Raw genomic sequence first — 52,347 nt, 5'->3', positions numbered from 1 at the left:
ACACGTTCACGTAGATGAGCAGGGACCCAGGGCATCTTTCTTTTGGTGTTTTTCAGAGTCAGTAGAAAGGCCTCTTTAGTGTCCTAAGTTCTCATAGCTGTGACCTTAATTGCCTACCGTCTGTAAGCTATGTGTCTTAACGACCGTTCCACAGGTGCATGTTCAGTAATTGTTTATGGTTCATTGAACAAGCATGGGAAACGGTGTTTAAACCCTTTACAAAGAAGATGAGGTTATTTGGATTTTTACGAATTATCTTTGAAAGTCAGGGTCCTGAAAAAGGGACTTTTCTTTTTTTGCTTGACTTTGTCTCCCGTGGACATTACTGGTTAAACATGGACATAACACACTAATTGAACTAATCTCAAAGCATTACTATAAATGACCAGTAGAGGGGGGCAGTCTCCAAGTTAAGGCCATTGGAAATTCCTAGGACAGTTACGACATCTTTCAGTGCAGCTTACTTCTCCGTTTTGAAAGTTTGGTTAGTCGTGATGTTCACTGGCCTTCAACAACAAGAGCTAGTTGGTCGTGATATTTACTAGCTTACAAGTGTGAGAGCTATTTTATTTATGGATGGGTTTGAAAATGTCACAATCAAGGGGGAGCGGAATCTTAAATGGAGTTAGATGTACAATGACACCCAAGACAGATGGTATGGGGTTATTCTAAGGGATTTAAACAAACCGTTAGGAACACACAATTCCTACTGCATGAGCATTTCTATTACAATAGCTACATTCCATGTTCAAGGACACTTCGCATATGCGGTCAAGAGTCATTTGCTAGATGGCATTTTGTGAGCTGTTCAGGAGAAAAGTGTAAATATTGTAATTGTTTAACTTGGAGAATGTGTCTGCTACACTTCAGTTTCCCATGGTTCATAAAAAGTTACATCTGCACAGACCTTAAAAGGGCACTGGGTAATTGTTAACCAAGTGAAACCTTAGAATACAATTCTGAATCAAAAGGTTGACGTATCTCTGTGACTAACACATTCACAACAGTGCGGCAGTAAAACGTGTCAAGGTGAAAGAAAACCTGCTCACAAATATAGTACAGCTAAGCAGGGCGAGGTCGAAAGGCATTACCCTGAAGCGCCTGTAATGAATATAATAAAACTCATGTGTAGCTCATATATTTAAAAAAATACAAAGAAAGACACTTGTCCATTTTTACCTGTTTTAATTAACCCCGATTACAATTTAATTACAAATGAGGGGGGAAAATACAAGAGAAACAGAAGGTATACATGTTGCCTCATGGCATGGAGTCCTCTCTGAGTGTTCAGTAACCACTGAAAGGAGTGAAAGAAAATAATGAAAGGAGAGAGCGAAAGGAGAGAGAAAGAAGAGTGAAAGAAGAGTGAAAGAGAGTGAAAGGAGAGTGAAAGAAGAATGAAAGAAGAATGAAAGAAGAGGGATAACGACAACATTCAAATAATACAATGTCAAAACAATAGAATGTATTTCTTACCGAGCCCCCCCCCCCCCCTCTATATACACAAAGACCCAAAAAGATATTTCAAAACAAAGGTAATGTGATAGGATTATGTGAGCTCCTCTTTTCCATGTGTCCATAATTACAAATACAACTAGCTCAGTTGAAGTTAAAACTACTATTTTAGTTCAGCTAATAGTAAGATGGAGTTGTCGTTGTCTGGAAAATACATACGGAAAATATAAAATACAAAACACGAGGGATTCAAATAGCCATGGAAAAGAGGTAGGCCCAGAGGGGTACAAAATAATCAAATAGTAAATCATGTTAATAATAACAATGACAGTAAATAATCATTTGGGACAAATAATAAACAGCAACGACGAGAGGGAAAAGTGGGAACATTTTTAGATGATTTTCTTTTGAAGCAACAAGGCAGCTATCAGTTACAATGCAAGGCAGGACAAAAGAGGTACTGGGTGGCTACGGCAACACCAACATCTGCATACAGACACCCACGTACACCATACTAGTGCTATGAACAAACTCTTGAGCGAGTCTTTTTTTTTGGGCCCGGCTCTTGTTGAGTTACAAAGGCTGGAGGGACCTAGACGGCACCCGCAGAGCGTCTTCTCAGATTACGGGAAGTCCCTCTCTGAGGTTTTGTGATGTCATATCCTGCATGGGCGAGGGTTGTTTCTTTGGTTAAGAGTCTTCCAAGCCAGAGAGACTAGTACGGGGGTGGGGGATCATGTCGCTAGTGATGTCACCTTCCTTTTACTCTAGGTTAACCCACATTACAGACCTCTCAGCAGACCAGGTCTACCTCAAACATGTACATATTCAGGTGGCGGAGTGTTACTGATGCATTCTCCTAGTATAGTTCATGGTCCAAGACAAAGGCCAAGTCCAGACAAACGGTGGGTTCAATAGACAACAAAGGTGCCCTGTCCTTGTGTTTCCAGGAGAGTTTGGGTTGCTGAGAGGGGGTGGGATCCTGGTCGTAAAGTTAGGGTTCAGGGGGGGGGGGGGGGGGACAAGACAAGCATGTCTGTTCTTTAGTGATGGCCAGAAAAGGTGACCCCAAAATCTTAAAAAGTTTCCACGATGCAACATTTCTCCATTATTTGTTCATTTACTGGTCGCTTTTCACCCACCAATCTTCAAGCCCCCCCAAACAGAACACTTGTTTTTACATTATAAATATTAAATGTGTTCCGATTCCTCTTGCACATGATCCCTTTCCAATTCAGCTCCACTGTCGAGAGAGGCAAGGTGAGAAGAGGCTCCCTTAATATATATATATATATATGCCCGACAGAGTTATTATTAAAAATAGCATTTGCTGATTCATATCAAATTATACTTTTTTGAATTATAACATTTGTATTTAATATATTCAAATAAAATATGTGTAGTATTGGTTTTAGTCATTCAGATTCTGTTTCTTGGTATAAAAAAAGGCAAAGTGGCAGTCAATGTATAAGGTCTGTGCCCACACCAACAAATTTCAGTACGGTATGCTTGAGGCTTCTATAGTGTGTGTGTGTGTACATTATTTGGCCAGGGTAATTCATGTATAGTCAGTCGCCTGTCAGCTTAAAAAAAAGCACAATCTCAATTTGTCTTGTTTGTTCAAAAAAAATGAGCTGCGTATTTGTAAAATACAGAAAATAAAAAGGAATTAAAAAAGTTTAAAATGTCACTAAAAGGCTTTGCAGGAGCTCACCTAGGTACTCGCATTCATTTCACGGTATACTTTTTTGGGGAGTGAGAAAAAATATATATATTCGTTTCAGTTCAAGAACATTGTATATACAGAGGTACTTCTAACCCTCCGTGCGTCTTCCCAAATACTGTGCTTTTTTCAGGCGCTCTCTATGTGAGATAGAAGCAGCTCAAACCAGGGGAACGGAGGAGACCTCTAAGATACTCTTTCAACACCATTCCAAGCGGACAAATTACCAATCTCCTCGTTTCACTCTCCTTATAAGATTGTGCAAAAGTCATGTAGGGTCCCCACATTAATGGCCCCTAACATGTAGGGCCCCAACTTGAAGGGTTTTTGCTGCTCCCCTTTTTGGACCCTGCCCAGTACACGAGCTGTCCATTAAGGCTTGGATGCACGCCATTTTGTTTTTTGTCCCTACGTTCAAGTCGGTGGGGGACGATGGTCAAAGAGAGAGCGCTGACTCAGACACAAATTCAGTCCTAAGTCTCTAAGTCAGTCCCTGTGATTAGACATATATGGACAGGGAAGTCTCTTCGTTATGACTCCTGAGCTCCCTTCCCAGTCAAAGGTGATGGAATAGTTGACAAGAGTTGGTACGAGGCCCCTCGCTTTCCTTTGCTTTGTAAACCATTGTACGTGAAGACAGGCACTTCTGTAATCTCTTTTCCCATCTGTGTTGATGCATCTCTGAAAGGCAAAGGAGCTATGGGTGTTACTGGGAGATGTTGAGGCGAGATGGGAGGCACCTAAAGGCAGTGTACAGGTCTAAGGGATAGGCCCAGGGGGTCTTTCGTTTAGAGGGGGTGTCAGTATTAATTTGTGTCTATGACCATCCCTTAGTGTCACAGCATGCTGAGCTGTTTGTTAATGTTCTGGGTTTAATGTGTTGCAAATGGGAGTAAAAAGGCTTTTTGCCCAGGCACTTGTTTTCTATGTGCATGCTTGGTTATATGAGTGAATGTGTATGTAGGTACGGGCATGTGATTGTGTGTATGCGTGTCCACGGTTTGTGCGTATCCCTGCCTCAGCAAGCTCCATGGCTCTCCAGAGACAGCTGGGCTGTGGCTCTCTGCAACTCGGAGTTGGCCCTGCGCTGGGCCGGAGGGGGAGGAGCGCGCAGACTCAGGGACAGGCTTCTCCTTGGCCCCTCCCCATTCGCTGGCTCCACCTGTTTCTCTGCCCGCACTTTCTTGTCCTCGGCCTCGTCGCGCTCGCCATCGGCCTCTATCTTCTGGTCCTCGCTCCAGCGGCGTTTGAAGCGCAGCTTCAGGGGGATGCAGAGGGTGCCGCCAGGGCTGATGGGAGGGCCTTGGCCCGGCTCGCGCTTCAGGGCCAACAGGGAGGGGGTTAGAGGGCCCATGGGAGGGGCGGCGGGGGTCTTGAACACGTCCTCGTCCAGGTCGTCCTCAACGATGGCGCCCAGGTTGCTGTTGGTGATGGCCGTAGGGGCGGTTCCGTTGGTGGGATGAGGGGGGGTGAAGACGTCTCCCTCGTCATCATCAAGCAGCTCGTCCTCCTCGCTGATGTCGGTCACCTCCACCTCCTCATCGGACTCAACGTCGGAGACGGGCTCCACCTAGACAATAAGAGACAACAGATGAGTCATTGTTGAGAACATCTCTTTTTACATTAACAAACTGGTGGTTAGTCAGGCTAATCTTGATTCTGGTTAGGGATTGGCTCACCTTGATTTTTGGGCCCACTGAGGAGGAGGAGTTAGAGAGTAGCCCTGAGGCAGCGTAGGAGGAGCCTAAGCTAGAGGAGGAGCCCCCGGTAGAGGAGGTGGAGCCGTCCTTCTGTTTACGCCCCAGCGGAGGCGGCTGCAGCTTGAACTTGAAGGGCGAGGGGTGCTGCTCCTCCCCTTGGTGGTGGTGCAACGAATGGGAGTGGGTCATGGGCGGGGCATGGTGGTGGGCTGTCATGGGCTTGTCAGGGGCGGCAGAGGGCCTGTGGGGCTGGGGGACCACGATGTTGGGGTAGTGGAAGAAGGCTCTGGGGCTGAGGTGGTAGTTGTAGACACTCTGGTGGTGGGCCTGCAGGTAGCGCTTCATGTCGTCCGGGTTAAAGGAGAAGTGGGAGCCCAGCATGGGGCTGAGGGAGGGGGACGGGGTGTAGGGCAGGTGGGAGCCAGGGGTCATGGAAAGGGCCGGAGACAGGGTGGGGCCCAGGAGGCCCCCAGGGCCCGGCAGGGGGGACACAGGGAAAGAGGACATGGGGTCACCGTGGACCCTGTGGCCGGGCGGGGGGCGGCCTAGCCCACCAGGGCCTCCGTAGGCGCGAAACAGCGAGTCGTGGGAGAGGCGGGGGTGGAGGAGGCCGCGGAATGCCCGTTCAGGACCCGTGCCGCCACGATCTTCACCCCCCACAGCTTCCTCCAGCTCAGAGTTGGTGGAGGTGCCGTCGCTGCAGTCGGAGACAGAGCCGCGGCCCAGGCGGCGGGCCACGCTGCTGAACATGCCCGGGCTGCGCAGGTCCTCACTGGGGGAGAGCACATCGGACGGGGTGGAGGGGGGAAAGCGGAAGTGGCTGCCCCCAGTCGGCACGGGAGGGGCGCTCTGGGGGACTCCCCTACCTGGAGAGAGACGACGACTGAGTTAGAGAGGGTAGGAATGAAACCGAGGTAATCAGAGAGTAAAATAAGAGAAAGAGAGACGAGGGAAAACAGTAGAGGGAAAACAAGTGAGAGGCACTAGGTGACAGAAGGATGAGTGACTGAAAGTGAAACCAAGTAAGAAGAAGCAAGGTGAGTGAGAGGAAAAGTCACTGTATACCGAGACCGAGAAACACACGGCTCACACTGGCCACGTGTTACGTTCCACTTTCCGATGCTTCCATGCCAAATCGTGGCACACAATAAATTCTTGGCATCCTCGCCCGTGCCAAAATTAAATATTGGAAAGTTGTTATTTTTTGCCATCACAAACATGGATCAGGTTGCTCCATTTCCCTAAAACCGCTGAGTGAGTTAACGTCGGAGAGGCATGGGGGTGTGTGTGTGTGTGACCGTTATATCAAAACACATGTCAAAACCCCGGAACCACATCACATATGGAGTATAATAAAAACACCACGCAGCGGTTATGCCACATGGTATCAGGATTCAAGTGTGCCGTAGTTACATTGTGGTGGTTGTGATTACCGCTGGAGGGGATTTCAGGGAAAACACTTGGTATGAAGCGGATAAACACAGATGCAATCCTCGCTGCACTACATAAACCCGATGGGGATGGATTCGTGTTTTAGCATTTAGCCCGCGCCATTACCAGTCCGCCGGTGTAGCGGTTTCCATTACAAAATGCCGCTACTATGGGTTAAGCTCTCAGGTCTGTATTAGCGTAGTCTTTGAAACATTTGTAATTGGACAGATGCATACAAATGAAATACAAAAATCTCTGTAAATAACACGAGGACTTTATGGAAATGCTTTCAGAAGAGTGAAGACTTCCAAACGACGGACGCGCACAACGTGTTCAGCTATACTGTGCTCCAACTGCTAACAATGTTGATGTCTCGGATCACTCTGTGCCAGTGATAGTCGCTGGTGGATTTTTTAACCAGACTAGAGACAGAGTACTGACCAGAGCCCATGTCGATGAAGGGGTAGTTGACCAGCACCAGCTTGTTGAAGTTGAACTTGTAGGTGAACCTCTTCCCTTTGGTCTTGTGGAGGATTCTCTTGTTGTAGTAATATCTGTGGGGGGGGGGGAGATTAAATACATTCAATGACATACTTTCCGGCACTACCAAGTGCAATACACAGAAAACCCCCAAAAAACGTGCAGTATCCATCACTGTGTAGTTGTTTATCTAAGGGTCTCATTATGTGCCGTAACCAACCATGCCTCAATATGAAACGTAATGAGTAGACAGTGTAGTATAGTACGCCTCTCTTGCAAGATGCGTTTTACCTCAATGAGACAAACATTTACAAACGACGGTTAAATAAACACACTGGGAAACTGATTCAGGTCTTGAAGAACTCCTGTTGCACTGAGTGGGAGGAAGTCCTCAGAGACTGAGTGCACTACAGTGGCTGCTGAACCAAAAGGCAGCTAGTTCTAGCCTTTTCATTGCCGATCCTCTCACTCAGTGTCCGCACTGACTCGATGAATGAAGGGCCTCTTCCCGATTGCTGCGACTCCAAAATTATGACTAGAGTGGGCTCCCACCTACACACTTGCTAAAATGGCAGTGATAGTGGAGGGCTGCCGGGTGCTTGCTTTGATATAGACGATGTGAAGTGGAGACGGGAGGTTTGGACTGGAACATAATGTTCACAGGCGCAGAAAGAGAGGACTCGAACACATGGGGGGGGGGGGGGGGGGGGGGGGGGGGCAACACAAGCACACACTGTGTGATACGGTGAGTGACTACTGGAGTTGACACACAGAGAGAGAGAGCTAGGCGAAACATGCGGGGACACACAAGCTCACACATGGGGGGGGGGGGGGGGTGGCAACACAAGCACACACTGTGTGATACGGTGAGTGACTACTGGAGTTGACACACAGAGAGAGAGAGAGAGAGAGAGCTAGGCGAAACATGCGGGGACACACAAGCTCACACATGGGCTGCGGTGCTTTGAAGAACATTTGAACTCACTTCAAACAAAGCACAAAGGGCTAACGTTACTACTGCCTGAATGCCACAGCTTTAAAAGCACCACATTTTGAACACCAACGGAGCTCGTCGTCCCCGAATCAAAGCCTGAACCCTAATGAGGAAAGAACATTGCAGTCTTTCAATTACTTCAGAATGGGAAAACTACTTTCATTGAAGAGTTTTACCACGGAACAATAGTACCAGAGGTTAGGGTCCGCCCGGTCGAGGAGACTAGTTTACTATAGAAACAAACCCACAAGGCGCAGATGGGATGGAGGAGGACTGGCAGAGAAAGCAGCAGTGACGAGTCATTGGTAGGATGAGCACTAGCTGACCCACACCAACCTACGACTTGAAGGTGATGCTGACAAGCTGGTATGTTGTCCAGCGCTGGCTGCTAAGTGTGTGTGTGTGTGTGTGTGTGTGTGATAGCCAGAGATGTGTGCAATTAAGTGAGGGAGTGAGTACAGACAGAGGACTAAATAAAAGCTCTCCTCTTCCCACGTGCTCTGCAGGTGTGTGGGTTTATAAAAAGTCAAACGCTATCTAAATGAGCGGTCACATTAAAACGAGGGACCTTGACGTACGTCGGAGATCAACAAGTCGCGATGAGCCGCGCTCCCGCTTGCTCCTGCGCTCTCCTCCCCCTCTCGTTGAAAGAGTAACGAGGATGGAGCCACTCCAGAGCTCTCATTATTCCGTCCCAACTTAAATCAGCTAAAAGCGGTCTTCAAATGGAGAGATAGTAGTTGAGTTGGGTGTGTTAGAGCAGAGGCAGAAGTTTAAGCACACTGCAGCCCTGAATACAGATTTCCCCCACTCCTGGTCTAAGAACAAAATACCATTTCTCACACTGAAATAAAAACTTATTTTGCAAGAGAGATTTGTTCACTTCCTTCCATCCTACAATACCCAGAACCCCTACGTCGTAGTGACAGTTGTTCCAGTTTCTTACCGAAGCGCCCTGCTCAGCTTGTCGTAGTTCATCTGAGGTTTGCACTTGCGGGCGCCCCACAGTCGGGCCACCTCTTCGGGGTCCTTGATGACAAACTCTCCGTAGTCGCCCTGCCAGGCGATGACTTCATGGTACTCCTCCTTCCGCAGCAGCTCCAGGATGAAGCACCACAGCTGGATCTGTCGCGAGCCGGGGCTCGACTCGGGCTTGTAGGCCCAGTCGGGGAAGGCGAACCCTGTTGACGGGGAGAAGGAGAGAAAGGGTTAGATGGAGGCGTAGTGCTCATATGCTGGGGGTGGTGGAACATGGGGCTGAGAAAAGCAGAGGCAACAGGGAAAAGGCGGGTAGTGGAGAGTTGACAAAGGATGGAAGAATGGGTCAAAAAAACAAACAATTTTAATTGTGTGTTTGATTCCCATGTGGCGGGTCACAAGAAGATTACTGACTAAGTCACTTTGGATAAAAAGGGTCTTACAGAGCTGTGCTGGGATCAGTGTATAAAAGCAAAGGAGTGTTGGTTTTTGGGGTGAACTTGTTTTGAGTTTGAAATCAAAGCTGTACAGGGATTGGGCCTGGCGCTTTCATATCAGTTTCATGTTCGTCGTATATCAGCCTCGAGTACGAAGACAAAATAAAAGATAGAACGAGCATTAGACACAGAACATGTGAGAGCAGTGAGAGTGAATGTGTGTTTTAGCGAGGTAGGTTGTCCTTAAAGACTCAACACCACTTCAACGCAAGGCCAGGCAGACTAGCAGAGACATAACCCCACACACACACACACACACACCCCTCCTTAGGACTAAATGTGCTCTAGCAACCAGGCCGAGAAAATCTCTCATAGAAACATATGGGCACAATACAACACATAAAACACCAGAGATATTTATGGTTGTCATAGGAAAACATTAGGACATATCTAAAACACTAGCGTAAACACTTAAAAAAAAACACACAAGAACACAGTCCGCAATGCAGACATTGTCCCATTCAACCACCTGTTGGGCCAAAGTCCACATGTCACTATTCATCTTCATTCCAGTTCAAATGCTGCTGCACCAGAATGACTGTGATGCCCATTGTCACTAAACCTCTTTGTAAGCCGACACGTTGAAATCATGAAGGTAGATCCCATTTTGTAAGTCACCCAGTTAAAGGCCTATGTCACGTGACTCATTCCGAGCAATAGGATAGGCTAAACCACTGAACTACTTCAATTGTCTCGTCTGAAATGACTAAACAATGAATGGTTCTGATGGCCATCCGATGCTTCACAGCCCATAAAGCATACGCATATCATTCCCACATCGTAGACGATAGGGCCCAGATCAATGGCGCCACTTCAGCATCTGTACCACTTGGGCAGATGCTGGGAAGCTGGTGCCAACGCACATGTAAAGTCCAGCAGGAACAGAGAACATGAAAGCAAGTGAGCAAATTGAACAAACACACACATGTACAGAAAAGGTAAAAGTGGGAGCAGAGTGCTCACACACACGAATAGCAGCAATGCCCACTGAGCGTGCGTCAGTGCTGACTCATGGCCTGTTCTTGTTTGTCATTCAGCTTTCACATGGAGTACGCCTTTCCCCTCCGCGCTGCCATCCCTTTCTTTTCTTCGCTCCCTCTGACACCATCGCCTAGCAACAGGGTATTTTAGCTCTATAAATAAACACACGGAACAAAAAAAAATGTAATTCAATTAAAAGGTTCCTTTTTTTTTCAGAAAGTAGGGGGGGCGAGGTAAGCGAGAAATTGGGCGAGAGGGGCCAGGGAAGAGGCGTCAAAAGGATAAAAAGAGAACATCTTGTCATCTGTGGATTCACTGATGAAAGTTCACTGTTCCGCTGTCCATTAGACATCCACCGGTGTCCGTCACATACAACAAATCTCCAACACTCACAAGGCTGCTCCTATCTAGACAGAGGAGTGCAAAAACAAACGCACAGCTATTACAAGCCTGTTTTCTGCTCTGTTGCGCTAACTACAAGTGGTCCTGGTGGGACTGCTGCTGGTCCTGCGGGTGACAGTAACTATGATAGGAATAACACAGATAAACACGCTCATAGCGCAGCACCATAATAACACACGCGTGTGGTGTGCTGATACCTGGGACGAGAGTCAGGTCGTTGGCCATAATGACCCCACGAACATCAAGCGTGTGAGGTCAGTAAAGAAGGCACAGTTGTCCAACCATTCTCCCTGGGTCTTTAAGGGAAAGAACGGGAGGAGTAGTGACAGAAAGTGTATTTTTAGGACAACCACCAGAGAGCCTATTATTCGAGGAACCTGAATTTCCCTTCCAGCAGAACACACAGGATCTTCACACGAGAACCATTTTCATACAAGGCTTTCAGCTACTTTTATTAAAAAAATGGCCCTATGATGTCATGTGTTTATAATAGTAGCTTTAATAACAGGTGTGCATTGTATGCCAACTGCTCTGAGACCAGGGGCCCTGTCTCTTTCTCACCCTGTTCCCGCCATCAATTCCCCCTTTACCCTCCCTTCCTCTTATTCTTTCCTGGCTCTATATTTAACTTCAGGAAAAAGGTTGGCTGGCCTCCGTTTGCTAGTGATGGCTGTCCGGCCACAGAGATGGGTAGTTGAGGGCACGGGGGCGAATGGACTTGTTCTCCATGTGAGTAGAGCGTAGTCACTGGACTACACTCCATTGACTTTCAACAGGGACATGCCATGGTGCACTGTTATTGCGAGAGGGTGAACACTGTCAAAAAAACAAGAAAGCAAGCACAAGCTGCTTGATGCTAAAAAAGTGGATGCTAACATTGACTCATGCTCGCATAAGGGCTAATAGTTCCCGATCCTAAAGACATGGTCATCAACACCAACTCGTGATTTTATTTAACTAGGCAAGTCAGTTAAGAACAAATTCTTATTTACAATGATGGCCTGCCCCCTGGCTTAATAAAAACAGGAATGAGACAGAAGGTAAATTAACATGTAGGAGAGGGGGGGGGGGGGGGGGTATAAGGAGATGAGAAGAGTAAAGAAACTCTTGATATACGATCGTCATCTTCACGTCAACAATCGTCAATGTCGAAGCCGCAGAGATGAAAGCGAGTTAGAATGCAATGGTGGTCGGACCGTTGTGGGGCCGGACTGCGACGGTGTAATGGATCCCGAGGTGCGCCGGAGCCAACTGTGCCCAGACAGAAACCAGACGCGTCTCGGGGAGTTCCGTGCAGTGCAAGCTGTGATTAAAATCAGCCCTAGATGGTTAGACAGAGTGCGTGTTTGCGTCAATTTTCCTGCTATGTGAGGACTGTCGAGTATGAGTGCAGGTCTCGCCTCGTGCGGGGAGGACTCGGAGCCAGTGTTTATGAGCACGCCTGTGCAGGCTCTGCTCAGTCTCCACCCTCAGCAATAGATCCCTGGGACAGACGTCCTAAATACTAGTCTTGGAGACCTGAGGTTAGGAAATGGAGTTGTGTTGATCTCCATAATAACTTGATTTGTGCGTATATTATTAGCAACTAAAACAGCACTCATAATTCACTACAAAAGTATTTGGTAAACCTCAACCAATTTGAAGATTTGAGTAGGAATTGTTTGACCAGGCTTGACCCTTAACACTAGAACCGCTAAAACACTCATTTGGACTGCTCACGAATAAATAAAAAAGTTTTTTAAAGTTTAACTGCCATTTTTAAAGTCATGCCCCACTCTGTCCTTGACTTTTCCTAAAAGTGTATATGACACACCATTGTTGTTAGAATCTTAATATCACAAACATAATTGAAGGTAACCAGTTTTAGGAGGGAATGTCATTTTGTGAATGGTTTTCCCTTTGTCCCTCCTTTACCCAACAGTAGGGCCTGCTCCTCTCCTCCCGACAGTTGAAGGTCTAAAACCTGAGCTACACCGAAAATTATTTCACAACAGATTAAATAAATGAAGTATGATGAATGAGAAAGGAGGAGAATGGGTGAGTTGATGAGCGAGGGGAAGCGAACGACACATAATTATGTAAATCACCAAATTGTGAATGAACAGGGCAGGCCATTCTATTGAATCAGTCTACCTCAAAATGGTATGCACCCGTTATCAGTCCACCGAATCTAAGCCGTTTTAAATCGGTCTACTCGGAGTACACAGTGAGAGCGTGAGTAATGTACAAATGGCAAGAAGACCAAGACGAATGGATGCAACATGCTGCGTTAGGGTTGCTACAAAATCTCAATGTAAACACTCAGATGGTAGGAAAGAAATGAATCATGACACCTGATGCCTTCTTATTCTCAGCCTGAACCGACACCGAGGCCCAAGCTCCAAAAAATAAAAAATAAATAAATAAATAAATGCCAGAACGGTACACGTGCCCGCACCACCACCAAATGAAAACAGAGAGACAGGAGAGAGGAAGGGACGGCACTGTTTGGATAGAACCCGCCGGTGACAATGCTTTGGCCCAATTGACAGCACAACATGTAATTGAGAGGGTAGGCGCTACATCTTAAGGGAAAAAAAACAAACATCCGTAAAGCGCTCACCAGCTTTTGTTGTTTATGTGATAACTGCCAACTGATGCCATTGTGTGAAGATGCTCCAATTGGCTGAAAAACATTGAAAAGTTCACTGTTGTGATAGACACATTCATCAGAAATGCCAGTATTGCTTTTGTGCGGATTTTCACGATTTACCGAGCACACTTGGCGCTTATCATGATGTTTAGGCTACTGAGGTCATCATTTGACCAGGCGTCTTGGAGGTATGGGGCCTTTTTTTGTTATCGTAAATAAAAAAAATAGTTACCGCGTTCCAACACATATGCTTTCAGTTTCATAGTTGTAACAAAGGCATTCCAAGAATAAAATGGATTGAACACTGGGGGTGTCACCCGATGCCGAGCAGTTCTAGGTGTTGTGGGAATGGTAGAATAGCAACAAACAACAAAAAAAAAAGAACACTTATGCACACGCTTAATCTAAGCCTCATCATCCCAACGACGTTAAGACTGCTGTGAACCATGTGACTTCGTCGAGAGGAGAGCCAGTGACCTGGAGGTCCTGGAAGCGATCAGAGGGGACATGGAGGATTGTCGGCTGGGTAAGCCTGGCTCAGTGCAGGCTTTTTCCTCTATGCTCTGGGCTTGTACTAAGAGGGTCATTTGCAAGACCAAATCAGGTCCGGCCCAAGTGAGAGGACGACCGTGTATTTATTGTCTAAATCCCCACTACCCCAGAGAATCAAATCAAATGTTATTTGTTACATGCGCCGAACACAACAGGTGTAGTAGACCTTACCGTGAAATGCTTACTTACAAACCCCTTAACTCTTTTTTTCTTCTTAAAACTGCATTGTTGGTTGAGAAAATATTTTCTAAAACTAAAGTTTAAAAAAAATATATATTTTTAAGTAACAATAAAGAGGCTATATACAGGGGGTACCGGTATCGAGTCAATGTGCAGTGGTACAGGTTAGTCAAGGTAATATGTACATGTCAGTAGGGGTAAAGTGACTATGTATAGATAAACAGTGAGTAGCAACAGAGTAAAAAAAAGGGGCAAATAGTCCAGGTGGCCATTTGATGAATTGTTCAGCAGTCTTATGGCTTGGAGGTAGAAGCTGTTCAGGAGCCATTTGATGAATTGTTCAGCAGTCTTATGGCTTGGAGGTAGAAGCTGTTCAGGAGCCATTTGATGAATTGTTCAGCAGTCTTATGGCTTAGAGGTAGAAGCTGTTCAGGAGCCATTTGATGAATTGTTCAGCAGTCTTATGGCTTGGAGGTAGAAGCTGTTCAGGAGCCATTTGGACATAGACTTGGTGCTCCGGTACAGCCTGACTAGGGTGGCTGGAGTCTGACACTTTTAGGGCCTTAACCTGACACGGCCAGTTATCAAGGTCCTGGATGGGCGGAAGCTTGGCCCCAGTGATGTACTGGGCCATACGCACTACCCTTTGTAGCGCCTTGCGGTCAGATGCCGAGCAATTGCCATACCAGGCGGTGATGCAACCAGTCAGAATGCTCTCGATGATGCAGCTGTAGAACTGTTTGAGGATCTGAGGACCTATAACAAATCTTTTCAGTCTCATGAGGGGGAATAGGCATTGTCGTGCCCTCTTCACGACTGTCTTGGTGTGTTTGGACTGTGATAGTTTGTTGGCGATGTGGACACCAAGGAAGCTCTTGACCTGCTCCACTACAGCCCCATCGATGTGAATGGGGGCGTGCTCAGCCCTTCTTTTCCTGTAGTCCACAATTAGCTCCTTTGTCTTGATCATGTTATTAAGGGAGAGGTTGTTGTCCTGGCACCACACTGCCAGGTCTCTGACATCCTCCCTATAGGCAGTCTCATTGTTGTCTGTGATCAGGCCTACCACCTACCACAGACACTGTGGGGCATGCTGTTGAAAGAAGTCAGCTCTGATTGGCTTTTTCTCATAGACAAGCATCCCGGCTGTGACATGGAAATGGGCCAATCCAGAGGGCAGTGGTCTGAAGGTGGGTTCTGACTGGTCTGTCCAGACAACCTCCCAGTGGGGTGGACCCAGATTGGCCTGTTTGCACAGTTGGCCCTTTCAGTCCCCTGTGGGTGACAAAGACGGAGACAGTCGTCTGGGCCCCAGGTTATTGGTGGTGGTACAGGGGCCTGGCAATCACACCATGGGGAGAAATGCAAGTGAGTTCCATTGTCTTAACTCATGTCAGTTTGTTATATCTTACCCCCTGCTCCTCTGGTATTTGTTCTATTATTTGAGACACACCATCTCCTGGCTGTGCTCAGATTCTTATTCTGTATCATTCCGCCAAGGAGGGAGATTCATGATATGGTGCACTAAAGTCGGCTTCTGAACTCAGGGGCATCCAGGCAGCACAGATTAGAGGTATGGCCTGTGCTCTGTTGGAGACAGACTGGGCTTTGGCCTCTGTAGACCACAGCAGTGTCTGGCTTCTTCTAAGCCAAATCGGTCTGTTCAAATCCTCAGACAGCGCACGCTACAAAACTTCACTCGGTGAGGTATGAAATCTCACGTCTGTGAGTTCGCAAAAACACCAAGACTTGCCGGATGATGGGAGAGATTCTGGGAAAGTAAGAGCAAACAGAGCAGGAGAAAGGTGACATGGAAGAGAAGGCCAAGAGCTAACATGGACACTGAGACATTCAGAAAGTCAGTGAGAGAAAGATCAGTAGACCAAGACAGTAGTAGGCCAAGACAGAGCAGGATATCCAGGAAACGTTAAGGGTAAATAAAGTAGACCAGGTGGGCTACAGGCAGTGGACCAGGGGGGCTACAGGCAGTGGACCAGGGGGGCTACAGGCAGTGGACCAGGGGACTAGAAATGGGGATGGGGGAGTAAAAGTCAGAGAAACAGATAGATTGCCCAGTTTAGAACATTCTGTGTTGTGGTTAGGTCTCCAGACAGTCTTTACTTTCATTTTTGTTCAGACAGCGGCTGACGACAACTTGGTGGCTCCAGCTGTGGGATTAGCGCACAGTCTACATCAGGGCTCCCTCTCCTAACCGGCGGCTGTCGCCACAGCCCAGAATGAACCACCAAACCAAGGGAGCGAGATGAATCAGTCAGGGCTGACGCTGCCAATTCCTTCACTGACGGCTAATGAATCTTTCATTTTCCATCTTTCCATAGAGACCAAAGGTCTTCATAGTCATAAGTAATAGTAGTCCTGGTGGCAGTACTCTACGTGCTTCCACTCAGAGACCTCTCGTAATCAATAACTAGCTTCAAATTGACTCGATACAAATACCTCAACAGATTTGACTACATGGGAGCATTTTGCTGCAATTTCAGAGCCGTGTTCAATAGCAGGGCATCATTAATGATGTTTAAACAAATCGGTTTTAAGTAGCCTGCATACAGGCTACTGGAATGTGTACAGTCCATATTTCAGCAGAAACTAACTCGACCTCACGACTGCCCCGTCTTTAGTCAGCTGTTTGTACAGACACACACACACACATTTGTTTTATAATTTTTTTTTGATGGTTATTTATTTTGCGATGGTCTTCATCCGTATGCGCCGGTTACGCAGTTATACGGTAACTGTGCCGGCCCTAAATGTAGGCTGTGTGCGAATCAAACTTTAGGAAGGCTACATTGTTTATTTTAGTGGGACATGCAACACAGCTACGGCGGTAGGCCATCATTGTAAATAACAATTTGATCTTAACTGACTTGCCTAGCTAAATAGAAGGTTAAATATTATTATACTTGTTTTGTTTTTTTTATCTACTTGAGAGTGATTGATGATCGGCTGTATGCAAAAACACTACCCCTGAAGGTGACAATTTGAATCATCTCAGTGTTCACATTTTCCTCATTCGGTTTAATCTAAGCCCTTCTGCATTAACGCGGGATCCTTCACCGAGACTACATTTTGTGCATAAAAATAGAGGGAGCCAATGTGGCGTCGCCACAAAGATGGCAACCAGCATCAGCACTAGCGTGAGAATTGAGAAAGAGTGTGCTGCATTTGTCTGTGTGTGTGTGGGCAATACAACACATTCAGCCATTTAACTGCTATGTGGGGGGTCCGGCCCGGTAATAAACCGCCATGTGAGTGTGTGTGTGTGTGTGTGTTCAGCAGAGCACAATACAAAACGCAGAGTAAATCTTCACTCCCCCTCTATATATAGTAAGTAGAGGCGGTCTGATAGAAGTAACATAATTGATCTTAAAATAAAAAAAAGGGGGCGGGGGGTGGCCTTGGTGACATTCTGGGGGTTCTCACTCGTCAGGTAAAAGAACAAATGTTCTGCTGAATTAACTCCGAGCTGTGGTCTCTGGCTGTAAAGCTTACCAACTGGAGAGGAGACGGGGAGAAAACAAACATACCGAGGGAGTTTTAAACCTCCCCTGATAAGATGGAACCATTTGAAGACTAACGGGAACAAGGCTAAGATTCCCTTCTGTTCTGTAGCAGCCCGTAAAATGACCACCCCTTCTGCTTTCTCCTTCCTCACACCTTACACGCTTTGATCTTGCTTCTGGTGAAGAATCGGGTGCAAGCTGTCAAGTTTGTGCGAAGTAGCGTGAGAAAGGATGGAGTCCACACTGCTGTGTTCTCACCAGTCCAGCCTTCACACAGGCTTGTGTTCAAGGAAACGTGCTACAGAATCTACACCACTAACACAAACATTAGTTTGAAGTAAAACACACAACCACACACATGTGGAAAAGCCAAAGCCACAAGGATCCAGAGAGAGTTCTGACAGACACAGGCGAGACAAAACCTCAGGGTTCCCACCAAATCCAGGGCGTGAGCAGACAAAAAAATAAAAACCATGGTGCTCCCCTACATCCACAAGCCACAGGACAGAGCAACCAGCACTATTGACAGCTTGGGGGACAAAGATTGCCATGGGTGAATGATGTGATGGTGTTAATTGTGTCCAAATGCAGTCCTTTGACATTAAAACAAATAGTGTACTAGAAAAGGTGTTCTGTTAACTTATTTTATCAGTATTTTCACACCCGGATGAAATGCATGCCCAAATCCAACTGCCTGCTACTCATCCCCAGAAGATAAGATATGCATAGTATTAGTAGATTTGGATAGAAAACACTCGGAAGTTTCTAAAAAACTGTTTGAATCATGTCTGAGTACAACAGAACTTATTTAGCAAGCGAAACCGAGGACAAACCATTCCGATTCTTTTTTGTTTGAGGTCACTCTTTTCAAATGGATTTTCACTGGGGATCCAGATTTCTAAGGGACCTTCTTGCAGTTCCTATCGCTTCCACTGGATGTCAACAGTCTTTAGAAATTGGTTGAGGTTATTCCTTTGTGTAATGAAGAAGTACGGCCATCTTGAAAGAGCGCCATCTTGAACAAGGGTCACTTGAAGTGTACTGTTAGATAGAGGCACGTGACCAGAAAGCATGCTTCAGTTTGTTTTCTTCCTGTATTGAACACAGATCATCACGTCTTCAATTTTATCGATTATTTACATTTAAAAAAATAACTCAAAACTTTGTTTTGGCAAAGTTTACAGGTAACTTTTGAGATATTTTGTAGTCACATTGAGCAAGTTGGAACCGGTGTTTTTCTGGATCAAATGCGCCAAATAAATTGACCTTTTGGATATATATATAGACAGAATTAATCGAACAAAAGGACCATTTGTGATGTTTATGGGACATATTGGAGTGCCAACAGAAGAAGCTTGTCAAAGGTAAGGCATGATTTATATTTTTATTCTACGTTTTGTGTCGCGCCTGCAGGGTTGAAATATGGTTTCTCTTTGTTTTGATTTTTATAGTAATTTATTTGAATTTGGTGCTCTGCATTTTCCCTGGCTTTTGGCCAGGTGGGTCACTAGCGTCCCACATATCACAGAGAGGTGTAAAGTATACCATTTGGTGGTTTAACTGATACATGTCAGAAATGTTAGTCCCTTTGACACAGTGATTAACATCTGATTATGTGAAGCCCAAGGGCATTGGATGGGAACATTCCAGCTCAGAAGGGAATATTAGCACACCTATGCTAAATATTAAATTCTGTATCTTAGACGAGGGTTTTGGTAATGATTTTGAAAACCATACATAAAATCAGTCCTTAAAGTGTGTGGTATAGTACTTCAAAGTTCATCTTTCTCTGATTATGCCTGTTTCATTTAGGTTAGACTTAAACCTTTAACATTTTTAGTTAAAGACCAAAGGACTAGATTTGAAAGCAAAAAATATATATATTTAAAATAAAGTCTGTTCAGATTTCCAATGGGGGAGAAAAGCCCACCATATAAGCCTAAGTATTCATGACATTCTAAAAAGAAATGCTCCCTCTCCCAGAGTAAAATGTACGCAAGTTGACTTAAAATTGATGGGTCACATCAAGCTCGGAGTTTGTGAATTTGTGTAGAAGGCGGAACCTCAAACACCTGACAGGATATACAGATCGAGAAGCCCTGACATGTTATCTGCTCAGCGGCCCGACTATTATTTGGTTCCACTTGGGCTACCCTGGCGTTTCATCTACACTGCAGGAGCCCTTTCAACCACGGAGCCGGGAGGGGGAGCAACCCTACTGTAGTAGTACACATACTCTACTGTAGTCAGTCAGTGGGTAATGGACTATGGTGTGTGCGTTTAACCTGCATTACCTGGGCTTGGTGTGTGTGGGCTATAACCAAAGCACAGTTCCAGGCAACAACAAAAAAATCTTCCTACGCGTCGTCATCACGGGTCAGAATACGGAGTTCACTTGAGATGGTGCAGGTTGCCAATCAGACACTTGAAGTCTGACGACAGTCATAACCTGTTTATTAGGGGTTTTCCACAACCTTCATCTATTACTTGGCCAGCTAGGCCTGGCCTAGCCAACATATTGGGGATATGCTATTAGCCTAGGCCTAATTCAATCCACTATGCTTACTAATTTGCTTTCCTGACAGTCATGTTTAAAAATGCAGACAGGAACCATGTTGAATATTCCCACTGACAAACATGAGCACCCTGTGCAGGCTAATTGCTCATGTATGGGTCCTTTCACTTCGCACACAGGAGAATACAACAAAAAGTGCCCGGCTACAGCTGTGATGTCTTACATGGCGGGTTGACATAATGAGTAACACAAGTGGGAAATTGGAGCTAGCGGGCCAGACTCCACTCGCGTCCTACCAGGATGGGAGCAGTGTGACCCATTTAACTGGACTCCCAGTGCAGTTGACAAGGCACCTTTGCGCTGTTTCACCTGGGCCAGTCAGCCAGGAGCACGCAATGTTCCGAATTAAACAGACTTCAGTCTATGTGGATTCGGGAACCATGTAGACCTATATGACATTATGTAATCTACAACATAAATATGTGCCTGAATACAGTCGCCTGTTGAGATAAAAAAAAATATATATATATTTATCACACTAACAATATTTCCTGGAATGTTGGCATAAGTCTACGTTACAATATTAACACAGAGTAGCATAAAGTGACTCCCATATGGCATAATGACTAGAAAAATATATTGTTCGACCAAGAGTCTGTTCTTTAAACCAATTGATTGGTAGAAATGTTAAAACGTGTATTTTTCCATATATAGACACATCCTATGTGTTTAAATCAAATCAACTATATGCACTGAGCTTGTCTGATGCTTTAAGCGAACTGTTTGATGAAATAATTAAAAAGACAAATGACTAGAGGGAGTCTGACCACAATTGATTTGATTGTGCTGGGCCTGGCTCAGACTTGCCAATTATTTATTTTTTTAAACAAGCACCCGTTGTCTCCCTCTCCTCCCTGCTGCAGCGACCACCACAGAACATGTGTGTATCGTACTGTCTGTGTTGCTGAAGCTGCAACATAATTACAGCCATTTCCGACTGAAAAGTTGTAAGGAAAAACATTTGTTTAGGAATAACATTCCCTATTCCCTCAACCCTTGCTCTCGTTATGTGACACATGTATGCACATGACCAATAGGGCCGGACCTATGGCATATCATAATTACATTAATAAACAGGTAACCGTAAACACTAACACATGACAGCAAATTGGATGGAGAGGATGTAACAAACTCGAAAACGGGGGAATGTTTACTGGTTGCTCAGGAGATAAAGGATACATGGAATAAATGTGACTAGTTGTGGAAAATATGGAGATGAAGAAAGAGAAGGTAGGTAAGGAGCAAGCAGCTGCATGGATATTATGTGTACCAAACAGGTGCCGTTAGAGTACAATACTTTTCCCGGCTGTTTGGAACAAAGTAAACAACTCTAAATAAATAAGCTTATAAGAGTGTGGTAATGTTTTTTTAATTTTTATAAAGCATTTATTACAGCAAAGAGTAAAAACAGTTGCATTTATTCATGTATGCAATTTCCAAAAACGAAATGGTTTATATGTTGTTGACGCAAATTATTCAAATGGTCACTTTATCTTATTTTAAAACTAAAATGCTTGGATTACATTTCAAATCGTGAATGACTCCTATGCTGTATGATGACATTAACAAATAAATGATTGATTAATACAGTAGCCTACATGCGTATTGAAATATGCACCCTAGTAAGTTCCGGTATTAAACAGAATTTACTCATAAGCCTACAGCTTAATGGTGGTTATACAAGGATACTATACCTACTAATGATAACGACATGACTTATTATGATAACGATGACCATAATAATAACAATAACGAGATCAAGGAAAAAGGAGGGTTATCATCATCATCATCATTAAAAATGTAAGTTCTGACAATTTGGAACAGCGCAAATACTAAATAAATTATAAATAATACCAGAGAGGCTGGTCTAATGAAAATAAAATGTTTTTAAAAAATAAAGTGGTAAGCCTTTATTACAGCATAGCATAGATTAAAAAGGGAAATGGGGATACCTGGTCAGTTATACAACCGAATGCATTCAACTGAAATGTGTATTCTGCATTTAACCCAACCACAGAGGGCTGCCTTAAATCGACATCCACGTCTTTGGCGCCGCGGAACAGTGGGTTAACTGCCTTGCTCAGGGGCAGAACGACAGATTTTTTTTACCTTGTCAGCTCTGGGACTGGTTCCAGCAACTTTTTCAGTTACATGTTGTGGTTGCCTGAGGCTTGGTGCTCATGGAATCAGTAGGCTACTAAACAAACACTCAAACAGAAGCAGAATCTGTATTATTGATGTAGATATGATTTATAAAGCCAGGCACATTTAAAAAGTTAGGTTATTGATTATAGGCCTAATTAAGTTGGGAGTTTCTTCTCTCCTAATTTTTCTTAGACAATAATGTCCAGGGCTGTTTTCTCATCCGACCCCGCTGTTGCCTCTGCCGCGTTGTTCTCAATACTAATATGCTGGCTAACTGTTCTAATATGCACATAGCAACATGGTCTAGGAAGAACTTCAGAACTCCAGACATCGACCATTATCCAACACCAGAGAAGGCGCATTTGTTATAAAATCATCTTATTTGTTGCACAATTGTTCTTACAGAATATAACCATATACAATTTCCATAGCAAATGTCTTCTTCGACTGGATGGACTGTGCCACGGCCTCCACAATGGATTAGTCCAAACAGACAGGCACGAACCAGACAGGCGTCTTGTACACCAGGATTCTTTTTTTTTGCTGCTGCTCAGCTAAAGGACTCTTGGTCAACCGACAGCCTATCGACCAGTCGACTAAATGGGGTCAGCCCTAATAATGACCCAGTTTTTAGACAGCGGAGTTGGGACACAGATGTGGGAGAACAGTGGCTGAGCCTACAAGGTGGATTCCCGAAATGTGACGCATTCAGGAACAATTTGAACCAATGAGTGGATTGCAGATGAGTGCACGCCATGAAACTACTTAGGAACATTAAATCTGCCTTGGGGGATGTACAACTGCTCCTCCTGCAATCTTTCTTTTCAGAGGTAGTAAGAGATACCTGGAATCCTGCACAATAGAGGAACCTGGGTGGGGTGCTGACTGAAGGCCCAAGGCAAGAATAACATTTGGTGTATGAAAACAAAATCCACATTTTACCTCACCCTTTAGTTTCCCAGTTCCCACATCCCATTAGTCACCTTTTCCAAATTTTGTGGTGTTACAATGTGGGATTAAAATTAATTAAAGTAATTTTCTGTCAATGATCTACACAAAATACTCTGTAAAAGGTGGAAGAGAAATTCTAACATTTGTAAAAAAAAATATATATATATTTTTTTTTTTAAAACACTAGCCAATATGATTAGATATGTTTTCAACACCCTGAGTCAATACATGTTAGAGTCACCTTTGGCGGCGATTACAGCTGCAAGTCTTTCTGGGTTATTTTTTTTATCCTGAAAAACTCCTGAATGATTACATGCATACCCGTAACATGATGCAGCCACAAGTACGTGTGGTATTGGATTTGCCCGAAGCATAACATCCTATATTCAGGATAAAAAGTGAATTGCTTTGCCACATTTTTTTTGCAGTATTACATTAGTGCCTTGTTGCAAACAGGATGCATGTTTTGGAATATTTTTATTCTGTGCAGGCTTCCTTTTCACTCCGTCAATTATGTTGTGGGGTAACTACAATGTTGATGCATCCTCAGTTCTCCTATCACTGCCATTAAACTCTAACCGTTTTAAAGTCACCTCATGGTGAAATCCCGGAGCGGTTTCCTTGCTCTCCGGCAACTGAGTTAGGAAGGACGCCTGTATCTTTGTAGTGACTGTGTGTATTAATACACCATCCTAAGAGTCATTTATAACTTCACCATGCTCAAAGGGATATTCAATGTCTGCTTTTAAAAATGTTGACCCATCTACCAATAGGTTCCTTTCTTTGCGAGGCATTGGAAATTCTCCAGTCTTCGCGGTTGAATCAGTGTTTGAAATTCCCTGCTCAACTGAGGGACCTTACAGATAATTGTATGTGTGGGATGCAGAGATGAGGTAGTCATTCAAAAATCATGTTAAACACTATTATTGCACACAGAGTGAATCCATGCAATGTATGTGAGTTGTTACGCAAATGTTTTGTCCTGAACTTATTTAGGCTTTCCATAACAAAAGGGGTTGAACACTTAGTGACTCAAGACATTTCAGCTTTAATTAATTTGGAAAAACATAGACAGAACAAAAATATAAAAATGCTAAATGTTAGTCCCATGTTTCTGAAATAAATGATCCCAGAAGTGTTCTAGACGCACAAAACTCTTCAGATTTTGCGCACAAATTTGATTACATTACATACCTGTTAGTGAGCATTTCTCCTTTGCCAAGATAATCGATCCATCTGACAGGTGTGTCATATCAAGAAGCCGATTAAAAAAGAATGATCATTACACATGTGCACCTTGTGCTGGGGACAAATGACAACTCTAAAATGTGCATGTTTTGTCACAGGACACAATGCCACAGATGTCTCAAGTTGAGGGAACATGCAATTGGCATGCTGACTGAAGGATGTCCACCAGAGCGGTTGCCAGAGAATTTAATGTTAATTTCTCTACCAACTTTGTTTTAGAGAATTTGCCCAACCAAATAATTGTTAATAAACTGTCAGAAACTCGTTATCCTTACCAGGGTCTTGGCCTAACTAAAGTTTGGTGTTGTAGCCGAGTTGGCCTTGTGTTTTAGGTTGTCTGCCGAAGGTAGCCACAAGCATGCTAGAGAAGTATGCTCTTCACAGATTAATCCTGGTTTCAACTGTGCCGGGCAGATGGCAGACAGAGTATGCTACCATGTGGGCGAGCGGTTTGCTGATGTCAACGTTATGAACAGAGTGCGTGCGCTATGGTGGCCGTAAGATTATGGTATGGGCCGGCATAAGCTACGGACAACAAACACAATTGCATTTTATCAATGGCAATTTCAATGCACTGAGATACTTTGATGAGATCCTGAGGCCCATTGTCGTGCCATTCATCCGTCGCCATCACCACATGCATGGTCCCATGTCGCAAGGATCTGTACACAATTCCTGGAAGCTGAAAATGTCTGTTCTTCAATGGCCTGCATACTCAACAGACATGTCACCCATTGAGCATGTTTGGGATGCTCTGGATCGCCGTGTACGACAGCGTGTTCCAGTTCCCGCCAGTATCCAGCAACTTCGCACTGCCATTGAAGAGGCATGGGACAACATTCCACAGGCAACAATCAACTGCCTGAAACTCTATGCGAAGGACATGTGTCTCACTGCATGAGGCAAATGGTGGTCACACCAGATACTGACTGGTTTTCTGATCCACAACCCTAGCTTTCTTTTCTTTTTTTAAAGGTAACTGTGATCAACAGATGCATATCTGCATTCCCAGTCATGTGAAATCCATAGATTAGGGCCTAATTTATTTATTTCAATTGACTGATTGCCTCATGTGAACTGTAAAATCTTAAACTGTTGCATGTTATTTTTGTTCGGTGTAATTACACTTTAACATTACGGGGTATTGTGTGTAGGCCAGTGGCAAAAAAAATCTCAATTGAATCCTTTAAATTCAGGTAGTAACAACAAAATGTGGAAAAAGTCAAGTGGTGTGAAAATACTTTAGCAAGGCACTGTATAGGTTGGTAAAAATAGCACCATGCTCTGAAATACAGTGAGTAAACTAAACTTTAGAAACACCTCCGTAATATTGCGTTGATACTCAGTGATACTCAGTGTAGTGTAATATATATATATATTTTTTTATTTAACTAGGCAAGTCAGTTAAGAACAAATTCTTATTTACAATGACGACCTAGGAACAGTGCCTTGTTCAGGGGCAGAAAGACAGATTTTTACCTTATCAGCACGGGGATTCGATCTAGCAACTTTGCGGTTACTGGCCCAACGCTCTAACCACTAGTCTACCTGCCACCCCTTTGCCGTGTGACATGATGCATGACACACCTATTTAGGGCGGCAGGGTAGCCTAGTGGTTAGAGCGTTGGATTAGTAACGGAAGGTTGCAAGTTCAAACCCCCGAGCCGACAAGGTACAAATCTGTCGTTCTGCCCCTGAACAGGCAGTTAACCCACTGTTCATAGGCCGTTATTGAAAATAAGAATTTGTTCTTAACTGACTTGTCTGGTTAAATAAAGGTAAAATAAAATAAATAAAACATTTAAATTAAACTAGAGAAGGACTTGATCTTACGAACTAGACCTACTCAGGGAGGCAGAAGGGTGTGATTGCGGCCCGCAATTCAGGGTGTTCCTGCATATATACTTCTATTGGCCCATTTGTAAACCACAAACAAAGGGCATAGGTCATTTGCAAATGACTGGGACTACAGTAGCTACTTTGCTATGGATTCAACAATTAATAAGAATAATACAAATACGTTCAATTGACGAGTGTTTTTTGGCTGGCAACATTTTTGATTAGCCAAAATATTCCCTAATGTAGGGCACACTCACAATAAATATTGGACCAATGACAATGGTATTGTACAGGCATGTCCCCCATGAAACATGTAACGTTGGCATTCAATAACTTAGCTACTCTAGCTAGCTAGTTAATGGAACTTCCAAAAGTTGTGCCTGAGTTAAAAGGGCAATTCACCTTTCAACCTTGTTCATTATATCCAGCACCATAACAAATTGCAAAAATCACTGAAGTTGGAGACTTATATCTCCCTCACTAACTTTAAGCATCAGCTGTCAGAGCAGCTTACCGATCACTACGCAGCCCATCTAACCAACTACCTACCTCATCCCCATATTTGTTTTTCTGCTCTTTTGCACACCAGTATTTCTACTTGCACATCCTCATCTGCACATCTATCACTCCAGTGTTAATTGCTAAATTGTAATTACTTCACCACTATGGCCTATTTATGTCCTTACCTCCTCACTTCATTTGCACACAGTGTATACAGATTTTTCTATTGTGTTATTGACTGTACGCTTGTTTATCCCATGTGTAACTCGCACTGCTTTATCTTGGCCAGGTCGCAATTGTAAATGAGACCTTGTTCTCAACTGGCCTACCTGGTTAAATAAAGGTGAAAAAATACATATAATAATAATAATAATAAATAACAGCGGCGGTCGTTGACGTTTAAGATGAGGGAGGACAACATCTGAAAATTGCGTGTTTATATGATCTGTGGTTAAAAATATCATATAAAGGTCCTAAAAAAGGCTTCTCTGACGTCACAGGGTAGAATGAAAAATGGTTTAAATCTTTGATTTTCAAAATCTGAAAAATGGCTATCTGGGTCAAGTCATTGGGAAACTCAGTGTTTGTAATGTTTTAAATTGAAACGTAGGAAAGTTCACACATATGGTTTTGTGCTGATGATAATGAAAATGGGGCTGAAAAGCAGTGGCTAAATGTCAAATGCGTGTCCTACAATGCCCAACTAACATCCCTGGTTGCTAATTAGCTAATGGAGAAAAACAAAACAGTTTGTCTATTTTCTTAGTCATCAACAGGTCAGTAGTGCCCGTTTGATAGCTAACGTTACCTTGCTTAACATGGGCTAATGTTACTTGCCAGGAATGTCCATTTTGGGCGAATTGGCTAGTTAGCTAGTCAAGTGTGGAAGTTTGAAAGTTGGTTAGCTAACTGCCTCGACTAATAATAGCCATGTAAACTTCGCTATCAGAGACACCGATATAGTGAACTGTTCGCTAACAAATACACAGTGGTGTGAGCAACGGATTTTCCGTAATTACTTCACAAACTTTCCCTGGCAAGTTAGCTAGCTAGCTCTGCTTGGACTCGAGTGGGAAATTGCGGCAATTCTATTCTAACGTTAGTTAGCTAACTAGCCTAGTGCTATAGCTTGTATGGATTTTCAACGTCTCATTACATAAAGTTATCACCGAGTTATTAGTACGATAACCATGGGTCATTTATCACACAATGGTAGATCATTACAAGTGCATCATTTGCCTTTACCAAATGTATCCAGGTGAGGTTGTGTTGTTACGTGAAACAATAACAAGTGCCAGTCGAGCGCCATAAAGTATCAAGCACTTTCCAGTGGACAACAGGGTCAGACAGTTCCATTCGGACAATAGTTGGTCCGCGAACATTATCGTAACTTACCCGTATCCCCCGGGGTTTTCATGGTGACTCTGGTCAATTCAGACAGTTTCCCGTTTGGTTTCTAGCTCGCTTGGTATCCGACACCCAGACTTCGTTGTTCTTCTTGATATGTTGCAAAATTCCTCGTTAGCTTTAAAACTTTTCCGTTTCTAAGCTTAGCCTAAATCCCTCTGTTCTCAAGCGCTCTAAACCCCTGGCCCCTACTGTTCCCTAGTTACTTTTGAGCTCCAAGTTGTATTTTTTTGTGTTCTTTTTCACAAATCGTTGAGACGAATGGTGTTCTAGCTTTGTATAAATCCAATCGTGAGCTCTGAATGGCGTTTAACTTTTATGTCCGTCGTGCCGATAGCGGGGGAATGCCTTGTAACACTCGGTTCTAATTATTTAGCTCATCAGTTTAACCGCGTTTACAATGTTGCATGGTCGAATCTTCCACATCATCATTCCAGCAGTCAAAACAACGCAAGAAAAAATCTCAATCTGAATAGTATGGAACCACGTTTTTTTTCTTTCTCTTTCTACAGACTTTTCATTTTCCACTCACTCCGTATTCTCTACCCCCCTTCCTCTCTAGGGGTGTCGTGTTTCGCTCTCCCTACCACACGGGGCCGCCCACGCGGACCTGGGAAGGAGCTACGCCTACTTGCCATCCGCCTGGTTGGCGTCACTACACGGTGCGACGTTGCTGTGGAGACCCGCCGCCGGTAAATTGGTGTATCCTGTTTTGCCGCGAGTATGTAACCGCGTCAAATCATAATCAGTGATTATTTTATAGTCTTCCCACTTACTGGTCAAGCAAACATATGGTTTCAAAGTGGTGCACCTGTAAAGCAGGATAGCATCAGAAACCACCAAATCGAAGTAAGCATCAACAAACTCAACATGTTTTTATTAACCCTGCATCTGTGTCTCTCTGGGCCATGGCTCCGGTGGACTTGCTATCAAGTGGGGCCATTTTTCAGCTTTCATTTAAACAACAATGGCTAACTGTGAACTTTAGCACCTTCTCACAAAGCAACTGTTTTGAATATGCAGAGATTGTTTCAACTGTTCTGCCTGCGGCTATGGAATCCTGACCTGTTCACCGGACGTGCTACCTGTCCCAGACCTGCTGTTTTCAACTCTCTAGAGACAGCAGGAGTGATAGAGATACTCTTAATGGTCGGCTATGAAAAGCCAACTGACATTTACTCCTGAGGTGCTGACTTGCTGCACCCTCGACAACTACAGTGATTATTATTATTTGACCATGCTGGTCATTTATGAACATTTGAACATCTTGGCCATGTTATGTTATCTCCACCAGGCACAGCCAGAAGAGGACTGGCCACCCCTCATAGCCTGGTCCCTCTCTAGGTTTCTTCCTAGGTTTTGGCCTTTCTAGGGAGTTTTTCCTAGCCACTGTGCTTCTACACCTGCATTGCTTGCTGTTTGGGGTTTTAGGCTGGGTTTCTGTACAGCACTTTGAGATATCAGCTGATGTACAAAGGGCTATATAAATACATTTGATTTGATTTTGTTGATTGTGCGCTTCACAAGTCCTTACTGTCAGGCCTAGCTATGAAAACACAATTTCCCTTGTATAACATAAGGGTAAGTATACACAATGCACATGCAACAGTCGAAAAGCAGCATATTTTGTGTATCAATGGTAAGATATTGGCTAGTGCAACATTGTGGACTCAATTTGAAACTGAATGCATCACCGACATGTCCTGTTATCCTTTTCAATCATAGTTTAAAATAAAAAAAATTGACCTTTATTTAACTAGGCAAGTCAGTTAAGAACAAATTCTTATTTTTAATGACAGCCTAGGAGCAGAGCGACAGCTTTTTACCTAGCAAGCTCAGGGATTCAATCTTGCAACCTTTCGGTTACTAGTCCAACACTCTGACCATTAGACTACCTACCGCACCTGAACCAAAGGAGTCTGCTGGATCTTTCTCTAAAAGGGGGGCTGAACTTCCTCATTTAGTCTTGGTTTCAATTCTCCCCATTAGGAAATGCGAATGAGATTTGGGTTTTGGAGGCATGCTTTTACATGGGTGTCTCTCGTTTGTGTGTGTGTGTGTGTTTGTTCGAACCAGAGGAGGCTGGTAGGAGGAGCTATAGGAGGAATAGAATAAATGGAATGGAGTCAAACATGTAGTTTCCATATGTTTGATACCGTTCCATTAGTTCCATTCCAGCCATGACAATGAGCCTGTCCTCCAAAAGCTCCTCCCACCCACCTCCTTTGGTTCAAACGTGGGAAGCTATTGTACTTTCACTCTGCCAAAACAATACACAGTTACAGTCACTCACCCTTCTAGATAACTTGAAACAGTCTAACCAGGTCTTGTTTCTGGAAGTAGCCTAGCTAGCCAACTTCCTTCAACAGTTAGCTTCAGCCACTGACGTGGGACCATGGCAAAGTTGGTTTAACTTTGGATAGGCTATCTCTGGGGATAGATAGCGACTCAATAAATTACACAATGTAAATGGGACAATATTTTCATGTTGCACATCTTTTAGGTGTCTCATTAAATGCTTTCAATATTTGTATGTTCATTTCTTACCATTTTTAGTTGATTTGAGGTTTTAAAGTCATTGAAATTTGTAGCTATTGACATTTTAAAATATTGTCCTATGTGCATTGTGTCATTTACTGATGGTCCCTAACTAGCTCCATAGGGATATCGAATGTCAAACCAAATTGACCATGGGCAATTGATGATTACTTGGGTGCTACCAGCTGTGGGCATTGGGCAGGGTTAAATTAAACCCAACTCAGGAAAACTGTTATGGTACCCTTCATTCCGTGACATACAATTGTTTCCTAATTATCTCGCAAATCTCTGTTTTGAACGAGACTGACTGTATGACCACGTTATCCTATTTCCACGTTGTACTCAATTGACACTAGAATACATTTTTTGGACTAATATCAATGCCACATAGGCTGTTTTCTACCAGAGAAATTGTTGCATTCCTCATTCTATTCGGTCTAATGAAGGATCCTTCAGACTTTTCGTTATAGGAGTATTTCTTTAGAGATCCGGGAGAGAACATAAATGAGATTAAGGGGGAAAGAAAAAGTTGATGAGACCCAAGAGGAGGGTTGGAGAGGAGATGATATGTGCGCCGTTGAAGAAACCGATGGAGGGGAAATTGAAGTGGAGAACAACAAGGGATCGTAGGTGGCCTTCTGTTTCTTCTCATCCAACTCTCTCTCACTCTTTCGCGTTGCTCCCACTCCCTCTGTCTCTCCCTCCCCTGTTCTTGTTTCCTCTAAGTGGTTGTGTGTGGAAACTGAAGGGTAGTAGGTGACATTTCATAGGCTGTCCTACACAAGCACCAGAGTAACAGAACAGTGTAACGTAGCCGAAAACAGTCCTCCACCACTGTGCCAAGCATCTCTGCCTCTCTTCTACCAGCCATTGGCATCATATGTTTCCATATACTTATTATTAATCCAAAACCTCAAGCCATATTCCATTATTCTTGTCATCCCTCACTCCCATTCCTTCTCCAAAGAGTGAAGAAAGGTAACAGTTTTGCTGTTATACAAAATAATGTAAGGAAGTAAGTACACTATATACAGGAAATATTTAAAAAGTTAGTTCCAATACCATATTTACAGTTGAAGTCGGAAGTTTACATACACTTAGGTTGGAGTCATTAAAACTTGTTTTTCAACCACTCCACAAATTTCTTGTTAACAAACTATAATTTTGGCAAGTTGGTTAGTACATTTACTTTGTGCATGACACAAGTAATTTTTCCAATAATTGTTTACAGACAGATTATTTCACTTATAATTCACTGTATCACAATTCCAGTGGGTCAGAAGTTTACTGTGCCTTTTAAACAGCTTGGAAAATTACAGAAAATGATGTCATGGCTTTAGAAGCTTCTGATAGGCTAATTGACATAATTTGAGTCAATTGGAGGTGTACCTGTGTATGTATTTCAAGGCCTACCATCAAACTCAGTGCCTCTTTGCTTGACATCATGGGAAAATCAAAAGAAATCAGCCAAGACCTCAGAAAAAGAATTGTAGACCTCCACAAGTCTGGTTCATCCTTGGGAGCAATTTCCAAATGCCTGAAGGTACCACGTTCATCTGTACAAACAATATAAACACCATGGGAGTTAGACGTGTTCTGTCTCCTAGAGATGAACATACTTTGGTGCGAAAAGTGCAACTCAATCCCAGAACAACAGCAAAGGACCTTGTGAAGATGCTGGAGGAAACGGGTACAAAAATATCTATATCCACAGTAAAACAAGCCCTATATCGACATAACCTGAATGGCTACTCAGCAAGGAAGAAGCCACTGCTCCAAAACCGCCATTAAAAAAAAGCCAGACTACGGTTTGCAGCTGCACATGGGACAAAGACTTTTTGGAGAAATGTCCTCGGGTCTGATGAAACAAAAATAGAACTGTTTGGCCATAATGACCATCGTTATGTTAGGAGGGAAAAGGGGGAGACTTGCAAGCCGAAAAACACCATCCTAACCGTGAAGCACGGGGGTGGCAGCATCTTGCTTTGCTGCAAGAGGGTCTGGTGCACTTCACAAAATAGATGGCTTCATGAGGAAGGGAAATTATGTGGATATATTGAAGAAACATCTCAAGACATCAGTTAAAGCTTGGTCGCAAATGGGTCTTCCAAATAAACAATGACTCAAAGCATACTTCCAAAGGTGTGGCAAAATGGCTTAAGGACAACCAAGTCAAGGTATTGGAGTGGCCATCACAAAGCCCTGACCTCAATCCTATTGAAAATGTGTGGGCAGAACTGAAAAAGCATGTGCGAGCAAGGAGGCCTACAAACCTGATTCAGTTACGCCAGCTCTGTCAAGAGGAATGGGACAAAATTCACCCAACTTATTGTGGGAAGCTTGTGGAAGGCTACCCAAAACGTTTGACCCAAGTTAAACAATTTAAAGGCAATGCTACCAAATACTAATTAAGTGTATGTAAACTTCTGACCCACTGGAAATGTGATGAAAGAAATAAAAGCTGAAATAAATCATTCTCTCTACTATTATTCTTCCATTTTAAATTCTTAAAATAAAGTGGTGATCCTAAGACAGGGAATTTTTACAAGGATTAAATGTCAGGAATTGTGAAACTGAGTTTAAATGTTTTTGGCTAAGGTGTATGTACACTTCCGACTTCAACTGTACATGTGCAGGGATACTGGAGTGATGGAGGTAGATACAGTGCATTCGGAAACTATTCAGACCCATTGACTTTTTCCACATTTTGTTACTTTTCAGCCTTATTCTAAATGGTATTTTTTTTCCTCATCAATCTACACACAATACCCCATAATGACAAATCCAAAACAGATTTTTAGATCAAACTTAAATAATTACGTTTACATAAGTATTCAGACCTTTTACTCAGTACTTTGTGGAAGCACCATTGGCAGGGATTACAGCCTTGAGTCTTCTTGGGTATGACCCTTCAAGCTTGGCACACCTGTATTTGGGGAGTTTTTCCCATTCTTCTCTACAGATCCCCCTCAAGATCTGTCAGGTTAGATAGGGAGCGCCGCTGCATAGCCATTTTCAGGTCTCTCCAGAGATGTTCCATCGGGCACTCTGGAGCAGGTTTTCATCAAGGATCTCTCTGTAGTTTGCTCCCTTCATTCTTTCCCCTGATCCTGACTAGTCGCTGTTCCCTGTCACTGAAAAACATCTCCACAGCATGATGCTGCCACCACCATGCTTCATTGAAGGGATGGTGCCAGGTTTCCTCCAGTTGTGATGCTTGTCATTCAGGCCAAAGAGTTCTATCTTGGTTTCATCAGACCAGGTAACTTTATTTCACATGGTCAGAGTCCTTTAGGTGCCTTTCGGCAAACTCCAAGCTGGCTGTCATGTGCCTTTTACCGAGGAGTGGCTTCCGTCTGGCCACTCTACCATAAAGGCCTGATTGGTGGAGTGCTGCAGAGATGGTTGTCCTTATAGAAGTTTCTTCCATCTCTACATAGGAGCTCTGTCAGAGTGACCATTGGGTTCTTGGTCACCTACCTGACCAAGGCGCTTCTCCCTCGATGGTTCAGTTTGGCCGGGCTACCAGGTCTAGGAAGAGTCTTGGTGGTTACAAACTTCTTCCATTTAAGAATGATGAAGGCCACTGTGTTCTTGGGGACCTTCAATGCTGCAGAATTGTTTTGTTACCCTTCCACAGATCTGTGCCTTGACACAATCCTGTCTCAGAGCTCTACGGACAATTGTTTTTTGCTCTGACATGCACTGTCAACTGTGAGACCTTATATAGACAGATTTGTGACTTTCCAAATCATGTCCTTTCAATTGAATTTACCACAGTTGGACTTCAACCAATGTTGTAGAAACATCTCAAGAATGATCAATGGAAACAGGTTTCACCTGGACTCAATTTCGAGTCTCATAGCGAAGGGTCTGAATATTATGTATAATGGCGCTGGAGGGGATGGCTGCCGTTTTACGGGCTCCTAACCAACTGTGACATTTAAAAAAAAAAATCTGTATTGTTTGTAACTTATTTTGTACATAATGTTGCTGCTAACGTCTCTTATGACCAAAAAGAGCTTCTGGATATCAGAACAGTGATTACTCACCTCGAACTGGACAAAGATATTTTCTTAAATGAGTCCGATGCGAAGGATGTACTGTTTCTCCGAGACCAGGCCCAAATCCTCATTTGTGTCAAGAAAAGACGAAGGTACAGGGGGCGGAGATTGGGGTGCCTTGTGAGAATTACCCGCCTCTACCATCCGTTCTATTGGCCAACATGCAATCACTGAAGAATAGAGTAGCAGATGCTAGCATGTGAGTGGGTGTGTAGAGTCAGTATAAATGTATGTGCATATTATGTGTGAGTGAGTGTTTGTTTGTGTGTTGGAGTGACAGTGTGTGTGTAGGGCCCTGTGAGTATGGATAGAGAAATAAAAGGTCAATAAAGGTACAAGCTAAACTCAGTCCGTGTCGCTATTTTGTTAGCTATCTTTCATTCGTATTGCTTGGGGATAGAAGCTGTTCAAGAGCCTGTTGGTCAGACTTGATGCACCTGTACCTCTTGTTGTTTAGCAGCAGAGAAAATAGTCTATGGCTTGGGTGGTTGGGCTCTTTTGATGATTTTTTTCTTACCTTCTTTTCACACAGCCTGATATAGAGGTCCTGGAAGGCAGGGAGCTCGCCCCCAGTGATGTACTGGGCTGTCGGCACAACCCTCTGTTGCGCCATGCGATCGAGGGCCGTGCTATTGTCATACCAAGAAGTGATGCAGCCAGTCAATATGCTCTCGATGGTGCAGCTGTAGAACCTTTTCAGGATTTGAGGGCCCATGCCAAACTTTTTCAACCTCATGAGGGGGAACAGGCACTGAGGTACGACTGTGTGTTTGGACCATTTGAAGTATTTCGTGATTTGGACACCGAGGAACTTGAAGCCGTCTACCTGCTCCACTGCCACCCCGTTGATGTGAATGGCGGCGTGCTCCCCCCCCCCCCCCCCCCCCTATTTCCTGTATTCCACAATCAGCTCATTTGGTCTTGCTGATGTTGAGGGAGAGGTTGTTGCTCCGACACCACACTGCCAAAACATTAAGGGTTCTTCTCCTTTGTGAGGCGACCTTGGCGTCCCTAATCAGAGTGACAGTCAGACGCTGGAGGCGAGAAAGGGGGGAGATGGGGTATATTTTCAGGCCCTACTGTGCCTTCAGAATGTATTCATACCCCTTGATTTATTCCACATTTTGTTGTTTTACAGCCTGAATTCAAAATGGATTAAGTTAATTTTTCTCTCTCACCCATCTACACACAATACCTCATAATGATAAAGTGAAAACATTTTTGTAGAAATGTTTGCAAATATATTGAAAATGAAATACAGCAATATCTAATTTACATAAGTATTCACACCCTTGAGTCAATACTTTGTAGAAGCACCTTTGGCAGCGATTACAGTTGTGAGTCTTTCTGGGTAAATCTCTAAAGAGCTTTCCACACCTGGATTATGCAACATTTGTCCATTATACTTTTCAAAATTCTTCAAGCTCTGTCAAATTGGTTGTTGACCATTGCTAAACATCCATTTTCAGGTCTTGCCATAGATTTTTTTTAAGTAGATTTAATTCAAAACTGTAACTCGGCCACTCAGGAACATTCACTTTCTTCTTGGTAAGCAACTCCAGTGTAGATTTGGCCTTGTGTTTTAGGTTATTGTCCTGCTGAAAGGTGAATTCATCTCACAATGTCTGATGGAAAGCAGACTGAACCAGGTTTCCCTTTGGGATTTTACCTTAGCTTAGCTCCATTCCGTTTATTTTTTTATCCTGAAAAACTCCCCAGTCCTTAACAATTACAAGCATACCAATAACATGGTGCAGTGACCACTATGCTTGAAAATAAAGAGTGGTACACAGTAATGTGTTGTATTGTATTTTCCCCAAACATGACACTTTCTATTCAGGACAAAAAGTGAATTGCTCTGCCAATCTTTTTGTAGTATTACTTTAGTGCCTTGTTGCAAATAGGATGCATGTTTTGGAATATTTTTCTTATGTAGATGCTTCCTTCATTTCCTTCAATTAGGTTAGTATTGTGGAGTAACTACAATGTGGTTGATCCATCCTCAGTTTTCTCTTATCACAGCCATACAACTCTGTAACTGTTTTAAAGTCACCATTGGCCTCATGGTGAAATCCCAGGGCGGTTTCCTTCCTCTCTGGCAACTGAGTTAGGAAGGATTCCTGTATCTTTTGTAGTGACTGTGTGTATTGATAAACCATCCAAAATGTAATTAATAACTTCACCATGCTTACCCATCTACCAATTGGTGCCCTTCTTTGTGAGGCATTTGAAAACCTCCCTGGTCTTTGTGGTTGAATCTGTGTTTGAAATTCACTGCTCGACTGATAATTGTGTGGGTGTACAGAGATGAGGTAGTCATTCAAAAATCAAGTGTTGAATACTTATTGACTCAAGACATTTCAGCATTTCAGGTTGAATGTATTTGTAAATATTTTGAAAAACATAATTCCACTTTGACATTATGGGGTATTGTGTGCAGGCCAGTGACACAAAATCTCAATTTAATCCATTTTAAATTCAGGTAGTAACAACAAAATGTGGAAAAAGTCAAGTGGTGTGAATACTTTCGGGAGGCACTGTAAACGTCGTACTATACACTTTTCATCTTCTATCTTAGTTGAATGAAAACACTGTTGCTTTGTCTGTGCTTACCAGTATTACAACTAGCCTAAATGCAGCCTTGGAATTGAACTATAAGCCTATATACAAAGTACAACTAATTATGACTAGTTCATTTATGGTACAGGGAAACTAGTTTCCACAACAGGGTCTTGAGATCAGGGTATCAGGTGCATACCGTTGTGGGTGAAGCTTATTGCTTGTCAAAAGAAATTTAACAAAAGCTAGATGGGGAACCTTGTTCTGTAGCCGTGAACTGTTGTTTGTGATGGAGGTAATTGATGATAATGAGGCTTATGCAGGAATCAATCAATCAATCATGATGAATAGTTAGGCTAACATTGATTAACCATTATTATCTATATTGTGAGATCTGAAATATAGGGTAAGCAACCTGATGATTGGCTAAGGTTTTATAATTTGACCAGAGGTTACCTAAAATGTATTTGACTTGTCTCCCCTCTCCTCTCTTATTTTAAACCGCAGGATTGTAATGAGGAAATATATTTTTCTTTCCTAAGTGGTGCTGAATGGCATAGGGAACCACACTGAACAACAGAACACACGAGTCGACACTGATATGGGGAGAGTCCAATTCACACCAACACATCTGCAATTATTTTAAAAAACACATAGGCACACACTAAAGAGCCATTGAGTAGGGGATGAAGGAGGATGGCATTTGTCACTCACTACCATTGCGTGTCAATGATGTTATGATGAAGATATTTTCAAATTGACAGTCTTCTCAACACTCTACAGCTCTCTTCCCCCACAAGATGATAGGGGGCCCCATGTCTTCAAGGCCTTTTAAAAGCCCAAAGACAATATCAACTGAGGCCCTCAAGTCATACAAGTGACAGGCACACAGTTGAGGCACAGCTACTGAGGAAAAGAGAGGTGAAATGGAGGGAAGAGAGGGAGGAAGGGTTTTTAAAGGAGGAAAGGGGATTAATAAAGAGAAGGGTCAGAGGGAGAGTGGAGATTTAATGGCCAGAGTAGCAAGGGTAAGTGGAGGGCTCAGAACGGAGGGGGGAGGGGGAGACGGAGAGAGAGAATGAGACGGAGTGAATGGGGCCTTTGTGATCAAAAGGCTTGTTTATTTTCTTGGTGCTTGAACTCTTCAGGAAACACATTGGGTCTGTCTCTGCTGTCTAGCGTCCTCACCTTACAAACCCTCCCCGAGCTAACCTCTAATGTGCCTGCCTGTGCCCTTTCGCCTCTCACCAGCACTGAGATACTTCCAACATTAGATTACATACTTTAGACTGAGGAAAGTGGAGACGTATACTATATAGACACACACGCACACACTGTTCATTTTCTCCTTTCTCCCCACTCCTTCCCTCTCCCAGCTGGTATTCACATGTGTGTAATGGGATTACTACGCTCTTGCACTGGGGAAAGGGGGCCGAAATGGAGGGAAGAAGAGGGGATGATGAGGCCATGGAAGATAAGAGCCAGGGGAGGAAGAGGGTGGGGAGGTTATAAAGGGGATGGTTGAGGAAAAGATGAAGGTACAGGGGGCGGAGATCGGAGTGCCTTGTGAGGATTCATCGAGGAGTGGGTAATCGGCCTCTACCATCAGTCCTATTGGCCAACGTGCAAGCATTGGATGAAAAAATGGATGATCTCCGATCAAGACTAACCTACCAACGGGACATTAAAAACTGTCATATGTTATGTTTCACCAAATTGTGGCTGAACGAAGACATGGATAACATACAGCTGGCTGGGTTTTCTATGCATCTGCAAGATAGAACAGCTGCCTCTGGTAAGACAAGGGGTGGCGGTCTGTGTCTATTTGTAAATAACAGCTGGTGCACAAAATCTAATATTAAGGACGTCTCAAGGTTTTGCTCACCTGAAGTGGAGTATCTCATGATAAGCTGTAGACCACACTATTTACCAAGACAGTTTGCATTAAAAAATGTTGTACCTGTCTATTTACCACCACAAACCGATGCTGGCACTAAGACCGCACTCATCGAGCTATTTAAGGCCATAAGCAAACAAGAAAATGCTCATCCAGAGGTGGCACTCCTAGTGGCCGGGGAATTTAATGCAGGGAAATTTAAATACGTTTTACCTAATTTCTACCAGCATGTTACATGTGCAACCAGAGGAAAAAAAACTCTAGACCACCTTTACCCCACACACAGAGACACGAACAAAGCTCTCCCTCGCCCTCCATTTGGCAAATCTGACCATAACTCTATCCTCCTGATTTCTGCTTACAAGCAAAACCTAAAGCAGGAAGTACCAGTGACTCACTCAATACGGTAGTGGTCAGATGACGCAGATGCTATGCTACAGGACTGTTTTGCTAGCACAGACTGGAATATGTTCCGGGATTCTTCCGATAGCATTGAGGAGTACACCACATCAGTCACTGGCTTCATCAATAAGTGCATCAATGACGTCGTCCCCATAGTGACCGTACGTACATCAACACCATTTTCCCAGAAACCCTAGATCCACTCCAATTTGCATGCCTCCACAACAGATCCACAGATGACACACTCTCTATTGCACTCCACACTGCCCTTTCCCACCTGGACAAAAGGAACACCTACATGAGAATGCTATTCATTGATTACAGCTCAGTGTTCAACACCATAGTGCCTTGGAATCTCATCACTAAGCTAAGTACACTGGGACTAAACACCTCCCTCTGCAACTAGATCCTGGACTTCCTGATGGGCCACCCCCAGGTGGTAAGGGTAGGTAATAAAACATATGCCACGCTGGTCCTTAACACGGAGGCCCCTCAGGGGTGCGTGCTTAGTCCCTTCCTGTACTCCCTGTTCACCCATGACTGCATGGCCAAGCATGACTCCAACACCATTAAGTTTGCCGACAACACGACAGTCGTAGGCCTGATCACCGATGATGCAGCCTATAGGGAGGAGGTCAGAGATCTGGCAGTGTGTTGCCAGGATAACAACCTCTCCTGCAACGTGATCAAGACAGATGATTGTGGCCTACAGGAAAAGGAGGGCCGAGCATGACTCCATTCTCATCGAGGGGGCTGTAGTGGAGCAGGTTGAGAGCTTCAAGTTCCTTGGTGTCCACATCACCAACGAAATACCGTGGAGGGCATCCTGACGGGTTGCATCACTGCCTGGTATGGCAACTGCTCGACCTCCGACCGCAAGGCATTACAGAGGGTAGTGTGTGTACGGCCCAGTACATCACTGGGGCCAAGCTTCCTGCCAACCAGGACCTCTATACCAGGCAGTGTCAGAGGAAAGCCCTAAAAGTTGCCAAAGACTCCAGCCACCCTAGGCATAGACTGTTCTCTCTGCTACCGCACGGCAAGTGGTAACAGAGCGCCAAGTCAAGGTCCAAAAGGCTTCTTAACAGCTTCTATCCCCAAGCCATATGACTCCTGAACAGCTAATCAAATGGCTACCCGGACCAGTCAAAAGTTTGGACACACCTAGTCATTCAATTTTGTTTTTTCATTTGTACTATTTTCTACATTGTAAAATAATACTGAAGACAAAACTATGAAATAACACATATGGAATCATGTAGTAACCAAAATATATTTTTATATTTGAGATTCTTTAAAGTAGCTACCCTTTTCCTTGATGATAGCTTTGCACACTCAAAAAAATGAAGAAAAAACCCTTGAACGAGTAGATGTGTCCAAACTTGGGCTCAATTTTGAGTCTCATAGCAAAGGGTCTGAATACTTATGTGTACAGTGTCTTGCGAAAGTATTCACCCCCTTGGTATTTTTCCTATTTTGTTGCCTTACAACACATATGTCAGAGTCAAGGCCCGCGGGCCACATCCGGCCCGCAAGAAGGTTTTTTACGGCCCCTGGGATGATCTTGATTTATTATTAGAACCGGCCCGCAGCAAGCCGGCAGCCCGCAGATCTTTTACACGCACCAATACTACATTTCCCACAATGCAAAGGTGACGCACCGAGCAGTAGGCTGCTTCATTTCAATATTTATTGGCACAGCAGTCGTCAGCATCACAGTAAAATTAACTTTCAGATACCCATCAAAAATGGCAAAACGGAAGGTGGATACTGAGAACCGGGGGTTTCAAACAAGGTGGGAGTCGGAGTATATGTTCACGAAGGTAGCTGGAAAACCTGTGTGTCTTCTGTGTGGAGAAAGTGTGGCGGTACTGAAAGAGTATAATCTGAGACGACATTATGAAACGAAACACGCGGACACACACGCGGACGCAACTGTCAAGGCCAGTTTTATTTTGGCAGAAGAGATCGCTAAATCAGCCCGGCCATTTACGGAGGGGGATTTCATCAAAAACTGCATGATTAAAGTTTGTGACGAAGTTTGCCCAGAAAAAAGGCAACTCTTTTTAAATGTGAGTCTGAGCAGAAACACCATTGCCGAGAGAGTAGACCAGTTGTCCATCAATCTAAAAGAGCAGCTTGTGAAAAAGGGAAAAGATTTTATTGCATATTCCTTGGCTGTGGATGAGAGCACCGACATTTCTGACATTGCCCAGTTGTCAATTTTCATCCGCGGAGTGGACTCCAACCTAAGCGTGACAGAGGAGTTTTTGGCTTTACGTCCTATGCATGGCACAACTACGGGGCATGATTTGTATGAAGAGGTGTCAAGATGTGTAAATGAGATGGAGCTGCCTTGGGAAAAACTCGTGGGTTTGACAACCGACGGAGCACCTGCGATGTGTGGACACAGGAGCGGACTGGTGGCGAAGATACGGGAAAAGATGCAAGAGGAAAACGCGACAGGTGAGCTGACAGCTTATCATTGTATCATACACCAGGAAGCGTTGTGCGGTAAAGCCTTGAAAATGGAGCATGTAATGAGCATCATCACGCGCACAGTTAACTTTATCAGAGCCAAAGGTTTGAATCACCGCCAGTTCAAGGCATTTCTGACGGAGTTAGAAACGGAGCATGGTGATTTGCCTTATCACACAGAGGTGCGATGGCTAAGCCAGGGAAAGGTGCTTCAAAGATGTTTCGAGCTTCGTGAGGAGATTTGTCTGTTCTTGGACAGCAAAGGGAAAGACACAACACAACTCCGAGACGAAATGTTTCTGTGTGAAATGGCTTTTCTGTGTGACATTACGAGTCATCTGAATGCAATAAACTTGCAGCTGCAGGGTCGGGATCGTGTCATCTCTGATATGTACAGTACAGTGAAGGCATTTAAAACCAAACTGACTCTGTGGGAGACGCAGATGCGGAAAGAAAATTTGAGCCACTTTCCCAGCTGCCAGACCATGAAAGAGAAGCTCTCTACCAGTGCGTTCCCGAGCACACAGTTGGCTGATAAAATAGGTATGCTTGCCGCTGACTTTCGACGCCGATTTGCTGACTTTGAAGCACAAAAAAGCAGGTTGGAACTGCTCGGTAACCCATTTGCTGTTGACGTGGAAAGCTCACCACCAAACCTCCAAATGGAGTTGATTGACCTCCAATGCAATGATGCACTGAGGGCAAAATATGCGGCAGTGGGTGCTGCGGAGTTCGCCCGTTTCCTCCCCGGCACAATGCCCCAGCTGCGCATCCAGGCTGCTCAAACGTTGTCTATGTTTGGCAGCACATACCTGTGTGAACAACTGTTTTCTTTGATGAACCTGAACAAAACATCACACAGAAGTCGACTTACTGCTGAACACCTCCACTCAATTCTGAGGATTTCTTCAGCTCAGAGCCTTACCCCGAACATTGATGAACTTGTGGAAAAGATGGGACACCACCAAGTATCACCCTCAACCTCAAACAAGTGAACATTACTGTGCAATCACATATTTAGAGTTTTTACTCAGTTCAAGTTTAAAAGTTAAAATTTAATATTTGTTTTCACTGCATGTTACTTCTCCTTAAACAAAGTGTTGTTTTTGATTAATAGATTTTTGCACTTTATTTTTTTGTATTTCAATCCAATTATATTTTAAAAATATTTCAGTTGAGTGGATGATAGAAAATTGCTATTATTGTTTTTTCTTTGAAGTAAATTTAGCCCACTTTTGCTAAAATAGAAAATATAGTCTACTGATGGTGCCTTGAATACCGGTTTCTTTCATTTAATGTTCATGTTATGGGGATATTTATATAAAGGAAATTTGTCTTTTGTGTCTGTTGAAAATTAAAGATTACTGACAGAGCCATAAGAAAATATTGCTTTATTTATCTGATCATATTGTAATATATTTGTTAGGTTTTCAGTAGGTTCAATTAGGTTCACTAGACTATATGCGTCATTTAAAAATTTTTCAATGAACATTCGAACAGTCCGGCCCTCGTCTTGTAGCTGATTTTTTTATTTGGCCCTCCGTCCATTTGACTTTGACACCCCTGCCTTACAACCTGGAGTTAATATTTGTTTTTTTGGGGGGGGGGGGGTTGTATCATTTGATTTACACAACATGCCTACCGCTTTCAAGATGCAAAATATTTCCTTGAGAGCATCCTGACAGCTTGCATCACTGCCTGGTATGCCTCCACAATGCCTTGCGGCCTCCGACCGCAAGGCACTTCAGAGGGTAGTGCGTACGGCCCAGTACATCACTGGGGCAAAGCTGCCTGCCTTCCAGGCCTCTTTTAACGCTGCTGCTACTCTCTGTTTATCTTATATGCATAGTCACTTTAACTATACATTCATGTACATACTACCTAAATGGCCCGACCAACCAGTGTTCCCGCACGTTGGCTAACCGGGCTATCTGCATTGTGTCCCACCACCCGCCAACCCCTCTTTTTACGCTTCTGCTACTCTCTGTTCATCATATACAGTACATGCTACCTCAATAAGCCTGACTAACAGGTGTCTGTATATAGCCTTGCTACTCTTTTTTTCAAATGTATTTTTACATTTTACTGTTGTTTTATTTCTTTACTTACCTACACACTTTATTTCTCTCGCACCATTGGTTAGAGCCTGTAAGTAAGCATTTCACTGTAAGGTTGATGTACCTGTACCTGTTGTATTCGGCGCACGTGACAAATAAACTTTGATTTGATTTTATATTTTTTTTATTGTGAAACAAACAAGAAATAAGACAAAACGGAAAACTTGAGCGTGCATAACTATTCACCCCCCCAAAGTCAATACTTTGTAGAGCCATATTTTGTAGCAATTACAGCTGAAAGTATCTTGGGGTATGTCTCTATCAGCTTGGCACATCTAGCCATTGGGATTATTGTCCATTCGTCAAGGCAAAACTGCTCCAGCTCCTTCAAATTGGATGGGTTCTGCTGGTGTACAGCAATCTTTAAGTCATACCACAGATTCTCAATTGGATTGAGGTCTGGGCTTTGACTAGACCATTCCAAGACATTTAAATGTTTCCGCTTAATCCACTCAAGTGTTTCTTTAGCAGTATGCTCAGGGTCATTGTCCTGCTGGAAGGTGAAACTCCATCCCAGTCTCAAATCTCTTGAAGACTGAAACAGGTTTCCCTCAAGAATTTCCCTGTATTTAGCGCCATTCATCATTCCTTCAATTCTGACCAGTTTCCCAGTCCCTGCCAATGAAAAACATACCCAGAGCATGATGCTGCCACCACCACCATGCTTCACTGTGGGGATGATGTTCTCGGGGTGATGAGAGGTGTTGGGTTTGCGCCAGACATAGCGTTTTCCTTGATGGCCAAAAAGCTCAATTTTAGTCTCATCTAACCAGAGTACCTTCTTCCATATGTTTGGGGAGTCTCCCACATGCATTTTGGCGAACACCAAACGTGTTTGCTTATTTTTTTCTTTAAGCAATGGCTTTTTTCTGGCCACTCTTCCGTAAAGCCCAGCTCTGTGGAGTGTATGGTTTAAAGTGGTCCTATGGACAGATACTCCAATCTCCGCTGTGGAGCTTTGCAGCTCCTTCAGGGTTATCTTTGGTCTCTTTGTTGCCTCTCTGATTAATGCCCTCCTTGCCTGGTCTGTGAGTTTTATATATACTGAGATCATGTGACACTTAGATTGCACACAGGTGGACTTTATTTAACTAATTATGTGACTTTAGCAGGTAATTGGTTGCACCAGGTCTTATTTAGGGGCTTCATAGCAAAGGGAATACATATGCACGCACCACTTTTCCGCTTTACATTTATTTGTTGTTGAAACAAGTGATTTTTTTTTTTCATTTCACTTCACCAATTTGGACTATTTTGTGTATGTCCATTACATGAAATACAAATAAAAATCCATTTAAATTACAGGTTGTAATGCAACAAAATATGAAAAATGCCAAGGGGGTGAATACTTTTGCAAGGCACTGTAAATAAGGTATTTCAGTTTTTTTAATTTTTTTATAAATGAGCAAAAAATAATAATAATGTTTTGCTTTGTCATTATTGGGTATTGTGTGTATATTGATGATGAAAACAATTTATTTAATTCACTTTAGAATAAGGGTGTAACATAACAAAATGCGGAAAAGGTCAAGGGGTCTGAATATTTACGAATGCACAGTAAACATTATTAAAGTAACCAGTGTTCCATGTCTATGTACAAAGGGCAGATTCTCTAAGATGACGGGTTAAGTAACTGGGTAGTGGCCGGCTAGTGACAGTGACTAAGTTCAGGGCAGAGTACTTGGTGAAGGCCAGCTAGTGATGGCTATTTAACAGTCTGATTGCCTTGATATAGAAGCTGTTTTTCAGTATCTATCCTGCTTTGATGCACCTGTACTGTCCTCGCCTTCTGGATGATAGCGGGATGAAAAGGCTGTGGCTTGGTAGCTGAGGTTCTTGATAATCTTCTGGCCTTCCTGTGACACCGGGCGCTGTAGATGTCCTGGAGGGTATGCAGTGTGCCCTCGGTGATACATTGGGCAAACCGCAACACCCTCTAGAGAGCAAACGTTGCGAACGGTGCAGTTGCCATACCAGGCGGTGATACAGCCCAACAGGATGTTCTCAATGGTGCATCTGTAAACGTTTTTGAGGGTCTTGGGGGCCAAGCTGAATTTCTTCAGCCTCTTGAGGTTGAAAAGGTGCTGTTGCAATTTCAGATTGTCAGTGATGTGTACACCAAGGAACTTGAAGCTTTTCACCTTCTCCACTGCGGCCTCAGTTGATATGGATGGATCAGCTCCTTAGTGTTGTTGAGGGAGGGGTTATTTTCCTGGCAGCACTCCCCCAGGGGCCTCACCTCCTCCCTGTAGGTAAGGTAAGTTGGCAAAACATTTTACAAACTGATGGCAAAGATAACTGAATTTACAGTCAGCATGAAATCGGAATGTTTGTGTTTTGGGGTTGCAGGTGGTTAGAGGTAGCCTGAGGACCACAAAGTACCTTCCAGACCATATAATCAATTTAGTCCACCCCCCTTTCCTTTTTCCTTTTTTTCTTTTTATAAAACTCAGGTTATCTAGAGTCATTCCACAGTGCCCTGCTGAAAAATATCCCAAAGTGGGGGCATTTTGGGTACACATGCATGTGGGAGCAGACACACCTTGCGGTTATGGAGCACAACAAGATTGTGGGACAGAAACCAGCAATGAACACTGAAAAGTGTCAAATCAAGACTACAACAGTAATGACACAACCACCTTATTCTTCTCTCTGCAGATTCTCAAAACACAATACAAAGACACGTCTGCAAAACTCCCCTGCAAAGGGCTACGTTTGACAAGAATGATCTGTCAACGTTAATGGGCTGGGGGAGGTTTACTGACAGTACTTTGAGATAAGGAAGGGGGTTTTGGTTGTGCTTAGACAGTAAATGTATTGTTGTGTATGAGCGATTGAGGTGCCATTTCTCTTCAATCTCCCATACACAACAATTCATACTGTGTAAGAACTGCCCTCCTAATACTTTTCACATCTTTAGCTCCCCCTCCCAGCCAATTCACATTGTTGACTGATCTTTCCTCTCAAACACAACTCCCAATGTCCCCTCATTGTCCCTAAACATTACGTTAGCCGGTCCCATTCGGTTGATACCTTCACCAACAAAGGTGTGTTGCCCTACTTCCACAAAAAGTGTAAAACACCACAACCATGTATTTCCAGGAGAAGTGCAGTACCAGCAAATCTTCTGCAAAAGAACCCTAAACAGTTGGTGGTTAAGAATCCCTACACATTATTTTGGCAGAGCCTTATCCAGCTGGCTGTTCACCGCAGACAGGACAAGCCCATTGCCATAAGCACAAAGAGTCTCCGCTTCCCCAGCCCACCATGCTGAACACAATTGCCAGTGTACCGAAGCCGGATAAAGGATTATGGCTGCGTTTACACAGGCAGCCCAATTCTGGTCTTTTTTTCACTAATTGATATTTTAATCAATCAGATCAGTTCTGAAAAAGATCTGATGTGATTAAGACCAGTGGAATTAGTGGAAATAAATATCAGAATTGGGCTGCCTGTGTAAATACAGCCAGTGTGGCTCAACATAAAACCATGTAGAACAAGGGTCTCCAACCCTGTTCCCTTCTGTAGGTTTTTAGCTCCAACCACAGTTGTAACTAACCTGTTTCAGGTTATCAACCAGCTACAGTGCATTGCGAAAGTATTCGGCCCCCTTGAACTTTGCGACCTTTTGCCACATTTCAGGCTTCAAACATAAATATATAAAACTGTATTTTTTTGTGAAGAATAAACAACAAGTGGGACACAATCATGAAGTGGAACGACATTTATTGGATATTTCAAACTTTTTTAACAAATCAAAAACTGAAAAATTGGGCGTGCAAAATTATTCAGCCCCCTTAAGTTAATACTTTGTAGCGCCACCTTTTGCTGCGATTACAGCTGTAAGTCGCTTGGGGTATGTCTCTATCAGTTTTGCACATCGAGAGACTGACATTTTTTCCCATTCCTCCTTGCAAAACATTTGTTGAACAGCAGTTTTCAGTTCTTTCCACAGATTCTCGATTGGATTCAGGTCTGGACTTTGACTTGGCCATTCTAACACCTGGATATGTTTATTTTTGAACCATTCCATTGTAGATTTTGCTTTATGTTTTGGATCATTGTCTTGTTGGAAGACAAATCTCCGTCCCAGTCTCAGGTCTTTTGCAGACTCCATCAGGTTTTCTTCCAGAATGGTCCTGTATTTGGCTCCATCCATCTTCCCATCAATTTTAACCATCTTCCCTGTCCCTGCTGAAGAAAAGCAGGCCCAAACCATGATGCTGCCACCACCATGTTTGACAGTGGGGATGGTGTGTTCAGGGTGATGAGCTGTGTTGATTTTACGCCAAACATAACGTTTTGCATTGTTGCCAAAAAGTTCAATTTTGGTTTCATCTGACCAGAGCACCTTCTTCCACATGTTTGATGTGTCTCCCAGGTGGCTTGTGGCAAACTTTAAACAACACTTTTTATGGATATCTTTAAGAAATGGCTTTCTTCTTGCCACTCTTCCATAAAGGCCAGATTTGTGCAATATACGACTGATTGTTGTCCTATGGACAGAGTCTCCCACCTCAGCTGTAGATCTCTGCAGTTCATCCAGAGTGATCATGGGCCTCTTTGCTGCATCTCTGATCAGTCTTCTCCTTGTATGAGCTGAAATTTTAGAGGGACGGCCAGGTCTTGGTAGATTTGCAGTGGTCTGATACTCCTTCCATTTCAATATTATCGCTTGCACAGTGCTCCTTGGGATGTTTAAAGCTTGGGAAATCTTTTTGTATCCAAATCCGGCTTTAAACTTCTTCACAACAGTATCTCGGACCTGCCTGGTGTGTTCCTTGTTCTTCATGATGCTCTCTGCACTTTTAACGGACCTCTGAGACTATCACAGTGCAGGTGCATTTATACGGAGACTTGATTACACACAGGTGGATTGTATTTATCATCATTAGTCATTTAGGTCAACATTGGATCATTCAGAGATCCTCACTGAACTTCTGGAGAGAGTTTGCTGCACTGAAAGTAAAGGGGCTGAATAATTTTGCACACCCAATTTTTCAGTTTTTGATTTGTTAAAAAAGTTTGAAATATCCAATAAATGTCGTTCCACTTCATGATTGTGTCCCAATTGTTGATGATTCTTCACAAAAAAATACAGTTTTATGTCTTTATGTTTGAAGCCTGAAATGTGGCAAAAGGTCGCAAAGTTCAAGGGGGCCGAATACTTTCGCAATGCACTGTAATTATTAGAATTGGATGTGCTAGATTAGGGTTGGAGCGAAAACCTACAGGATTGTAGCTCTCCAGGAACAGGGTTGGTGAGTCCTGATGTAGAATCACCATAAAATAAATATGGATATTTTCTATCAATCTTTGACATTTGACTGCTCTTATGGATTCACCTAATGTATGTATATTAGTTGTACAGGGCTCTTTAGCATCAAGCAGATGCCAGACATTCAGATATCAAAATAATGTTTTTGTCAAATTCCAAAATGTCCACTATTTAATGCTAACTCAAGAGAGCTGGGTATTCAACAAGAATGTTACTTTTAGTATGTAACATACATTTTTTTTAATGAACAGTGTAAGACAGTTCAATGTGTCTCAGTAGAGACACACAAGTTGTGACATTGTGAGGTTGGACCCAGGTGCAGAGAAGAGACCAGCTCAGGAGTCAGCGGTGAAGGATAAACAAACGTAATACTTCACTGAGAACGGAAGGATCACAGTAACACTGGGACAACAACCAACACGAAGTCTCACCAACTCACACAGGAGACAAACGCGCGCACAATTCAAGCATGAGCGAAGGACAATAGAAAACACACCTCTTTTAACAGGGAAATCATAGCGAGTAAAAGGGACACACCTGAGTGTCGTTAACGTCTCCAGGAGAGTCTGTGCCGCCACCATTTAGACAGGTGGAACCATGACACAAGTGCAGAGAACTGTAGCTACAGATTGTTACACCAGGTGAGGTGATTTTTGCGGACATCTTTTCTCTTTCAAGTCTTCTCTCATTGATTGAGATAGGTGTCCACCCCAAAGTGCTGCATGTCACGACGACCGATACCGGTTTCGATCAATGAGTGAGAAGACTTGAAATAGGCACGATAGCGGCACACGTTGTTGGATTATTTTATGGAGCAAAATAAGTATTTATTTTAATAACAGAGCATTTTCTCAATTCAAACGGACCCGCTGCAACTGGGCACAGACTTTTTATGAGACTCCCGCTTCCCCGAAACAAGGGCGAAGAATGCATCGCTAAGGTTTGTGGAAAATTCTCTGTGCTACACCAAACTGTACATATCCTGTAACTCCCAGTAATGGATGCCAAAAACATTTTGTTAAATCACATTATCTGGTGTAACAATCTGTAGCTAAGCGAACTGGTGATCAGCAGATGATGGGAGAGGTGGTTATGATGAAATTGCCATTCCAAAGAAACATACAGTAAGTTCAGGGAATACTTGTAAAGATGTGGGAGGAGTTTTGTCCATACCTTTTTTTTAAGGTATCTGTGACCAACAGATGCATATCTGTATTCCCAGTCAGGTGAAATCCATAGATTAGATCATTTATTTATTTAAATGAACAGATTGCCTTATGAACTGTAACTCAGTAAAATCTTTGAAATTGTTGCACGTTGCGTTTATTTTTGTTCAGTATAAATTGAGTATTTTGGATTTACGTACAGAATAATAAGAAATGCTCTGAGACCAGGTTGGAGAGGGAAAGTTTACAGGAGTAATGAGGGGAAAGAAGTGATGGGAAAGTGTGTGTGTGTGTGTGTGTGTGAGATGGTTGGAGAAAGGGGGAGGGAGAGAGAGAGGGGCAGCAGTCTGAGGTATGTGTGGAACGATGTCAGTCTATATTGAGCACAGTATGTATGCGAGGACAGGGTCTCCTGTGTCTCAGCAAGGAACTTTCCCTTCCTATTCCTATTGGCACTATGCACTCCACTTCCCAGTACTCTCTCTCTCTCTCTCTCTCTCTCTCTCTCTCTCTCTCTCTCTCGCTCTCTCTCTCTCTCGCTCTCTTTCTATGCCCTTCCTTTCTGCAAACTATGTCAGAAATCAACACACCCACTACTTAAAAACTTGGACTGGGTAACAGAAACTCCTGCCTCAACATTAAATTACAACTCTGGGAATTTTTGTCACTCTTTGGCTAGGCTCCCTTTGGGCACATAAGGAAAAGGATCATGGCGGTGGGCACAGGTTGCCAGCGGTCCAGAGACGAGCGCCAACTTCAACCATGTGAGGCCGAACACTGAGCAGACAGGCATTTGCGTCACCAGGACTACGCGTCTGCAAGAGCTGACACATTGAGAGGGTGCCTGTTGTCAAAAGCAACGTGGTCTCAGAACATTTTGTATTATTCTGTACGTAAATCTGAGACACTCAATTTAGTATATGCTACAAATTTCAATTCGTACGATATGTTACCAATTGCAATTCGTATATTATATTTCGAATTTGTAAAACGTACAATATATTCCAAATTTGCTAAACACATATGTTACAAATTCCAATTTGATGTGGCTAATGTTAGCTAGGTGGCTAACGTTAGCTCTAGGTGTTAGGGGTCAAGGTTAGGGGTCAAGGTTAGGGTTAAGTTAGATTAAAGTGTTAAGGGAAGGGTTAGCTAAACCGCTTACGGTTAGGGTTCGCTAACATGCTGAGTAGTTGCAAAGTAGCTAAAAAGTAGTAAGTACAGTTGAAGTCGGAAGTTTACATACACCTCAGCCAAATACATCTATACTCAGTTTTTCACAATTCCTGACATTTCATCCTAGTAAAAATTCCCTGTCTTGGGTCAGTTAGGATCACCACTTTAAAATAAAAATGTGAAATGGAAGAATAATAGTAGAGAGAATGATTTATTCAGCTTTTATTTATTTAATCACATTCCCAGTGGGTCAGAAGTTTACATACACTCAATTAGTATTTGGTAGCATTGCCTTTAAATTGTTTAACTTGGGTCAAACATTTTGGGTAGCCTACGACAAGCTTCCCACATTAAGTTGGGTTCATTTTGGCCCATTCCTTCTGACAGAGCTGGTGTAACTGAGTCAGGTTTGTAGGCCTCTAGCTTGCAGAGGCCTTTTCAGTTCTGCCCACATATTTTCTATAGGATTGAGGTCAGGGC

At 43.4% G+C, this 52,347-nt stretch overlaps 1 protein-coding gene across 1 annotated transcript; it reads right to left on the bottom strand.

Annotated features, from left to right (window-relative positions):
• Nucleotides 1–2,884: 2,884 nt before the first annotated feature.
• On the bottom strand, nucleotides 2,885–28,750 carry LOC139392239 (ETS domain-containing transcription factor ERF-like). The gene is made up of 5 exons (XM_071140079.1): nucleotides 28,181–28,750; nucleotides 8,730–8,964; nucleotides 6,751–6,863; nucleotides 4,858–5,744; nucleotides 2,885–4,748 (listed from the first exon to the last, which is right to left on the bottom strand). Exons 1-5 carry the CDS (start codon nucleotides 28,200–28,202, stop codon nucleotides 4,197–4,199), a joined length of 1,809 nt encoding a protein of 602 aa, XP_070996180.1. The 5' UTR covers nucleotides 28,203–28,750; the 3' UTR covers nucleotides 2,885–4,196.
• Between the last annotated feature and the right edge of the window lie 23,597 nt (nucleotides 28,751–52,347).

Source organism: Oncorhynchus clarkii, chromosome 32 (assembly GCF_045791955.1).
Source record: "Oncorhynchus clarkii lewisi isolate Uvic-CL-2024 chromosome 32, UVic_Ocla_1.0, whole genome shotgun sequence".
Taxonomy (NCBI): Eukaryota; Metazoa; Chordata; class Actinopteri; order Salmoniformes; family Salmonidae; genus Oncorhynchus; species Oncorhynchus clarkii.
Note: the sequence above shows the minus strand (reverse complement) of the source record. Positions and strands in the feature narration are given on the sequence as shown.

Coding starts and splice junctions, on each gene's coding strand:
- LOC139392239 (XM_071140079.1), bottom strand. CDS start 28,202: ATGAAAACCCCGGGGGATACGG. Junction 6,864..8,729: donor AAGCTGAGCAGGGCGCTTCG/GTAAGAAACTGG, acceptor CCCCCCCCACAG/ATATTACTACAACAAGAGAA. Junction 5,745..6,750: donor CTTCATCGACATGGGCTCTG/GTCAGTACTCTG, acceptor GTCTCTCTCCAG/GTAGGGGAGTCCCCCAGAGC.